Below are 72,089 nucleotides of genomic sequence, written 5' to 3' on the forward strand. Positions count from 1 at the left end.
GGTGGATGAGGTTGTGCTTCCACTACTCATATTCCATATTAGTATTTGTTATGCTTCTGGTGTAAGTAACACGTAAGGCGTTTGTCCATTTCCTGTATTTTGAACCCCTATGGATTCACTTCGAGGTCTGCCTCGTCGTGTTGGAGCTCGTTGTGGCGGCATCTGGTACACATATTCTTTCATAATAAGGAAGCAATCTAATCCTACATTTTTTTATTATCTTTTATTTTTTATTTATTTTTTTTTTAACTCATACTTATGTTTACTAAATTATTTACTAAGTTATCTGTCTAAAAATTCTACGTACTAGCATATTTGGCATGACTATGGGCATCACTTAACAAGCCAAACCATCAAATACTACGACTCTTCTTAATGCAGAAGAGCCTACTTGGCTCAAATGCTCTGATACCAAATTGTAATGACCACACCCTTACATTATAAGGTCTGACCGGTACAACATGCATACTTAGAGTTTTTCTATCATGAGATGCGTTTTGGTAGAAATTTCAAAAGAACATGTCTAAAATTTTATTAATTAAGTAGTAAAACTATACAATTTTTTTTTATGTTTATCTTCTTTTATATTTATCTTTTTCTTTTTTTTAATGTTTATTTTCTTTTATATTTATCTATTTTTTTTTATATTTATCTTCTTTTATATTTTTTTTATGTTTATCTTCTTTTATATTTTTTTTATGTTTATCTTCTTTTATATTTATCTTTTTCTTTCTTCTTTCTTTTTTTTAATGTTTATTTTCTTTTATATTTATCTTTTTTAAAATTTATCATTATTATCTTAAACATTCTATTATTTATTATTATTATTATTTTCCCCCCATTTTCTTTAAAATGTTCTTAGATTTTCATTATTTTATTTTCTAGAATTTTTTCCTTACTTGGATATTTGCTTAATTTTCAAATAAATATTATGTTTGTTATTTATTTAATGACTGATAAGATTTATACGCCAAAATTTAAACTTAGTGGCTTAAACTTAGAATTTGTTTACTAATAACAAGATTTAATCTTGAACCTTAATTAACATTCATTATTTAATTTCCTATAATATCTGTATACAACTTGAGTTGTTACAGTATATGTTTTTAGTGCATGCATGCATATATTATAACATTTATACTATATGAGCATGAGCATACTATAAAATTAAATCATGCAACTAAACATATATTATAACATTTATATTATAAATGATGCATAAAATTAAATGCTTAATCTATGGTGGGATTTTGTACTATATAGCATACATTATGGCATATAATGACAAAAATTAAATCATACACCATATGCATAATTTAAAGGCAATTAATGGACCGGAGATTGGACACCTAAAACAAAATAATCTAATTATTACAAATTAATAGTCATCTGGTTTGAAACAGGTCGACAGGGCCTTGAAGCGCTCGAACCAGACCACGGCGTACTCAAACCAACCATAAACCGGTCCAAAAGAACCCAAAAAACTCGAACTGAAGACCCCACGAACTGAACCAGACCAGTAAACCACGAACCATGCACAAACTCGAGTTGGACCGCGCATCTTCTTCGTCTCAGAATGTCGTGAAATTGTGCCCTAGCGTCATGGTGTTACAAAGATGACTTCCATCTGCCACATCGCAGCATCGCGATGCTATTGTATAGTTTCGAACTCCTCCAAAATGCTTTCTTTTTGCCTTGTTTTCTTAAGAAATCAACCAGGAAAAGCACGAGCGACTCAAAACTTAAATGTATAAACTTGATAGCAAAAATATGCCCCAAAACATGTGCCATTACAAAACAATTTTGTAAGAAAGAAAGCAATAAACAAAGTGCTAATCCCGAAAACCATCCATAATTGCAATACCAAACATATTCACAAAGATTCATCGAATGAAAATTACAGAATGCTTAAATCCCAACATAAACTGTAAAATCATTCTGAAATTTTGGAAAAATTTGGGCCAAAAAAACCCCGCTCCGATACCAATCAAAGGAACCATTGAAGGTCCTCGAGTAGAAGCGGGATCGGACCCAAAACCCAAAATTTACAGAATTTTTACATTACAGAGAATAAATAGAAATTATGCATCTAAAATATAATTTACAACATGCTTAGAGAATTATAGAAAAGTAAAATGGGTTTAGAAACCCTTACCTTTGAAGACCAAACTTCAAGAAGAATCCTTCGATCAAAAAGGACACTACCACGACATTACCACTATATTCTCTGGATGAGAATCCAAGAGGTGTGAGCTCTGGCTATGAGGGAGATTTAGAGAGAAAAGAGGAGGAGGATGATTATCAATAAATCCCAGAAGTCTTCTGTGACTCTTTGTGTCATGGGTAATTCACTATGAAAACCAGAATGGGAAGAAGAAAAAAAAACACTCCAAAAATCCCACTATCACGTAGATGAGAGAAAAGTGGGGTAGGGAGTTACAACTAAATTAACCATTGAAGATCCTTGAGTGGAAGTATGGGATCAGAGCAAATATTGAAATTTACATAACCTAAGTTTTACAGCAAAAACATATAGATTATGCATTTAAAATAAAATTGTAGCGTGTTTTAAAACAAAGATTACAAAAAAGAAAAAGGGTTTAAGAAACCTTACCCTTGAAGAACTCTTCTTCACGAGATTCCTTCTTTGAATCTTGTCATAAATAATCTCGAACCCTCTAACTATCAATGAGGACACCACCACGAATGTTTCCTCTGCATTCTCTGGATGAGAATCCAGGAATTTTATGGGATCTGGCTATTTTGGAAGAGAGGGTTTTGAGAGTGTTTAGAGGAAGAGATGATATTCCAACTTTCTCTCAAAACTTTTCTATGTATCTCTCTCTTGTGAAAACCACACCAGGAAGAAGAAGAACAACTACTCTTTCTTTCCCACTACCACGTTTTTAGAGAGAAATTAGGGGAGGGAGTTACAACTCCCTTCCAAAATGATTTTTAAAAAATAAAATAAAATAAATTTATTTATTTTCAAAATAAAATAAAGTAAAATAATTTATTTTCAAAATAAAATAAAGTAAAATAATTTATTTTCAAAAATCAATTTAATATATTTATTTATATAAGAACTACCTTATCATATAACATTGTTGGGTTGTATGTCCTAAAACTCGCAGTTTGTAATGTTAATATATTATTATCAATATATATGTTATTGACGTATTATTCAATAAAACTGTTGAGTCAAGACCCGGAGTCAACACTTAAGGAAACAACCTCTCTACTAACCCTAAAAGTGGGTAGGAGTGAATTCCATCTTGCACCCTATGTCCCTAGCTATTTACCCGGTCTTATCATTGAAATGGGAGGTTTATTGAGTTGGCATTGTTGAGTCAACCCTCACCCATGAAAATCTAAAGATAATCCCGAATAAACAGGAGTTCATAGTGTTAGGGCTGATGCCTTAAATCTCGTAGGGTTCTATAGTTTGTAAATCTTATACGAACAAACTTGTATGTGATATAATATTTGATATTTTATTCACTTTGTCTATGAAATATGTGATATTTTAGTTGTATTAACCACAAACCAATAAATAACATCCAAGGTTATCGTTGTAACTTAAACATGTATGTGGAGACATACAGGTGGGTCATGTTTAAGTGATAACCTAAATGGTCTGTAGTATATGGATAAGGTGGGGTACCTTATCCTGGTGACACTAGGGGTGTGACCCGCTTTGTACATGTTATAAATATTATAAAGTACTACAAATGATCTGATCCTGGTCATTCATATACTAGACATGCGAGCGGGGATATTATATACAAAGGAGTTTGCATAAGACTAAACCACGAAATGTTTATTATCATTATATAAGCCCGTTCATAATAGAAACTTTCATTTCACTAGGATGACCATAGGTAACATGACCTTAATCCTGAGTGAATTGTGAACTCCTGCTTATGAGGGCAGTCCTTTGATTTGTATGGGTGAGAATGACTAGATCGCTGACTCAACAAGCCTACCATTTTAAGGATTCGTCTGATTGAGGAGCTGGGAACTCAGCTACACAAGATGGAATTCACTCCTTCCCCAAAGCAAGGGTAAGTAGATAAATTACTCTCCTAAGGGCTGATTTCGGGTCTTGAACAATGTGGCGCCACACCCTCTCCTAGCCTGAGAGAGGTTTAGTCATAGTGGGACTATGATCTATTGTTCGTTAGAGGAATTAGTGGTACTTAAGAAGTTAGAGGTAACTACTGGGGCAAAACAGTAATTTGGCCCAGCTGTGATTACGAGCAATTTGTGGAGGGTTATTGTACTGTTGATTGGTTATATCCAATGGACACAGAAATATATCTGTAGTGTGAATAGTGCAACTGTCGATCTTTGGTGGACTGCCCGACAGTTAACGTGTTGGGACTGGTGTCCTAATTCTTCCGGAGTCTCGTAGTTTGTAAATTGTACACATTATTTTGAATAAAATAAGAGTTATTTTATTTGGCATTTACTCATATCCAATAAAAAAAGCTCCATAGTTATTGTATTTAAACTTAAGCATGTATATGAGATATACAAGTGGATCATACCTTAAGTGATAACCTAAATAGGTCTATAGTATAAGGATTAAGGAGGGATACCTAATCTTGATGACACTACGGGTATGACCTATTTTGTAGAGATTTGGAAGTGTTGTGAACTACTATAGATGGTAGATCTTGACAATTCATGTGGAGACATGCGAGCAGTGGTGTCCTACACGAAGAGTTTGTATGAGACCGGACCACGAGATGATTTATCTCTTTATATAACGTTGTTGATACTTGAGACTTACATCTCACCTAAACAACCATAGGTGACATGACCTCAATCCTGAGTTTTTTTTGGGGACTCTTACCTTTTGATTAGTATGGGTGAGAGTGGCCAGATTGCCAACTCAACATGCCTACCTTTTTGGGGATTTTTCTGATTTGGGAGTTGGGAACTCAGTTACACAAGATGGAATTCACTCCTTCCCCGAAGTAAGGATAGGTAGATAGAATGCTCCCTTAAGGGCTCATTCTGGGTCTTGAACATAGTGGCCACAACTTCTCTTTGGAAGAGAGAACTCAGTCATAGTAGGACTATGACTTATGTTAATTACAGGGATTAATGGTACTTAAGGAGTTATATGTAACTACAGGGGCATAACAGTTATTGGCCCAACTATACTTACGAGCGATCTGTGAAGGGTTATCGCACTGTTGATTGGTTGATATGGACACAAAATATATTTGTAGTAAGAAGAGTGCAGTTGTCGGACTTTAGTGGAGTGCTTGGCAGTTAATGGATTGTGGATCCCATGACTAAAGAGTTTAGTCAGTTATTCCCGTATCGTTGGAGCTTCAAGCTACAAGTCCATAAGGTCCCTTTGGTAACTCAATGGATTCAAGTTGAGAATCAGTTCTTGGTGTTGATTTGAAATGTTCAAATTGACTATAGAAAATTCGATTATATATGTTATGATCGGTGTGATATATGAGTTACATCAAGTGGAGGATTAATGTAAATGAGATTTACATTAAGTACCATAAAATAGGAAAAGAGCTATGGTTTATATGTTTCATGAGATGAAATATTAAAACTATAGGTTATAAATATAATATGGTAAGTTGGTTATCATATATATTTATAATAATATTAATTTTTGGATAATTATCTCTTTTTCTCTAATAACCACTTAAGTGGGAGGTTATTGATAGTTTTATGGTAACCATGAGATAAAAAGGAAAAACGTTTTCATAAATTTATGAGAGTTTCCATTCTCGAAAAAGAACTCATGGTTTGCTATCAAGTGAATTGGATTCACTAAACGATAGCTCAAAGTGAGACTAAACAATACTGAAGAGTTACTATACGATAGTTCACTCAGCTGGTTGTAACTAAACGATCACAGTGAATTCTCTATACGATAATTTGCCTTCGTCTATAGGATAGACACTTCTCATCTCCCACTTGCTCAATCGTTTACACGATTGTTATTCCTCCAGTCTCTTCCTCTAACCAAGTCCACACAGAGCCTACACTTCTGGATTCCCACACCGAGAATACCAAGGTAGCCATTGTTGTGGTGTCTTCACTCAACTCAACTGAGTCGAGGTTTTGGAAGCCGTTCATTGGGTTCGTGATCTTGGAGATCTTTGAGTTCGTGTTTGCTGACTGATCGTTCTGTGTTGCGATCTTTGTGTTCGAGCATTCGTGTGTTGCTGTCTTGGAGACTAAACAAGCATTCTGATCGAGGGAGTTTTGAAGCATGAGTCTTCAAAGGTATGTATAATCTTTCCCTTGATATCATTGTTAAGCATGCTGTAATTTCGTATTGTGCATGACTTGTAAGTTTCCGTTTCGTGACTCTAATTTTTATTGTTCAATTTCGAATGGAATTTGAAACGATCATTCTGCTACTCATGAAAATCCTCATGTCAGATTTCATTCATAACAGATGGTGGATAATGTAATTAAAGAGTTTAATTAATTATTCACATATCGTTAGTATGTAACGACCCGAACCCCTAGGACCTAGGTAAGGCCGTTACTAAAATAAATGAATGCAAAGAATTTAAAACGACGCTCAGTTATTGGAAATAAATGCTAATTAAAACAAGAGAAGTTCAAAAGACATTTATTAAATGCAATTGTTAAAAACAATAATAGGGTACCCATAAATCATAAAGGTTAATAAGTGCATATGAAAAACAATTCTTGATAATAAGTTTCAAACATCAAAACTAAACATTAAGGGAAACATGAAAAGAACTCTATATCTCATGATGCGGAAGCGTAAAAACTAGTCCCAGTGGCTCGATCACGAATTCTGTTGCATCATCACTGGTGCATCTCTACCCTTACCTGAAATATCAACATAAGAAAGAATAAGTATGAAATACTCGGTAAGTAACCCCACCACTGGGGGTCAAGCTAGGCATCTATGTCCTCTAAATACCCGCCTATGGCACATAAATACACGTAACATATAAGGGACTGAGTCCTATCCTATTGCAGTTAAGTATGCCCACAAAACTGGTGAATCCCGAAAGAGACACAAAATTGGTGAATCCCGAAGGAGACACAAAACTAGTGAATCCCAAAGGAAACACAAAACTGGTGGATCCCGAGGGAAACACAAACTGGTGGATCCCGAGGGAAACACAAAACTGGTCAATCCCGAAGGAAACACAAAACTGGTGAATCCCGAAGGAAACACAACTGGTGAGCATCTAACTAATCAATGAGATATTCACACAACCCTAACGTGCTAAGATTCAACATTGTACGGTTCTAAAGCATACATAAAAATCCTTAATAACCATGGCTGCATCACATACCCATAATTCTTAACAACATATTATACATCATCCATGTATAACTTATATCATAAATCCGCAACATACAAGTATGCCTCAACGCTAGCAGATCAGACATTGACATATGAAAACACATACTATCACATACTAACGATCAAGCACTTAGGTGTGTATGTAAATAAATCAGAATTTGTGCCAGAACATACTTTGATTCAAGTCATACTGTCAATCAACATGCTAACAGTTACCATAACCTACACTTATCATGCTAGTATACAACTAGAGCCTGCCCGTGGGCAGTTCTAGTGATAAGATTACTTACCTTTACTCGCAAACTCCAGGAACTAGCAAGCTCAACCTCCTCCTTGTCCAACGAAACTGAAAGCCCGCAGGATCAAACTTAAAAACACCCAAAACAAAGACACCAGGACACCTCAAGATCCAAACATAACACCCAACATCATGGAAAATTATTTTAGGCCGCAGTCCATGGTTCAGTCAAACTTAAATCGAGAAATTCATAAACATACAACATGCTTAACAACCCACATAAGTTTAGAGCCTTACTTTTCACCAAGATTCATCGACTACCCCTTTACTCGGCTGGACGACAACTTCAACAACCTAAAAATTTTGCCCTACATCCAAAACATGATGTGAACCAACAATTTAAGGCCAAACATTAGTGACTGCTCAAAATCCTCAAGGAATTCAATCAAAACAATTTACACTTACTCTTAATCCAAGATTTCGACAAAGGCTAAAACAGACCCGACGCGGTAGGGACGACAGCGACTGGAAGTGGTGAGGCTGGGGCGGCGGACACGCGGCTGGAGGGAAAATTGGACGAACGGCCCGGCTGAACGGAGGCTCACGGCAGCGGCTGGAGGTCTTCTGTTTGCTCGTAAACGGAACGAATGACTGAGAGGGACGACGCGATGGTGAGCGACGTGGTCTGATCGGCGGGATATGGTCGGCCAAAACCCACGTACGGTGAGCAATGCAGTTGGAGGGCGGTCGACGGCTGGGCGACTGGTGGCAATGGTGTGACTGGTTGAAAGCGGACGTGCGGTGCTTCGAGGTCGACGAAAGGCGGTCGATTGGAGACACACGGCGACTTAGGTGCGGCAGCTGGGCGTGCGGCAAGGAAGAAGAAATCGGAGGGCTCATGTGGGTGAGGGAGAAGGTGAGAGGGGGCCCTTTTTATAAAAAATAATAAAATAAGAATAATGATAATTATGATGATGATGATGATGATGATGATAATAATAATAATAATAATAATAATAATAATAACAATAATAATAAAAGGAAAATAGTATAACTTTAATTAGATCTTTTCCTTAACCCACTTTATACTATTTAATTCCTTTCCTTTTTCCAAAAATAATTAATTCCTGCCATAACTTTTTCCAATTGAAATTTTTTTTTAATAAATTCCACGACAACACTTAAATCATCGCATTTATACTTTAAATTCAGAATTCCAAACATGTCCTTCAACTAAGGACAATTACTGAAAAGGGAAAAGTTTACATAAAAATAAATAAATAAAAAGGTGTGGGATGTTACATAGTAGCTCAAAAGAATTTAGTTGAGGATCAGTTTTTGGATTGATTTGAATTGTTCAAATTAATAAGAGAGAATTTAATTATATATGATATAATTAAATTGATTCAATTATATATGATATAATTGACATAATATATTTGATACATTATAGTTTAATTGGAGTAATAAATATTTGAATATGATTCAAATATATTTTCTATGAATGAGATTCATAGTTGTTAAATTTAATATAAATATGATTTATTTTAAATGCCATAAAATAGAGAAAAAAGAACTATAGTTTATGTTGTATATGATACAATATTAAAACTATAGGTTATAAATATAATATGATAAGTTGGTTATCATATTTATTTATATTAGTAATTATTCTAGATATATTCCATTTTCCCCTCTCATTGGCCCGAGGGAGACTTCATTTATGCTAAGACCATAAACAATTTGTTCACTAAAGAGATCATGGTACTTAATGAGCAAAAGGTAATTATAGGGGTACAACGGTAATTTAACCCATCTATAATTTAGACTACTCATAAAGGATCGACTTACTAGAGTGCTTAAATCTATAGGCACAAAAATATTCTACAGTGCGAAAAGTGCAACTGTGCGTCTTTAGTGGAGTGACCCACAATTAATGAACATTCATTAACATAATTAAAGAGTTTAATTAATTAATGTCGAATCATTGGATCTCCTAATCTTTAGGTTCATTAGGTCCCCCTACTAACTCATAACGTACTAACTCATAACGGGTAAACAAGGATCAAGAGTTTTGAAAAAATTTGAATTGTTCAAATTAAATAAGGGAGTAATTTAATTGTATATGATACAAGTAATATAATGTATATAGGTATATTATAATATAAAGATAATTTTGAATGAGATTCAAAATTAAACTTTATAATAAAAAATTTTAGTTGTGTTTGAATAAAATTTAAATATTAATATGAATTAGATTCATATTGAAATAATATGAATGGGATACATATTAAAACTATATATTAAATATGATTGAAATTTATATTAAACTATAAGTTATGTGAGAGATAAACATTTGAAAAAGATTCAAATGCTTAATTAAATATTATATATTTAATTTAGTAAATATAGTTATGAGAGAGAAACATTTTAATAAAATTCAAATGCTTAATTAAATATTAGATATTTAATTTAGTACATTTAATTAATTTTTAATTAATTAATGTAATACAATTAAATTAAATTAATTTTAATTTAATAAAATATAAAGTGGGTAGTTAGGATTTTATAAGAGAACCTATTATTGATGTGTGGTGGCTTAGCCAAAAAGGTCTTGAGACGCTTTCAAATTCCCATTTGATCTCTCCTCTTTTAATGTTTTTACCAAGAAACAAATCCTCAGTGAAAATCTCTCCAGATACAGAACTTTCCTTTATTTTTTTTTTTTTTTCAAAAGAGGATCCCACCTTCCGGTACTTGCCAGAGATATAGGGGGAAAGATCATTTTTAGGCATCCCGAACGTGCTGTATTTATTTGTTCATGCTAAGGGAATTTGTGAAGAAAGCAGTATTCTTCAAAGGTGAATCTATGCTTCTCAAATGTGTTTTTTATTCTAAAATTCTCGCAATTTCAAAACAAAAAGGATAAATGAGATTATATTCTTGTATACTAAATATAATCGATCTATGCTTAGCCTCAAATGTGTTTTTTATTCTAAATTTTCATTCTCGCAATTTCAAAACAAAAAGGATAAACGCTCCTGTTGTGAGATTCAATACATTCATTAAGTATACTAAATATAATCGAGGAAATCGAAAATTTTTGGTTGAGCAACCAAATGAGTTCCAACCACAACAATCGAAGCAAGAGGTGAGGGTTTAACACCAGAAGTATCAGAAGTTGATATTGTAATACCCCCTCCCAGACTACTCTATGAAAGGACATGACTGCAGCAGTTATCAACCCTTCTATACCAACATGCAATCTCAAACACAGCGGCTGTCTCTATGGAAAAAAACAAACATTAAGTATTAAACACAGAGATTACATTACAAGTTTCATAAGTCCCAACATCCAAAACCCTAGTTCCTATATGAACAACTATAACATGTGTACAATATTTACAATAACCACCTAGCTCTCTTACCTTTGAGTGGCAGAATAGATGCAGAGCTACCTTCTGAGGATTTGACCGCTACCTGGGAGAAAGAAAAACATTTGAAAATAGGGTGAGCTTCCTAGCCCAGTGAGTGACTTAAGAAAGAAAACTGATTCTCATGCATAAGTCTCACTAAAGAAATCATACTGAAATTATAAATCTTTACAATAACTTTGTACTGAAATATAAACATTTTCCAAGCATAAAATATGTAAATTTGTTTTCATCATAAAATATTAAACTATTCCTTAGTTGAGAATAACCTTGTTGTGGTTAAATCCCAATGTCAACTGCTTATCAAGAGAAAACCCTTTTGCTCAATCTCTGACTTAGTTAAGAGAGAACTCTTTTGCGACTTTAAGAATTTAACCTAACTCAATTCAACTATGAATAAGAGTAGATGATCCAAAAAAATCTATAAATAAAAAAAGCATAAAACTTACCACAAAGAGATTGAAATTGAAAGAATGTTGAAGTTGCTAGCAATCTTAGGGCATGACAAGAGGGCTTGTAAGAAGAGAGGTGAGAGAGAAGACAGAGAGAAGATAGAGAGAAGTTAAAGAGAAGATGGGAGAAGATGGAAGTCATGAAATTTGGAGGAAAAACAATAAAAAGTTGAGTTTTCTCAATTTAAGACTAATGTGAATGTTTCATATCTTATTTGTCCTAAAAGTCTTCTTTTTAAAAAGTAATCTCACTCTTCATACCCTAAAAAATCTTATTTTTTGCAATTTCCCAAGATCTAGTGTGTTTAAGTAAAAGGATATCAAATATTTGTTGCATTATACCAGTGAATTTCAATGGAGATTTTTCTGAGTGGACTATTTATTCCAAACAAAATCATAAAATTTCATTTGATAATAATTTCTTCAAACTTTTTGTTTTTGAAATTTATGCATACTTCTATCAAGCATCAATCAAAGGTATTACCTATTGAGTGTGTCACTACTACTTATCTATTTGGAACCAATTAAGGATATCAATGATCCATATGTGCAAAAGAAAAGGAAAGTGGATGGTGTATGACCATTACAAGAGAACAGGGGAAAAGCTGAAGTTCATGCATGTGGTGAATGGTTTGAGCGAAAATTTTCATGATCCGAGGCTTGTAATACCAAGGACATTATATCACCTTGTGTTGGAAGTTGTAGCTAATGACCAAATTAATTGGACATATGTGGCCAAGGTGTCAAAGGTTAACCTAGGCTTGCTGCTACCACCATCACCAGTTTATGAGTTTAAATCTTTTCAACCTGTTCTCCCGTGCAACTATAAGTCCTAATATAAGCCTCATCTTTCTACTTCACAATATGCTTAAATAAGTTGTAATCTTAGACCCCTTTGATAACGTTTTCATTTCCTATTTCTTATTTCCCGTTCAATGTGTCTTATTTCCTGTTTTCTCTTTTTTGAGAAAAGAAAACAGGAATAGATTTGATAACTATTCCTTGTTTCTCGTTTCTTATATTTTTTTTCTTTACGATTTTTTCATATTTTATAGTTTAAATATAATCTAATTATATAAAATAAAAGATATATAGCATGCATTGAAATATAAAAAAAAAATAATTATCAAATCTTTAAACTATCAAATACACATAAGTTCCGATGTAAAATTAATACCGATAATATAATTGTTTCTACCATTTATAAGTTGCTAAAATTTGATTTACAATATTGTTTCTCAATCAAATCATTTTTTATAAATTTAAAATGTTGTAGACTCAAATCTAACTCAATTATATTATTATGGAAATGTCGTAGTTGTAAAAATATTAAAATGAACCTAAATGAATATCATAGTAAACAAAATTTAAATTATTAGAAAATTATAGTTGATTTCGTATGTAAGAAAAATAAAAAATATATAATTAAAATATACATATATATAAATGCGTTGAAAATTTGAAATTCAAAATTCAAAAGGTATTTATATATACATATTGAAAAGGAAAATTATTTTAAATGATAAAATAGTAGCAAAATTTCACAATCCATCTACGATAGACCGTGATAAACAGTGAAATTTTGTTGTAAATATTTTGGTTCATTTTCTTGAAAACAACCCTATTGAAAATTTGAAATTTGAAAATTAAAATAATATATAAATCAAAATATTTGAAAATTCAAAATTTAAAATTAAATTTTCTATATTTGTAAATATTTTGGTTCATTTTTTTATATCTGAAAATACCTTATTGAAAATTCGAAATTTGAAAATCAAAATAATATATAAATCTAAATATTTAAAAACTCAAAATTCAAAATTAAATTAATATACAGATATACAAAAATAATAAAGAAAATAAATATAAATAAAAGAAATATAAAAATACATGTTGTCATCACAAAAACCACCTATCATACTGAATTAGTTGAGAGAACCATCTTAGGTAAAAAAGTGTTAATTAAAATTTTAATTTTATACATAATATTCTAAATAAAAGACGATTCACATGTAGCAATTTGCTCCTTTTATTAGTTGAGAAAATGTGTAGAATGTAAAGATCGAAAATATATTCATTATAGAGTAGTATGAGTAAAATAAATGTGTAAAGCATTGTTAAGGTATACACGTGGTTTAAGAACAAAAGTACTTGGCTCCCACGTTTTTACTAAATTCTTTCACTCAATTTGCATGTAACAGGGAAACAAATATTTCATTCAAGAAGGAGGTTTGATGAACAAACACGATGGAGAGAATTACAAAGAGAAGAACCAAAGGTATTCATCGTGTGGAATGTTGCCAAAATTGAAAGATCAAAACAAGGTAGAGGGTAGAAGAGAAAAACACAAAGGTTTAAGTGGTTTGGTCAAGGTAAGACCTACATCCACTATGCAATCGGAGCCAAACTTTTATTAATCAGGGAAGAATTTCATATTATAATCAGATAAGTTTTCTTAACCAAACTCTTCTAGACTTTAGACCTTTTATAGAGAAGAGTACACAACTCTTTACAAATGAATTAATAGATTTTAGTTTAATAGAGAGTTTAGTTTTAATAACTCTTCAATTCTCCACTTGAACTAAAATTAGTGTTAATTCTATTTGCTCCCTTGTTGATTATTCTTGAACCTTTCGTAGGATCATCAAACCCAATCAACTCTAGGCAACGGTCAAGTTTCATTCGAGTTGTTGGTTTTGTAAGTATATCTACTGCATTTTCAGAGGTTTGAATCTTCAGAACTTCCATGTCTCCCTTCTCAATATGTTCTTTTACAAAATGATATTTAATGTCAATATGTTTTGTCCTATTGTGGAATTGTTGGTTTTTTGAAAGGTGTGTTGCGCTTTCATTATCACTGTAAATCCTTACTGTTTTCTAACTTATTCCAAAGTCATTTAGAAGCCCTTTTAGCCACAACCCTTCTTTTATAGCTTCTAAGAGAGCAATGAATTCAGCCTTTATAGATGACAGAGAAACCATTGGTTGGAGGGTGACCTTCCAACTTAGGACATTAGTTCCAAATAGGAAAATGTATCCAATGAGTGATCTTCTTTATCAATATCACCTACATAGTCTGAGTCTACATACCCATACATTTCACAACTTTTATCACTTCTTTGTAGAGAAGTCTTGTCATTTGAGATCCTTTGAGGTATCTTAGGATTCATTTGAAGGGTCATTGAAATTATCCGAAAGGGAAGAAATCATGTCCCAATTTTAATTTTACAAAACAATAATTAGAGGACGAAAACACAGGATAAACAACTCTTAATTAAACATGCTTCCTAATATACAAGAAGAAGAAGGGTTAGGATATCACATAGTCGTTCAAGGCCAAATCTTCACGTTCTTCTCCAAAACACATCATCTTTTCCCGATCTTATGAACTCAACATCCACGAACAGAGGAATGGACACCACCACGGGATCTTCCCCGTTATTCTCAGGGACAAAAGCCGTGCAAAGTTGTGGGCTTGCACATAAGTTTGGTAGGAGGGAAAAAAAAGAGAATTGAGAAAAAAAAAATCTTCTCTATAAATAACACAGAGAAAAGGAGAACCAGAAAGAGTGAGAGGGAGAAAACTTTTTTTCTCCTTTTTTTAACGTGAGAGAGGGGTGAGGGAGTTGTAACTTCCTCCCTTTATTAAATTTGAAATAATTAAATTCAAATTCTAAATTTGAATTTAATATATATATATTAACCACTTTAATATGTTATATCACGTATAATATATAACCTATAGTTAATGTTATAGCAGGTATAACATAAACTATAGTTTATTGTTCTCTCAAATAACCTAAGGTATTAATATGGATTTTCATTTTAATTTTAACCTATAGTTTTTATATGAATCACATTCATATGAATAATAATTGAATCATATTCGAATTATAACACCTCTCAATAAAATATATAAATTTAATATGAATCATGTTCATATTAATTTTAACATATAGTTCATATATGAATCATATTCATATAATTAATATTTGAATCATATTCAAACATTTATTTCTCTCATAAAACAATATAAATTTAATATGAATCATATTCACATTAAATTATAACATATAGTTTTTATATGAATCATATCAAATATTTATTTCTCTCATAAAATTATATTTAAATTTAATATGAATCATATTCACATTAAATTTTAACATATAGTTTTTATATGAATCATATTCATATAATTAATATTTGAATCATATTCAAATATTTATTTCTCATAAAAATGTATCAACATACATTATATTATATAATGTATCAATATACACTATTTAATTATATTTTATACAATTAATTCCCTTTAATTAATTTGAACAATTCAAATCACACGAAAATTTGATCCCATCAGTTCTTATTAAGCTAAATGGTCATATAGATTGAAGCTCCAATGATACAAGATTAATTGATTAAACTCTTTAAATCAAATTAATCAATATTCATTAACTATCGGTCACTCCACTAAAGACTGATGGTTGAACTCTTCGCACCATAGATATATTTCTGTGTCCATTGGATATAACCGGTCAACAGTGCGTTGACCCGTCACAAATTCCTCATAAGTACAATTGGGTCAAATTGTCATTTTACCCCTTTAATTACATCTAACTTCTTAAGTACCACTAATACCTCTAATGAACAATTAGTCATAGTCCAATTATGACCGAACCCCTCTCAGGCCAGGAGAGGGTGAGGTGCCTCATTGTTCAAGCCTTGGAATCAACTCAAGGGAGTAATTTATCTTTTTACCCTACCTATAGTGAAGGAGTAAATTCATTCTTATGTAGTTGTGTTTTCAACTCCTCAATTAGAAGAATCCCTAAAATGGTAGGCTTATTGAGTCGGCGAATCTAGTCACTCTCACCTATACAAATCAAAGGATCACCCTCATAAGCAGAAGTTCACAACTCACTCAAGATTAAGGTCAAGTCACCTATAGTCATCCTCATGAAATGTAAGTCTCTTCTAGAAACGACGTTATAAAGAGAGACTTAACATTTTATGGTCCGGTCTTTATACAAACTCTTTTGTATTAGATACCCCTGCTCACATGTCGCCATAAGAATGATCAGGATTAGATCATTTATAGCACTTTACAATAATTGTAACAACTAAGGCCAGTAGTGTTACCAGGATAAGGCACCTAACTTTATCCATATACTACAGACCATTTAGGTTATCACTTAAATATGATCCACCTGTATGTCTCCACATACACGTCTAAGTTACATCAAACAACCTTGGATCTTAGGTTAATGGATTATTGCACAAGTAATATAAAATCAATTAACCATTAATTCAACTAACATAAAACTACGAGGCTTTGGGGCATACACTCCAACAATCTCCCACTTGCACTAAAGCTGGAGAAATATGAGCCGGTGAGACATGTATCCTAGGGCATACACTATACCTTGCATACTCTCCCACTTGCCCTAGCACACTAGACACATATCTCGTAGTCCCAGACAGTCTAAGAGATTCTCTCACACTTTAGCCTAGAGAATCCTTTTATATAAACAGTTATGTCAATAAGAACCATCTGTTCACCAACGAGATGTACTCACATTCCATGTTATTCCTTCCACTAGGTTCTTACATATGGTTTCCAACCTAATCCTTAAATCACATTATCGCATAAAGTGAATACTGTTATATTTGAAACTGAAGGAAATCGGATTTGCGATTCCCATGAGCAGCGGAACAAGATTATTCCAAATCACAATAATAAATGAACAATACATTTACAGTCGACTTCAAACAAAAGGTTATACAATTCTTATAGAAATTACAGCATGAAAAAATCAAATGAACAAGAGAGAAACTCTACGAACATTTGAAGTCTCGTCTCCACGCTCCGTTGCGCGACTGCTTGAACAACAGCGACCACGAACGCTCGATCTACATGACTGTAACACAGCACGAACTCTTCACACTCGTCCTCAATGATCTCCTCGGTCACGAACTCCTCAGCGACACGAACGACCTCCATAGCACCATGAACGGCCTCCAGAAAACCTTGACGGTGTCGAGTTGTGACACCATCAACAAGGCGACCTTGATATTCTTGATGTGAGAATCCAGAGAGTAGGCTCTGTTCGGACTTGGTATGAGGCAGACGAAGGAGGAAACACCAATCGTGTACACAACTGGGTAAGTGAGAGATGACAAAGACGTATCGTATAGGTCAATGCCCAATCGTTTAGATAAAGCTAAGCGATCGTCTAGCAAAAGCTATGCGATCATTTAGCTCATCGTTTAGCTTGGTCTATCGCCTATAGACTCTACACGGTCGTTTATTTTCGGCAAGCGATCGTCTAGCAAAACTATGCGATTGTTTAGTAAATACTACACGATCGTTTAGCTCGCCACTGCACGATCGTTTAGGTCCCCCAGCCTTCGTTTAGTAAATTCGTATTTACTTGATGACTACGTGAGTTTCTTTTGCGCGAGAGAGAAAACTCAAAACACTTTTTCAATTGTTTTGTAAAACTCTTCTTTTTGAAAATAGGAAAACTACTTTCCTCTTAAACTCATGGTTACCATGATTCAATAACCACCCACTCACTTGGTTATTAAAGAAAAAGAATTAAGTATCCAATAATTAATATGATTATAAATATAAATGATAACCAACTTATCATACTATATTTATAACCTATAGTTTTAATATTTCATCTCATGAAACATATAAACCATAGTTCTTTTTCTCTTCCATGATACTTAATGTAAATCTCATTTACATCAATCCTCCACTAGATGTATCTTATACATCACATCGATTATATCATATATAATAAAAATACCTCTTGTCAATTTGAATATTTCAAATCAACACCAAGAACTGATCCTCAACTGAATCCATTGAGCTACCAAGGGGATCTCATGGACCTGTAGCTCGAAACTCCAATGATACGTAAATAACTGACTAAACTCTTTAGTCATGGAATCCACCATCCGTTAACTGCCAGGCACTTCACTAAAGACCGACAGCTAAACTCTCCTTACCACAGATATATTGTATGTCCATCTTAACCAATCAGCAGTGCGACAACCCTTCACAGATCGCTCGTAAGTACAGCTGGGCCAATAATCGTTATGCCCCTGTAGTTACATTTGTCTCCTTAAATACCACTGATCCCTCTAATGAACATAAGTCATAGTCTTACTATGACCGAGTCTTCTCTTCCAAAGAGAAGTTGTGGCCACTATGTTCAAACCCCAGAAACAGCCCTTAAGGGAGCAATCTCTCTATTTATCCCTACTTCCAGAAAGAAGTGAATTCCATCTTGTGGATTGAGTTCCCAGCTCCCAGATCAAACAAGTCCCCAAAAAGGTAGGCATGTTGAATTCGCAATCTGGCCACTCTCACCCATACTAATCAAAGGACCGCCCTCAAAGGCAGAAGTTCCCAAAACACTCAGGATTGATGTCGTTTAGGTGAGATGTAAGTCTCTAGTATCAACGGCGTTATATACAAAGTCTAGTCATCTCGTGGTCCAGGTCTTATACAAACTCTTTGTATAGGACACCCCCGCTCCATGTCTCCACATGAATGGTCAGGATCTACCATCTGTAATAGTTTACAACACTTGCAAACCTCTACAAAGCGGGTCATATCCGTAGTGTCACGAGGATAAGGTATCCCACCTTAATCCTTATACTACAGACCTATTTAGGTTATCACTTAAGGCATGATCCACTTGTATATCACATATACATACTTAAGTTAACATAAGATAACCAAGGAGCTTTGTTTATTGGATATGAGTAAATGTCAGAATTAAATAACACTTATTTTATTCATTGAACAATGTGTATCTTTACAAAACAACGAGACTCTGGGAGAATTAGGACACCAATCTCAACAATCTCCCACTTTTTCGAATGACTCGGGAGACTAATGTACAATACAATATAAAAATGTACAATATACAATAAACTAGGGCATACCTCAGTATCATCTTCCACTTGTCCTAGACAAGATGCCACATGTCCCGCAGACTCAGACTCTCCAAGTGACCCTCAAACACTTTAGTCATGAGGGCCTTTGTAAAGGGATCAGCAACGTTGTATCCTGAAAGGATCACATTCTTATCTTCATATACAAGCATGTAGTCCCTCGTTCCGAAGATACTTGAGGATCGTCTTGACCGCCCTCCAGTGATCAAATCCTGGATTGGACTGAAACTGAATGATAATCCCTACTGAATAGCAAATGTCGAGTTTGGTACACAATATTGCTTACATCAAGCTTCCTATAGCACAAGCATAGGGAATCCATCTCATCTCCTCAATTTCTTGAGGTGTCTTAGGACATTGATCCTTAGACAGAACGATTTCATGCCTGAAGGGTAACAAACCCCTCTTGGAATCCTGCATCTGATGCTTATTTTTGTGGAGTGAATTATGGATGATATGCAATGGTGAAATTGCGTTGTGCACTCAAGTTTCCTCAGCAGAATCCAAGTGTAAATTCCACTGAGTTTCCTGGTAAGACCAGGGTTGAACTCAAGAACTTGTGAAAATAGGTTACGTTGGTAATTTTTATGAAAACCTTGCGGTAACCAGATAAATAAATAAATCGTTGGTTTGTTGTTGATTGCGTTAATGAAAAATAAATGCGGCGGCTTTGAGAAAATTCAGTTGTGTGATAGATACACTGAGTAACGGATGAATGGGTTGAGAAAATCTTTAGCTAACGTTACTTAGGAATGCATCAGACTATGCGATCATGCTACAACTATGCACAGCAAGTCATTTTCCAATGCAAATGTGATGCTCTTAAGTCTAGGATGCATGTGTTGAATGCAAAAGTATCCATAGTGCTTATCCTTAAGTATCTACCCTTTTCCTATGCGATGATGCATAATGCATAAAGGCAAAGATGCATGCGATGCATTGATAACAAATAGTGCTTATTCCTAAGCTCCTATCTCTTGATTATGTGTTTTAATCTGACTCTCCCCAGCCTAGATTCTAACCTGACCTTCCCAAGCCTAGATCCTATCCTTAGACTATCCTCCTGAGTATCTCTAATGAACGAATGAAGCATACATAATACAAGATGATCGCATAGAATGAAGATTCCCTAGTTGTGCTAGCTAAATGCTTCTCAACCCATTCAACTGATTTAGCTACTCATGCGTAAATAACAGAGAGTGAACAGATATAAAGAAGTAGATTCCATTTCGATAAATGAGTGGAGTATAAAATAACAATGGAAGTCAAAGCTAGAGAGCCTGGTAGCAATTCCTTGTTGACATAGGCTTTTACACTGTAAATCTCTATTCGGTTCCAAAGATGTTCCTGCTTCTGCAGGCGTCGGCCCTCTCTCTGTTCTTAAAGCTTTCGGCACTCTCCCAAACGTACCGGAATTATTTATCAGCACCACCTTCCTCTCTCACGTCCGCCTTAAAACGAAAAGAAAACTATGAACAAAGACGTGCGAACTGAAGTATGGAATTTCGAACTGCTGAACCCCTTTTCTGAAGGTTGCCTTTGGTATTTATAAAACATCGAAGGTGAATGGCAGCTTCTCTCTCATGATTGCGCAGATGGGACAGCTTTAATTCTCCTGACTGATGCATCGAATATTTGTCACCAAAAAGCTGAATGTACTTATATCGTTATCGGCTATCAACTTAATTCGGATTCGACTGTCATCAACTTTTTGTCCCATCGCAATTAATTAGCCTTTCACCCAGATGCGCCCACCATGTTACGCTGACCAAGTTGCGGTAATCCTTCTCGGGCGAATATTTGTGAACACGATCACAGCAAAGCCTTGCGGCGAAGTTGCGCTCGACTACTAATTTCCTATGATCGCAATTCTTGCCTTGCGTCAACGCATATTGTGCATAAAAATACAAAAATTAACTGTTCCTATGCGTGAATGCATGCAATCACAATATTATGAAATTGATGCTTAATGGACGCAATTTAACATGTTTTATCAATGCAAGTCAACATTGTTTAATAACTTAGCACTATGATAACGTGCATTTCTACACGTTATCAGCATCCTATACCTGATCAACATTTAATCAATGTACGATGCCTGAGACAGGGCTAACCGTTTTTTTCTTGCGATCCCGAATGATCTGAATCCTGAGAACATACTGTGTGTCACCCAAATCTTTCATTTGGAACTGGGTAGCTAGCCAACTCTTAATGTCAGTCAGATACCCTACATCATTCTCAATGAGCAGGATATCATCCACATGCAGTACCAGGAAAGCTCCTGAGCTATTGATGATCTTCTTGTAAACACAAGGCTCATCAACGTTCTGGTCAAAGCCAAACGATTTGACAGCAGTGTCAAATTTGATGTTCCAAGATCTAGATGCTTGTTTCAGCCCATAAATTGACCTATTAAGCTTGCAAACTCTTTGCTCTTGATCTGGAACTACGAACCCCTCTGGTTGAGTCATATAGATGGTTTCCTCAAGATTATCATTAAGAAAGGCAGTCTTGACGTCCATTTGTCATATTTCATAATCATAAAATGTGGCTATGGACAGGAGAATCTGGATAGACTTCAACATGACAACAGGTGAGAAAGTTTCCTTATAGTCAACTCCCTCAACCTGGGTATAACCCTTTGCCACGAGTCTAGCCTTAAATGTTTGCACCTTTCCATCTACACCTCTCTTTCACTTATAGATCCACTTACACCCAATAGTTCTTACCCCATCAAGTGGATCAACAAGCTCCCAGACGTTATTGAAGTACATAGACTCCATTTCCTAGTTCATGACCTTAACCCATTCATCTTTGTCAACATCCTTCATTGCTTTCTTAAAAGACAACGATCCTCGACCCCATCATTCATAATAAAGTTTTAGGCTTCAGTCAAACCCATGTAACGATCCGGTGGGTTCATAACCCTCCCACTATGTCGAGGCAGTCTCAACTCTTGAGCTGGTTGACTAGACATTCCGACCTCAAAAACTCTTGTTCATTTGTCGACCTGTTCAACAACTCTGTTAAACCCTCAACAGTCTCAGTCTCACTAGAGATCACATGTAAAATGAGCTTACTTCGTGGCTTATGATCCTTCATGTGGTCTTCTTCCAAGAAGATAGCTGATAACGGGCAGAAATGCACACTATTGCAGTGCTAAGTTATTAAACAATGTAGGTTTGCGTTGATAAAATATATAAGATTGCGTCCAAAAAGCATTAAGTTCACAATATTGCGGTCGCATGCGTTCATCGCATGAAAACAGCTAACTTATATATTTTTGTAGAATATGCATTGACGCAAGGTGAAAAATGCGATCCAAAGAAATCGATGGTCGAGCACATCAAAAGATCGCGTTACCGCAAGGTGATGTGTTATTTTATTAAGTGGAAATATGGATGATATGCATTGATGGATTACATTGTGCACTCAAGTTTCCCCAGTGGAATTCAAGTGTAAATTCCTCTGAGTTTCCTAGTAAGTCCAGGGTCGAACACAGGGACTTGTGAAAATAGTTGCGTTGGTGATTTTTATGAAAACTTGCGGTAACAAGTTAAATAAATAAATCTTTGGGTTTGTTGTTTGCGTTGATGAAAATAAATAACGAATACGGCAAAGTTTGAAAAGAGTTGGTAAACGGTAAATACGATGAATATGCGGTGAACGGGTTGAGAAAAGTTTCGGCAAACACACCCTAGAATGCGTTCATGCTTTGCGATCATACAATATGCATACAATAGTAAACCACCTCTCGATGTGAATGCTACGGCTACTAAGGCTAGAATGCATGCGATAAATAGCGATAAGTCTACAGGGTTTACACATAAACCTCTATCTCTATTTATGCGATGACAACATGACATTCACACAAATATGCGACCACATAATATCATTCCCATTCCTAGGATGCATGCGATGCAAGTTGATAAACAGAGCTTATCTCTAAGTCCCTATCTCTTATTTATGCAAGCCTAATCTTGCTCTTTCGAATCCAGATTCTAGCCTACCTCTCTCGAGACATTAGGTTCTTTCTTTAGCTTCTCTTTCGAGTAACTCTAAAGGGTATTTTGCACCGCATAGACAATTGTAAACAATGAACTTCCTAGGTCATATTAGTTCAGTTCTTCTTAACGCATTCAACTAGTTAGCTACTCATGCATATTAAGAGAGTGAGCAAATGTAGAAATAGAACTTCCATTGAATAGATATGAGATGAAGTACAAAATAACAATGCGAGTATAGTAAAGAGCCTGGTAGCAATTTCTTGCTGCCAGGCGTTTACACTGTTTCTACTCGTGCTCTAAAGATATTCTCGCTCTCGTGAGAGTCGGCCCGCTCTCTGCTCTTACGCCCCAAGGTTCTCTCTCGAGCTACCCTGAGCAATCTCTGGTGCCACCACTCTTCTCTTGCTCTGCCGTAAAAATGGAAAAGAGAACTATAAACAGAAGCAACTGGTGAGCTTGTTAACTGATCAACCCCTTTTTTGAAGAATGCACTTGGTATTTATAGGGCATCAATGGTGAAAGGTGACTTCTCTCTCCCGGTTGTACAAATGGGACAGCTTTAATTCCTGATTGACGCGTTGGATGATTGTTACCGATAAAGCTTAATGTACTTTGTGACCGTTATCGGCTGTCAACTTAATTTGGATCCGACTATCATTAGCTTTCTATCCCATCGCTCTTAATTATCCTTTCACCCAGATGCTCCTACCATGTTGCGCTGACCAAGTTGTGGTGATTCTTCTTGGGCGAATGTTTGCGAGCACGATCAACGCAAAGTCTTGCGGTGAAGTTGTGCTCGACCAATGTATTCCTATGATCACAATCTCTGCATTGCATTAAGCATATTCTGCACAAAAATGTAAAGATCAACTGCTCTAATGTGTTGGACGCATGCGACCGCAATATTATAGAATTTATGCTTAATTGACGCAATTTAACATATTTCATCAACGCAATCCAACATTGTTTAAGAACTTTGTACTATGATAACATGCATTTCTGCCCGTTATCACACCCCCAAATTTAAACAATGTTTGTCCTCAAGCATAAGCTACAAATTCCTTTAGCAAGTTACCCGCAAAGTTTTCTTTCCCTAGATTTCTCAAGGATACTTTGTTCAAATCCTATATGCCAGAATTTCCTTAAGTCTTATTCAAGTCTCTTCTTAAAATATTTCTAAGACTTAGGGATTGCAAGCTTAACTTCCAAAAGGGCTTTACTAAATTCCAGAACATCGCATGAATTATTTTAAAAGAAAATTTTCTTCCGGGGTGTCAAATGATTTTATTCTTGCACAAAAATTTTCTTCATTGCTATTTTTTTCTGACCTTGCACTGATCCGAGTGTCTTGCCTTCGTTTTGGCTTGCCCCCACGTGTGTCATGTGGACATCCAACTACGAGTAATGCACTCTTTCTCAGACTAAACTCATACCGATTTGGCAGTGGAGTTGCGGTCATTGATTTATGCGTTGATCCTGGTGACTTACTTTCGTTTTGGTTTGCCCCCACGTGTGTCATGTGAACATCCAACTATGGGTAAGTGCCTTTCACAACTTAACTCTTATCAACATGGGTTTTCCATTGCATTGACAGTGAAGTTGTTATTCTTAAAAATTTTTTTTTTTTTTTTTTTGTAGAAGATAGTAAGGTCTAAAATAAATACCTCACCCCCAAATTTAAAATGTGGCAATGTCCTCATTGCCACAAGATTAAAATAATCATGCAATGGTCATAGAATGCATTGTAAAGAAAGTTTGAAAGAAAGCTAGTAAACCCCTAACTTCGAGAAATATTTCATGAGGTGACTATTTTAAGACTAAGTTGACTCTAGTGTATACGAAAGAAATAGAAGCATATTTATCATCATTGAAATCATACTTGGATAAGAAACAGAATGCAGTGACTCAGTAAATTTATCTATGTCAAATGATTGCGGTGATTAAAGAGGATGCAGTGATAAAACTTTGAAAACTAAAATGCAATGTGATAGCGCAAAATTGGAAATAAAGATAAGGAAGAGTACACCCCCAAATTTTGCGTTGTCCCCCAAATTGTATTGACGCATCCATCTTTGCGACGATCACTCTTCGTTGGGTTTCGGTGATGGAATAAGATAAGTGCTACTTCGCATAACATTTCCGCAATCCAGCACCTCAATCGTTGCAAGAAAAACAAAAAGAGGGTCAAATTATTTTAAACAAAATAAAAATCGTTATCGCAATTTTTTTTTATAGAAACGATAGTGATAGTAAAGTAAGGATAAATCAGAATTGCAAAGATAGTGAAAATTCCGAGTAGTGGAGAAAAGAGTTGAAGACTTGAGGTTTCCCAAAACTTGCATCCCTGATAAGTTGCGATCATTTGATAACGCAGAGACCACCTAGTTCCTTCCTCATTCAAAGTCTTTTAGTTCGATGGAGTGGACTTGGCGATGTCAGTCTTCTCCATCATATGCCTTTACTTGCTGCCCATTGACTTTGAATATGTTGGTTCTGTTGTCATTTGATAATTCCATCGTGCCATGCAGAAGTACTTGTCGAATTGTGAATGATCTAGACCATCTTGACTTTAGCTTTCCAGGGAAGAGTCATAGACATGAATTAAAAAGAAAGACTTTTTGCCCGACTTAGAGGTTCTTACCACATATGCGTTGATCATGCCAGAGCTTGGTGTTCCTCCATTCTTCTAGCTCAACCAGTTGCATTTTCTACGCTTCCCCTGCCTTCTTCAAATCAAAATTCAGCTTCTTTACCGCCTTATATTCCAGCTTCAAAGGCAAGTGACACGCCTTACCAAATACTAGCGCATAGGGGGACATACCTATAGGTGTTTTAAATGCGGTCTGGTATGCCCACAAAGCCTCGTCAAGCTTTGTTGCCCAGTCTTTTCGTGAAGGCTTTACTACCTTCTCAAGTATCAATTTAATTTCTCGATTGGTCACTTCAGCTTGGCCATTCATTTGCGGGTGGTATGCGGTGGCCACTTTGTGGAGGATATTGTACTTGCACAGCAGCTCCTTGATATTGTGATTAACAAAGTGTGATCCTTCATCACTTATGATTGCATGAGGAGTGCCAAAATGAGCGAAAATATTTTTCTTCAGGAACTGGGAGACTTCCGCCGCATCACTTACAGCGCATCCTGTTGACTCTACCCACTTGGAGACATAGTCGACGGCTAATAAAATATAGTGCTTACCATTCGAAGGAGGGAATGGTCCCATGAAATCAATCCCTTATACGTCAAATAGTTCCAGCTCCACAATAGTGTTCATTGGCATTGCATTTTCCATGAAATGTTACCTGTGCGTTGACACCGATCACATTTCATTATGTAGTCAACAACATCCTTAAACAATGAAGGCCAAAAGAATCTACTTTGCAAAAATTTGGCTGCTGTACTGATGACAAGAAATTGGAAGTCAATTTTACTCAACAACCAACTTCCCTTGGATACGGTATGTGATGCATGTTCTTAAGATAGTCATGCATCGATGGTCATGCGCTGGAATGACGAATGTATGCGATGACCATGCGTCCTACCACAAGTTTTCTTGCGTTCACGCCAAGTATAACATGAACACAAGTTTCTTGAGTAATCCAAGATCGAACACAGGGACTTGTAACTATATGTTTGCGGTGATTGTACATGTGGCGGTATGAATAAAAGAATAAAGAGGTTGTTGTTAAATTAATCCTACTCCTACTCCTATCTAACAGATAACACAATGAGAATATGCATGAAAGGTACAGATGCGACAAATCTTGACATGAAATAAATGAATGGCAAAATGGATAAAATGAGGAGATGTTTTCATTGCAACCCTTAAGAGTGATCGCAAGGGAACCTTAGTCAGCGTCAAACTATGCGATCATGTTACAACCATACGCGGCAAGTCATTTTCCAATAGAAATGCAATGCTCCTAATTCTAGGACGCATGTGTTGAATGTAAAGTGTCCATAGAGCTTATTCCTAAGTCTCTACTCTTGTCCTATGTGATGATGCAAAATGCATGAAAGCAAGATGACCGCATTCAATCGTATCCTATCTCTAGGATGCATGCGATGCGTTAATAACAAATAGTGCTCATTCCTAAGCGCCTATCTCTTGTATTATGTGTTCTAATCTGGCACTCCCAAGCCTAGATTTTGACCTGACCTTCCCAAGCCTAGATCCTGTCCTTAGACTACCCTCTCGAGTATCCCTAATGGATGAATGAAGCATAAATAATACAAGACAATCGCATAAACTTCCCTGACCTACAGTTGTTACTACCCCTAGTGAACAACGCATACCTTGCTTAATGTCCAACCATTTACCCTCTCGGGCAGTTGATTGTTGTTGACTTCACTCATAGACAAGCAATGTGTTAGCCTATAGACAGGCATTGCAGCAGCTCCACACTAAGCAAATAAGATTACTCACATACTCGCACAATGCATACCTCTCGGTAGTTTGCTACATGCTTCATATCCCTAATACACATGACTAAGTATGCAATACCCACGCAGTCCTACTAAGAAATTCTAGCTCAAAAAGATCTTGACTAAATAAGATTAAAATCATGCTTGTCCTCAAGCATGCGTCATACTCAAGAAATTCTAGCTCACCTTCATGCTTTCTTTTGCGATGACCGGCTTCTCAGAATATAATTTACAAGCACCTTTTACCATCACTGCAATGCACTCCTCCACTTAGGCTGCTTCTTCAAAAAGATCTTGTCTAAGTTAAATCTGGCAAGCCTTTGCTTAAAAAAATTTTATTCATTCACCGCAACTTTGTGTTTAGCTTTTGAGAATGCGTTCATTCAAAATACTTCAAAACTTTGTGATGGTTTATTCAAATGCGGTGTTGAACCTAGTTATGCCCTTCGTTTTGGCTTACCCCCACGTGTGTCATGCAAGCATCCAACTTCGGTTGCATTCCATATTCAACTTCAACTCTTGTCTCTTTTGATTTGGCTTGTGCCAGACAGAGAAGTTGCGCTAATGCGTTGATCCTGGCAACTTGCCTTCGTTTTGGCTTGCCCCCACGTGTGTCATGCGGACATCCAACTACGAGCAAGTGCATTTCATAACTTAACTCTTATCAACATGGGTTTCCTCATTGCATTGATAGTGGAGTTATTATTCCCAAAAGCTCACTTCAACTTATATATATATATATATATATATACATATATATATATAATCATAATATAATGAATGCAATTCCCTGAGACCGCTGCCACCCCCAAACTTAGAGGATGGCAGCATTCTCACCGCAAAGCTAAAAACAAAATTACAATAATGAGTTAATAAATGTTTGAACAAAGGTTTGCACAAGATAAAACTCAAGACTTCCAAAATTTGAAGAAGCTAATAAAAGTGAAGAATTTCTTGCGTTGATTAGTTAGAAAATGCGATGAACTATACGTACCATCATAGAAACATCGTAAAACAACGCAATCGGGAAAAAGAAAATTTCAAAAGGATAAGGCATACAAGATAACAAGAAAAGACTTTAGGTAGAACAATCCATGGCTCATGCGTTGGAATCCACACGATTGAAGCCATGTGTTGAAGGGTGAAAGGACTTCTTCCGTTGAACTATGAACCGAGGAGACTTATTGTTGCACCTACAAGAGCAAACGTACCACAACCAAGGAAGCAGCCATATATCCAAAATAATAGTGAAAAATAAAATAGAAATAACCTATACAAAGAAAGCAAAGTAAAGATAGAGTAGAAGACGTCCCTGGAAAAGTAGGAGTGTTGTCACCGCAAGGAGTCTTCCATGCAGGAGATGGCTCTCAACTGCTCGAGTCAAGTTGCCCTGACCATTGGAACTTCCGGAAATTGTTGGGCGCATGCGGCCGTCATGTGCTTAGAATTACCTTCAGCTCCTTTGCAACTGATTGCCCTTCTACCTTGGGGTCAACACTGGTTTTCAGCGCATCGCCTATACTTCAATATTGTTTGCAACCTGGTCGCATAACCTGCAATACTCCCAATATAAAAAGTTTGCTCGCAGAGACACAAAACTTAACAAACATTTAGTTGCCATGTCCCCGGCAACGACGCCAAAAACTTGATGACGTGAAATTGGAAGTCAATTTTACTCGACAACTAACTTCCCTCGGACGCGGTATGCGATGCATGTTCCTAAGATATGTGTTGATAGTCATGCGTTGGAATGAAAATTGTGTTAACGATTGTATGCGATGACCATACGTCCTGCCACAAGTTTTCTTGCATTCATGCCAAGTATAAGATGAACGCAAGTTTCTTGGGTAATCCGAGGTCGAACACAGGGACTTGTAACTATATGTTTGCGGTGATTGTGCATATGGCAGTATAAATAAAAGAATAAAGGGGTTGTTAAATTAATCCTGCTCTCACTCCTATCTAACAGACAATGCAATGAGAACATGCTTGAAAGCTAGAGATGCGACAAACCTTGACATGAAATAAATGAATGGAAAAATGGATAAAATGAGGAGATGTTTTCATTGCAACCCTTAAAAGTGATCGCAAGGGAACCTTAGTCAGCGTCAGACTATGCGATCATGTTACAACCATACATGGCAAGTCATTTTTCAATGGAAATACGGTGCTCCTAATTCTAGGACGCATGTGTAGAGCTTATTCCTAAGTCTCTACTCTTGTCCTATGCGATAATGCAAAATGCACGAAAGCAAGGTGACCGCATTCAATCGTATCCTATCTCTAGGATGCATGCGATGCGTTAATAACAAATAGTGCTCATTCCTAAGCGCCTATCTCTTGTATTATGTGTTATAATCTGGCACTCCCAAGCCTAGATTTTGACCTGACTTTCCCAAGCCTAGATCCTGTCCTTAGACTACCCTCTCGAGTATCCCTAATGGATGAATGAAGCATAAATAATACAAGACAATCGCATAAACTTCGCTGACCTATGGTTGTTACTACCCCTAGTGAACAACGCATACCTTGCTTAATGCGTCCAACCACTTACCCTCTCGGGTAGTTGATTGTTGCTAACTTCACTCATAGACAAGTAATGTGTTAGCCTATAAACAAACATTGCAGCAGCTTCACACGAAGCAAATAAGATTACTCACATACTCGCACAACGCATACCTCTCGGTAGTTTGCTACATGCTTCATATCCCTAATCCACATGACTAAGTATGCAATACTGTTGGTTGGAAAGATTATTATTAGGGACGGATGGGGTTGTACATGCAATCATGCGTTAGACATGACTTAAGTTATGCGTTTACGCCCATGCGTCTGAGGTCATGCGTCGGAATGAATATGTGTTAATCTAATATGCAATGACCACGCTTTTCTATCACAAGTTTTCTTACGCTTGCACCAAGTATAAGGCAAACGCAAGTTTCTCGGGTAATCCGAGGTCGAACACAGGGACTTGTTACTCAATAATTCTTGTGAAGCAATGCGTTTGAGGCGAGGAATAAAATAAAATGAAGAAAGTTTAATGGATTTACACACTACTCCTACTCCTAACTATACTGATTGAGCAATAGACGACTTACGATGAGAATAGGTAGATACACAACAACCATTAACGCATAGTAATGTTTATTATCTTAAATCGCCCGAGTAATCCCAACTCATTACACTAACGCGTCGTACACCTCTCGGTGGTCAGCCGCATGACTATATCTCTATACTGCATGTTTACATCGAGCATAAGATTGTGCCTATCTCTAGGAACAATGCGAACTTTGCTTTAGTGCGTTCCATTTCTTACCTTCTCAGGTAGTTAGACACGACTATTTAACTTATAGACAAGCAATGCAACATCCCATAGACAACCGTTGCTACAGCCTTTCACCAAGCAAAGAGGATTAACTCACTATACTCGCACAACGCACACCTCTTGGTGGGTTGTTACATACGTCCTATCTCTAGGCTACACGATTAAGCATGTGATCGCCTTCAATAAATAAACGCTGAAGATAAACAATGATAGAGATAAAGATGATGAAGAAGATGACAATGAAGGAATCAAGAATTGCATTGATCACAAAATGTCTTAATATCTTAAGCTAAAATGTAATACAATACAGAGATTAGAAGAGAAATGAAGGACTCTGCGTCAAGGTTGCTAGTGGATCCATGGATGAATGGTGGAGATGTCTCTCGAGCTCTATATCCGGTGAAAGCTCTGGTCGTCACTTAGTCTAGCTTATGGAGATGAAGAATTCTCACTGAAAATCTCGTTCAAGCTCTAATCTGTGACACAAACCTCTGCCTTGAGGCAAAAATTTGGATGTCTTGAAATGAAGATCCAAAAGGCTATTTATAGAGTTTAAACGCCGACAGCTATCATGATTGCATTATGGCTCACTGCTGCTTTTGTCGCGGTATGGGCAATGTCACATCGTCTTATCTTGTTGATACTCCCAAGGTATGCGTCCGAGCTTGATTTAGCTGAAGCATCAACACGTTCTACCCATCTTGCGATCGTCCTTCTATTATGGTTGTCACTCCATGGCTGTAATTCCTAATTGATCACCGCATTCGCTTGATCACTGCAACTTTCATGTGATGGGCGCATTCGGTCACCGCAATTTCCAATTGATCACTGAATCCGCTTGATCACCGCAACTTTTGTGCAATGGACGCATTTGATCACTGCAACTTCCATGCGATGGACGCATGCAATCCAATTTTCAACGCATGCGTTTGTCTTTGCGATCGTCTAGCTTCAGCGTATGCGTTTGTCTGCGATTGCTTATTTCAAATGCATGCATTTGATTCCTGTGATAGATACAAAAATAGATACTTCGGCATGGAGTAATGCATAATATTGGGGTCAGTGAGGATTTAGGTGTTAATCGATGCAAAACTCAATTTTTCGCAAATGCTAAGTGTTATCACCGCATTTTCTACTTATTAGCCCTCATGATTCTAAATAAAAGGCTTATAATAACTGGCATTTCTGCCAGTTATCACACCCCCAAACTTAGAATCATGCTTGTCCTCAAGCATGCGTTATACTTAAGAAATTCTTAACTTACCTTCCGGTGTCTCTTTGCGATGACCATCTTCTCAGAATATAATTTACTCGTGCCTCTAACTATGGACGCAATGCTCTCCTCCACTTCAGCTGTTTCTCCAAAGAAATATTTTCTAAGTTAAATTCGGCAAGCCTTTGCTCAAAAATTTTTTATTCATTCCACGCAACTTTGCGTTAAGCTCTTGAGAATGTGTTCGTTCAAAACAATTCCAGATTATGCGATTACTTATTCGAATGTGGCATTGAACCTGGTTACGCTCTTCGTTTTGGCTTACCCCCACGTGTGTCATGCGGGCATCCAACTTCAGTTGCATTCCATATTCAACTCAACTCATGTCTTGCTTAATTTGGCTTGCGTCCGACAGAGGAGTTGCATTTGTGCGTTGATCCTAGCGATTTACCTTCGTTTTGGCTTGCCCCCACGAGTGTCATGTGGTCATCCAACTACGGGTAAATACCTTTCACAACTTAACTCTTATCAATATGGGTTTCCCCATTGCGTTGATAGTGGAGTTGTTATTTTCAAAAGTTTCTTTTTTTTTTTTTTAAGGAAATGATCGCAATGTGATGAATGCAATTCTCTAAGACTGCTGCCACCCCCTCCCCTCCTAAACTTAGAGGGTGGCAGTGTTCTCACTGCAAACTAAAAACAAACTCAATAGAAATGTGATAACAAATGTTTGAGCAAGGGTTTGCACACAATAAAACCATAGACTTTAACAATTTGAAGAAGCTATTAAAAGTATGGAGGCCCTTGCGATACTAGTTAGAGGATGCGGTGAATTATTTGTACCATTATAGATGCATCGCAAAGAGCCGCAGTTAGACAAAGAGAATTTCAAAAGGATAAGGCATAAATGATAACAAGAACAGAACCTTAAGCAGAATAATGCATGCGACAATGCGTTAAAATTCATGCAATTGAAGCCATGCGTTGAAAGATGTGGAGGATTCTTCCATTGTAACTACGCACCGAGGAGAGTTATTATCGCACCTACAAGGAGAAAACGCACCACAACCAAGGAAGCAGCCGCATATCCAAAATAACAATAAATAAAAATAATAAACTAATCTAAGAAAGCAATGTAAAAGATAGAGTAGAAGACGTCCCTGGAGAAATTGGAGTGTTGTCACCGCAAGGAGTCTCCCATGCAGGAGATGGCTCTCAACTGCTTGGGTCAAGAGGCTCGCTCTGACCATTGGAGCTTCTGGCAATTGTTGGACGCATGATGGTTGACATGCACCTAAAACTACTTCCAGATCATCCGAGAACACGGCACTCATCTCAGATTCATTGCGGTCAACCTCAGGATTTTTCAATCTGGACAAGTGATCCACAACTCGATTCTCTGTCCCCTTCCGATCAATTATTTCAATATCGAATTCTTGAAGAAGGAGAACCCATCTGATCAATCTTGGCTTTGCGTCCTTGTCATTAAATATTTTATTGTTGGGTGATCCGTGTGAATGAGTACCTTTTTTCCCAACAGATATGCCCTGAATTTCTCCAATGCAAAAATCACAGCCATGAGCTCTTTTTCAGTGGTGGTATAATTTATTTGAGCAGGGTTTAGAGTTTTACTCGCATATGCGATGGGCTGCAAAATAGTTTTCTTCTTTTGCGCTAATACAGCCCCCATCACATACCCATTTGTGTCACACATGATTTCAAATGGCGTTGTCCAATCCGACGCAATTAGTACAGGCACGGTAATCAGCGCATCTTTTAATACTCTAAATGTGTTGAGGCAATTGTTGTCAAACTCAAATTTTCTGTCCGCCTCTAGCAACGCACTCAGTGGTCGTGCTATTTTAGAAAAGTTCTTAACAAATCGTCTTTACAATCCAGCATGCCCCAAGAAGCTTCACACAACCTTCACGCTGATTGGAGGTGAGAGTTTTTCAATTGCCTCAATCCTTGCTTTGTCCACCTCCAACCCTTCTCGGGAGACCTTGTGTCCTAACACTATACCCTCTTTCACCATGAAGTGACATTTTTCCCAGTTGAGCACCAGGTTCGTCTCTTCACATCTTTTCAGAATTTTCTTCAAATTGGCCAGGTAGACTTCATAAGTGTTCCCATAAACGGAGAAGTCATCCATAAATATTTCCACTAAGTCCTTGAGAAAATCTGAAAAGATCGCCATCATGCATGTTTGGAACGTGCTCGACGTATTGCAGAGGCAAAACGGCATGCGCCGAAAAGTGAATGTCCCATATGGGCAGGTGAATGTGGTATTGTCTTGGTCTTCGAAGCTATCATGATTTGATTTTACCCAGCATATCCATCCAAGAAGCAGTACAAATCATTCCCTGCTAATATGTCTAGCATCTGATCGATGTATGGCAGAGGGAAGTGATCTTTCTTTGTGGCCGCATTCAATTTGCGGTAGTCCATACATATGCGCCATCTAGTGATAGTTCTTTGCGGTATTAATTCATTGTTCTCATTTGCGACTACCGTCATTCCACCCTTCTTCGGCACACATTGCACAGGGCTGACCCACGTGCTATCAGCTATTGGATAGATAATGCCTACATCTAGCCATTTGATGATCTCCTTCTTGATGACCTCCTTCATCGCAGGGTTAAGTCTACGTTGATTTTCAATAGTTGCTTTGTGGTCTTCCTTAAGACGAATGTGGTGCATGCAGTACGCGAGGCTAATTCCTCTGATGTCAGCGAGCGTCCAACCAATTGCTCGCTCATGTTTCTTGAAAATGCTCATTAACGCATTCTCTTGATCTACGTTGAGGGCAGAGGAAATTATCACTGGCAACATCTCATTCTGCCCCAGAAATGCGTACTTCAAATGTGTTGGTAGGGTCTTCAGTTCAAGTGTTGGTGGTTCCACGAGGGAAGGTTGCATTGTTTTTCTTTCTTCTTTTGGCTCTTCTTCTTGTGTTGCGATCATTTCTTCTTCTTTGTTTGTTTTTGCTATGATCGCATTGCAGGCAGCTACGAATGCATTGGCATCCTCTTCTTCACACTCATCATCAGACTTTTCTTCTTCAATCAAATTTAGGTCATCGTCAGAACCTTGTAGGTCATCCTCATCCAGGAATTTCATGGCACGAATTATGTTAAATTTGAACTTTTGTCCGTTTATGCTCAAAGTGATTTCTCCCTTGTGCACATCAATTTAAGCACGAGTTGTTGATAGGAAAGGTCGCCCCAAAATGATGGGCACATCTTTGTCGGCCTCATAGTCTAAGATGATGAAGTCAGCTGGAAAAATAAATTTATCAATCGTGATCAGCACATTCTTCACCTTACCTTCTGGATGAACCAGAGATCTGTCAGCCAATTGGAGAGTCAATGATGTGGGCACGAGTTGCCCCACATTTAATTGTCTAAAAATTGACAACGGCATCAAATTTATGTTGGCCCCCAAGTCACACAAGGCTTGCCCAATATAGAGTCCTCCTATAAAGCAAGGAATAGTGAAGCTCCCTGGATTGCTCATCTTCGGTGGAATAATAGATTTGGAACTTTGTGTTAATGCCACCGTGGCAAGTTTTCCAGTGCCTCTTTTTTTAGTTACCATGTCCTTCAGAAACTTGGCATAGGCAGACATTTCCTCAATCGCTTCACTGAAAAGAATGTTAACAAGTAATTGCTTTAACATGGATAAGAAGCATTGATACTGTACCTCTTCATTTTTCTTCTCTCTTAGCCTCTGAGGGAAAGGTGGTAACTGGACTTTCACGGTTCCCATTTCATTTGACTTTGAGGTCGACACAACCTCAGGTTCCACTTCTTCATTTTTTTCTTTCTTCTTCTTGTGTTACCGCAATCTCGGGCTCAGTTGCGATGGAAGTTTTTCTACTCTGATCCTTCTTTTCTCCCTCTATAGTCTTTCCACTATGCAATGTCACAACCTGACATTGCTTCTTACCTGATCCCCCTGGGTTGCGTGGAAGCTCGGTAGCAACACCCCCTGCGGTCTACTTTTCAGCTCATTCACAATCTGGCCCATTTAAATTCGAGGTTGCGAATGGACGTAGCCTGACTTTGAAGCACTATCTCATTTTTCTTTATATATTGCTTCAATAGGCTCTCTAGAGAAGAAGATTGCGTTGGTTGTTGTGAGCTACTTGCTTGGTTGCTCTGCAGACTGTTGTTGCGTTGAATGAATCCTGGTGGCCTTTATTTTTGCGCCACAGACTGAAAATTTTGTTATTGATTCTTCCAAGCAAAATTGGGGTGGTTTCTCCACCTGGGGTTGTAAGTGTTTGAAAAGGGATTATTCTTTACAAAATATACAGACTATGGATTTTGCGGGCAATCTTCCATCGCATGCCCATCACCACAAGTTGCACACCTTGCGGTGTTTTGACTTATTGCATTAATTTGCCCACCTTGCGGTGTTGGGCTGTTGATCGTCATTCCTTGAATCAAATTCATCATTGCGGTCATTTGGTTTTGTAATGAAACAATGACACTGTTATTTATGTCGGAATCTTTGAGTCTCAATCTCTGGTCGCTCTCCCTTCAATCTTCACGGTTCTTGGAGATGTGGTTCAGAATATTCTTCGCCTCCTCGTAAGTTTTGTCAAGCAGACCACCAACGGCTGCCGCATTGGCAGCAATCTGCGAAGCAGGATTCAAACCATGATAGAAAATTTCCATTTGAAGGCAGTCTGGTAGCCCATTATGAGGACAATCTCGAACCAACCTTTTAAACCTCGCCTAAGCATCACTGAGCGATTCGTCCATATCTTGTTCAAAATTAGTAATAAGCTTTCTTCGTCTTGCATTCTCAGTAGGTGAAAATTGAAAAGAGTTGGTAAACAGGAAATAAGATGAATATGCGATGAACGGGTTGAGAAAAGTTTCGGTGAGAATGCGCTCATGCTTTACGATCATTCAACATGCATACAATAGTAAATGGGTGGTCTGAATGATAGAGATTAAGAAGATGAATACAATTGATGATAAATAGATAGAAACAAATACAGAAGAGTGCCAACGTCTTGACACAGATCTGGATGGTGGATTTGTTTGTCGGCGTATGCAAGGGGTGGAGAGAAGAGCTTCCCTCTCAGGCTTGCTCGTTCGGTAGAAGTGACCTTGGTACAGAGCTTCAACGGCGGGGATTGAAAGGATTTGCCCTAAGACTCACCTCTCGGCCTTGTCTCTTAAATCTTCCCAGATATTCTCCGATCAGGCTCTTCAGACCAGTCTCTCTCTCAATATACAAATATCAAAATATGGCCGTATCAAGTATATCTTCTCAGTGGAATGGCCGAAGCTATTTATAGGCTCAGCTTTGACTCTCTGACTTGTGAACCCCACTTTATTGTTATGGCAGCTCCAGAAATGGTGGAGTGAATATTCCTTCTGTTATGCAATCAATCTCTTCAGAAATGCACAACGGTCAGCTGTACACGTGTCTGGATCCTCCCCAATTGCATTGCTCTTTACATCTTCGATCGTTTTCCTGCATGCGGTGTTATTTTGTATTACCGTATGCGGTGTTATTGCGTTAATTGCTTAGCTCTTGATCGATTGTTGCATGTGTCGTCATTGCATTGATCGTCTATTCATTCCTGAATGATGGGTGCAATACGACGTAGATGTGTTGTTCTTTTTCTTTTGAGCCATGAATGCATGCGGTGACTTGCTTTCCTGCTAAACAGACTTGAAATATTCTTTTCTACCATCGCAATGGTGTCAGTAGGTGCATTGACGACAATTATAATTCTCGCATTTCTTAGCTAATTTCCATACAATTGACGCAACTTTCCTCTCTTTTGGCCGCAATATCTAAATAAAACAGTATAAATAACTTGTATTCCTACAAGTTATCACATCGCAATCCAAGGTGTCTTCTTCCCCTTTTACCAACACATAGCCCTCAATTTTGCATGTCTTCTTGTGCATCCATCTCATTTGCTTAAGGCTTAAGATTTCTTCCCAACAAGCCACATGTCCGGATGACGCCCTTTAATGCATCCATCCAATTCTCATATGCGTTCATCCCACTTCATATATGTCCATCCATCTTCATATGCGTTCATCTAACCTTACCTTGTGCCCTTGCGATGTCTTTATATCTCAACATAACACCCTTCAAGCCATTACCGCCTAGCACCTTTCCCCATATGCGACCTACTAACCTCGGTTGTGCCATTTCCAATTAACGCAATCCTTACCTTATGCATCCCATCAAAGCAACTTGGTCGCATATGCTTAGATGCTCGCAAAGCTCCTCCTTGGTCGCATGCCCTCTACCACATGGCTTACCATTACCCTATGCACTCAACTAGGATTATGACCAACCCTTTTCCACCGCATACTATTTGCTCAAGCCTTGTCCAATGCGCCTACATGCCCTCGGATGTCCTTGGTGCATAGCACATCACTAGCGCATAACAACCTTTGGGTCAACCTAGTTCTCAACTCAACACCTCATGATATAACTCACCATTGCCCAGGCTTTTGCTAACACATCCCTTGTGACCAACGCATGTATGTCCTTGTTGCTTGTCAACATCCTTAGTTTCTTGTTCAAGACCAATGCAATGAACCTCATAAATCCTATTACCACAAGCCTTAGCAACGTAAGGACAATTCTCCATGTGTCCACCATAGCTTGTTTCATCGCCTAGCTCATCCTTTAGCAAGGTCGCCGCATAGCACCATCGCATAGTTTTTCCGCATACCATCGAGTATCATCGCCGCACACCATCGCGTAGCATCACCGCATACCATCGTGTAGCATCACCGCATACCATCGCATAGCATTGCCGTATACACAATCAACCCGTGCAAGCATCTCTAGCGCCTTGCGCCTATGTCCGCACAACTTGAGGCTATCGCATGCTCTACTAATCTCTCAAACATTGGCTGCCCCATGCTTGTCCCCGCATAGTCTTTCCTCTCGGCAATACTTCAGCCTCTTTCAACACACAAATAACCTCTCAAATGTTCATGGCCAACGCATGGCACTACACCAACACTTAGCTCAAGGCCAACGCATTTGTCAAATATTTAACCATTTTTTTTCTTGGCTCCTAATGCATGGTTATACTTAACCAAATTTCCTCCAGTTAAAGCTTATTTCAAAGCTACTTAACAAATTTATTTAAACACTTAGTATTTTCCTACTCTTTAACAAAGGATTTAACTTATATTTAGTTAATCCCTTTTATTTCCTGCTTAAGTAGGGAAAATGGAAATCCGGGTTTCACATTTACTTCCCCCTTAAGAAAATTTACTCAAACTAACACTAGTTTTAAGGTTTCACAATAACCACTGTTGTAACCTCTAATAACCTTGTCTATTCCCACACTTCCACTGCACTACTCTGATATTAACTCCTTAGTTTGTCCAACGATACCTCACCTAGCCATCTCTAAGCTAGATGTTGAACCAAACTATCTACAACATAATCATTTCTATCTCAAACATTGAATGAGAATAATTTAAATTCATGCTTACCTTCATCGGTAGATCTTCAGGAGCGGTGTGAGTTCCAGCTTCGATTGCCTGCTAGGTCATGCCACTTCCGCCATTTGTCTTAGTCTATTTCAACTAATTATTAGTTTCTCTTTAAACCTTTACTCTACCACACTTCCCTCTGGTTTTACTGCACTTAAACCTCAGGTTTTTCTAACTCAACCCTCTGGTTCCAAGAACATATACTTTGATACGAAACTAGTATCAACTAACCCTTCAACTTTCCCAGAAACTTATGCTCTGATACCAAGTTGTCAAATCCCGGCCCGAGGAGAGGCGTGAGGGACTGCAGATACCACCCTTTTATGATACCTACTGTCCAACTGAACCTCTTTACTACGCATAGTAAACTTTAAGTCAAGGAGATAACAACAATTGATTAAGTAGGCCCATTTTATTACAACAATGTAAAGTTTATACACTCCAAGACTTAACTACAAAGTTTACAACAATCATTCCTAAAACCCTCTGGAAGTGCAACTGTGGCATGTGGCAGACCTTGACCTTAGCAGCACCCTGGAACTCCTCACCTTTTGCTACCTGGGAAGAAAATATGAAAGAAAAGAATGAGCTTCACAAAGCTCAGTGAGTGGTAAGCAACTTCTAGAGTATATTTCAACTCATAAATAACAAGCATATCACAAATACAAGATTACTTTCAAACCTCAACCTTGAATGTTTCTGTCTCAACTCTATCTACACGCACGGTAGATAGCTAAAATGATAACTATTTAGAATGAGTCTATTTTCTACCTACACACACGGTAGATAGTTAAGTAATATTAATCATGAACGCTTACTCTACTGAGTTCCCTTTTGTTCTCAATGTCTCCTATGTGCACATAGCTCCCCGCTCATGGGCTCAAAAGTTAGGCCCGTCGGCCCTCTGACCATCCCATATGAGGATCCTCTCACAGGCTCAGGAACTAGACCTCTCGGTCCCCTGACCATCCCGTGAGGTTTTGCTTTCAGGCTCAGGATTTAGGCTATTGACCCCCTGACCATCCCGATCACATAATCTCATTATCATGTTAGATACTCATTCATAACATACACAATTTATTCTAAAAGATATTCTTTAAGACTTAAAGGAAATTACCATTCACCTTGGTAAGGATAGGAATCTTTCTCTTAGAAGTTCCTTGATCTTCTCGGGCTTCTCTTTTGAACCCTAAATTCCATATTCAATTTAAAGCTCAATTTACTTATAGTTCTATGCTTTATCTTGAGATACTTTCTTCTACAAATATGATCTAAAATGTCTCAGGAATCTTACCTTAAAATATTAGCTTAGAACTCTTCGTGATTTGGCCGGAATCATCAAAACATCACAACTGGCTCAGCTTACTCGACAGCTCGACCCTTCTGTCTTTTCCTCATTCTCTAGCCCGATTCCTTGGAATTATTCTCCGAACCCTACCCTGAAAACTAGACTCTCAGAGCTTCCAGATGGTTTTGGAATCACTCCAAACGCATGAGTATTCTGGGAGAACTCTTCGTCCCATGTTGAAGCTATTTTGAGACCTTCCTGTCCGACAGCATCTTTCCCTCTTGGAACCTCTTGACCAATGCATGGTCTTGCTACCAACGCATGCGTTCTTCCATCAACGCATAGTTTCCTCACAATCAGCCTTCATACTCTTCTTAATGTCCTTTGAATTATGATCTGAAGAGAAGTCCTTGGCCTTATTTATAGGCGTCCAAAATCTCTCCAAAGTCGGCACCTCATACTTGGCCACATGTCCAAGTGTCCTTTCCTTACACTATGAATGCAACCTTGCGTCATCGCAATCTAAGGTGTCTTCCTCTCCTTTTACCAACACATAGCCCTAAATTTTTCATGTTTTCTTATGCATCCATCTCATTTGCTTAAGGCTTAAGATTTCTTCCCAACAAGCCATGTGTCCAAATGACGCCCTTGAATGCATCCATCCAATTCTCATATGTGTTCATCCCACGTCATATGTGTCCATCCATCTTCATATGTGTTCATCCAACCTTACCTTGTGCCCTTGCGATGTCTTTAAATCTCAACATAACACCCTTCAAGCCATTGCCGCCTAGCACCTTTACCCATATGCGACCTACTAACCTTGGTTGTGCCATTTCCAATTAACGCGATCCTTACCTTATACATCCCATCAACGTAACTTGGTCGCATATGCTTAGATGCTCGCAAGGCTCCTCCTTGGCCGCATGCCCTCTACCGCATGGCTTACCCTTGCCCTATGCACTCAACTAGGATTATGACCAATCTTCTTCCACCGCATACTATTTGCTCAAGCCTTGTCCTATGCGCCCACATGCCTTCGGATGTCCTTGGTGCATAGCACATCACCAGCGCATAACAACCTTTGGGTCAACCTAGTTCTTAACTCAACACCTCATGGTATAACTCACCATCGCCCAGGCTCTTGCTAACGCATCCCTTATGACCAACGCATGTATGTCCTTGTTGCTTGTCAACATCCTTAGTTTCTTGTTCAAGACCAACGCAACCAACCTTATAAATCCTATTACTGCAAACCTTAGCAACGCAAGGACAATTCTCCATGCGTCCACCATAGCTTGTTTCATCACCTAGCTCATCCTTTAGCAAGACTGCCGCATACCATCGTGTAGCATCGCCACATACATGATCAACCCACACACGCATCTCCAGCGCCTTGCGCCTATGTCCGCACAACTTGAGGATACCGCATGCTCTACTAACCTCTCAAACATAGGCTGTCGCATGCTTGTCCCCGCATAGCCTTTCCTCTTGGCCATACTTTAGCCTCTTTCAACGCCCAAATAACCTCTCAAATGTTCAGGCCAACGCATTTGTCAAATATTTAACCATTTTTTTCTTAGCTCCCAATGCATGGTTATACTTAAACCAAATTTCCTCCAGTTAAGGCTTATTTCAAAGCTACTTAACAAATCTATTTAAACAATTAGTATTTTCCTACTCTTTAACAAAGGATTTAACTTATACTTAGTTAATCCCTTTTATTTCCTACTTAAGTAGGAAAAATGGAAATCCGGGTTTCACAAAGCTAATGACGGTTGATTCTGAATTAAGTTGACAAGCCGCTAACGAACTACTATAGCGAGTACACTCAACTTTTCGATGACAAATATTCGGAGCATCAAACAGAGAATTAATGCCATCCCATCAGTGCAATCATAAGAGAGAAGAAGTCTTTCACCCCGAAGCTCTATAAATACCGAAGGCAACCTTCAGTGAAGGAGTACGGAAGTTAAATAATTTTCCCTTAGATAGAAGTAGCCTTGTTCATAGTTTTTCTTTTACTTATAAGGCGGAGCGAGAGAAGGGAAGAGACGTCGGAAGATCGCTCTGGTCAGCTCGAGAGAGAACCCAAAGGCATGGAAAAGTAGAGAGAGGGCCAACTCTCGTGAGAGCAAGATTATCTTTTGAGCAGAGTAGAGAAGAATAGTGTAAAAGCCTTGGGAAGCAAGAGATTGTTACTAGGCTCTTTATTCTCATTTCACATTGTTATTCTGTATTTCAATTCTATATCTATAAAATAGAAATTGCTTATCTACATCTGTTCACTCTCTTAAAAGCATGCATGAGTAGCTAATTCTATCGAATTGGTTGAGAAGAACTAAGCTAACATGACCTAGGATCTTCATTACATGCGATTATCTTGTCTTATGTTGCACCAAACACCCCTTTAGAGCTACTCGAGAGAGAGTCTAAAGAAAGAACCTAAGACTTGAGAGAGCTAGGTTAGAATCTAGACTCAAGAGAGCGAGATTAGATCTGCATAAGCGAGAGATAGGGACTTAGAGATAAACTCTATTTGCCAACATGCATCACATGCACCCTAGAGATAGGTTATGGTATTATGCGGTCGCCTTGTATGTGTGTATGTCATTTGTCATCGCATAAACAAGAATAGAGGCTTATGTGTAGATCCTATAGACTTTATCACCTATATTGCATGCGTTCTAAAAATAGAAGCCGTAGCATTTGCATTGAGAGACGATTTGTTATTGTATGTGTGTTGCACGATCGCATAACATGAACACAATCCTAGGAAGTGTTAGCTGAAACCCTTCTCAACCCGTTCCCCGCATATTCATCGCATCTTCCGTACTATTAACCCTTGTCTTAACTCTACCGCATACATTTTATACCGCAAACAAAAAACCAACCAATCATTAATTTATTTGTTACTGCAAAGTTATCTTAAAAGTTTTACCGCATACTGTTTTCCTTAGTCCCTAAGTTCGACCCTGGACTTACTAGGAAACTCAGTGGAATTTATAATTGGATTCTACTGAGAAAACTTGTTGCACAACGCATTCCCATCACCGCAATTCATTTTATTAATATCACCGCATAATAATGCACAAATAGCATTAGTGGAAACAAACACTTTGTTCTCACTTGGATCATAGAAGTATCCTCCTCTCGTTTCCTTGGGGTAGCGTAAAAAGAGACAAACCTTCAAATGCAGTTCCAACTTCTTTGGGTTAGTCGCTAGCACATGTGTTAGACAACCCCAAATCCTGAAGTGGCGTAAACTACCTTTACGATCTCTCCATAACTCAAAAGGTGTTTCAGAAACACTTTTCGAGGTAATGTTGTCAGGATATAACATGCAGTCTGCCCTGCATAACCCCAAAACAAGTCTTGAAGATGAGCATAACTCATCATAGACCAAACCATGTCCAACAAGGTCTTGTTTCTCCTTTCTGAGACACCATTCTGCTGAGGTGTACCGAGGGCCGAGAGTTAGGATGAAAACCTATGTTTTATCATATAGTTATGGAATTGGAGGTCCATATACTCTTCACCACGATCAGATCGTAATGATTTTATCTTCTTACCTAACAAGTTTTCAACTTCAGCGTTATACTCCTTGAACTTGTCAAGGCCTTCAAACTTAACTTGCATTAGGAAGAGATACCCAAACCTTGAATAATCATCTATGAAAGAGATGAAATATTCATACCCACCTCGAGCTCTAACATTCATCGAACCACAGAGGTCTAAGTGTACAAGCTCTAAGGTTTCCTTGGCTCTGTAACCTTTTCCAGTAAAAGGGTGTTTGGTCTTCTTGCCTTCGAGGCATGATTCACATACCGACAAGGAGTTTTCTTGTAAACTCTTTAGAAGTCCACTTTTCACCAACTTCTCAATCCTATTGAGGTTGATGTGACCTAACCTTAGATGCCAAAGATGGGCATTTTCCTTTGGAGAAACCTTTGGTCTTTTAGCTGTTGTTGTCGTACTGAACATTTTGGTGTTAAACAAGGCTTTTATGACTAACGGCCTTAGTATATATAAGTTATTTTCCATTGAACCATAACCAATCTCCATTCCATTTTTGAAAATAAACACTTTATTCTCAGAAAAGGAGGCGGTGTAGCCTTGTTCAATGAGACAAGAAACCCAGATTAAGTTCCTCTTAATATGAGGAACGACAAAAACATTATCCAGTAATAGATCACGTTTCTTGTCAACAAATAACTTCAGCCTGCCTATAGCAACAGCTGAAACAACCTCACCAGTATTGACCCGAAGATTCATCTCTCCTTGTGGCAATGTTTGCCAGGAACTAAATCCTTGGTAAGAGGAACTGACATGATTGGTAGCACCTAAATCAAGGATCCAGGCAGAATCATCATTCTCTACCAGACATGTCTCCAAGACCAATAAATCATATTTACTGTCTTGTCTCCTCTTTTGGATAGTAGGGGGATTGAGGTCGTTTGCCACGAAATTCATTTCATACGATTCTTTCTACTATAAATAATCGGTCATTTTTAAAAGCTTTAAATGGAAATACTAACGAGTTGCTGAAAAGAAAAACACATTGACCTACGTTAGGTTTTAAGCAAATACTCATTGTAAAACAAAACAACATCCAATAAGGTTTTAGCAAAACTAACATGAACCCCGTGTGACATCTAGTTTCATACTGACGCTTTAAATGTTTAGGACAAAAGCCACCGAAGGGAGGTCAGTTATCCCTTCTTTGAATTGAGAAGTTTTCAACCAGTCATTAATACCAGAACAACTCTTGCTCCTATAACGACTAGCCATCATTGATTTGGCCAAGAGATCATTAACTTAACAATCTCCCATAAGTGTGACCCGCCATTTTAAGCCCTAGAGGTCTATCCCAAAAGGCCAATCTGAAGGGAAAAAATCCAATTGGGGCAAAACCTAAAGCGACCCTATCGATTTCTAGAGTTCACCTTGATATTGACCAACTGCACAAAACCCATCCGAAGGGGGACACTTTGAAGGTGACACGAGGGCGTACAGAATGATCTCATGGTGTGAACCAATGACAGAGACCATAGGACGTGTTGACACACACCCTTCACCCACTTACTATAAACACTCTCACCGTTCACCTTGATATTGACTCATGCAAACACCATCCGAAGGGGGATGCATCCTGGGCACTACGAGGCCAAGCATGAATCTCACGGTGTGAACATACAGGGAGAAACGTGAGTGGAATCATAGACATATCTGATACACCTCTTCCTCCCACTGAGTATTTTATAACCTAGGGTTTAGCTTACTTAGAAAAAGCACGGCTAAGGATTTTAACTAAGTGACTTTTAGGTTTTCCTAAGAGTAACATTTACCTTGGATAGTGAAACAACTTTCGATCATCATCCATTAAACTCTTTAACGGAGTATTTGACCAAATCGTCACATGCTTGTTGAAAATCTATCTAATTCACCTTTCCAGGTAGGTTCCTAGATAGGGGTATTACGTTTTCGTTAAGTTAAGAACCCCAGCCTAGCCAGAACCCGCCTTAGACAAAAGGCCCCTTATAGATAGGTTTACAACAAATTTAATCTTTTATTCAACCAATTTAATCCTATTAAACCGATTTTAAAAGATTAATCTGGGTTACTAAATTCTTTAGAACCACTTGAACTTAGGTCTATCTCAATCCAATTTTAAAACTCTTTTTAAAAACTTGAGTTCACCCTAAGTTCGCATGCAACTCTAAATTATTGATTTTAGGTCTAACTCCCTTATAACACTTATAAACAAAAACAACCACAATGCTAAGCTAACACATGCAAGGCATTCATAACACTTATAAATAGCCTAAGTTTCATGCTCAATGCATTGTCCATTCATTGCTACTTCTTTTATATAACACTTATATAAAACCACAATAAAACAAGCAAAACAAAATTCTTCCATTCACCCTTAGATTATAACATTTATAATAAAAGGATGATGCATGATAATGCTCACTGCATGCAAAATATAACTCTTATATTTCATGATGCATATGCATGCTTTCACGTAATTTCTTCATGCTCGATTAAAACATTTATATTACATGATGCATGAATAATTGCACAACCTAAGGTGGGTTTTAACTATATGAAAAACATTTTGACATATAAGTACCATACATCACATGTATAAACAATCAAAGCTGATGAACCGAGTAAAATTTCCTTAAACACAAAAAGGAAAGCTAACTATTACAAAGACAAAGAGTGTCCAGTTCAAACAAACGATCGTCTACACGATAAAACAAACGCTTTGCTCTATCGCTTACCAGTGCTCCCAGAGCCAAACAATCATTTAGCATTTACTATACGATCGTTCAGAAAAATCCAAACGATCGTTTAACTGACTACACAATCGTGTATCTTTACAAAGCGATGAAGCCTGAAGTACACGATTGCTTAGCGCACTCCACAAAATGCCCGCCTTCCATGATTGTCTAAGCGACTACGATGCCACGAAGCACCATCACCTAAGCGATTGCTTAGCTAGTGCCTCCGTATCGCATACGCGCGATCGCATAGGTAGTAACTAAGTGATGAAGCTTGCTAACTACGCGATCGTCTAGTGCACGCCTTCTACAAAGCGACGAGCATCGCATGCTCCCACTATGATCGCCTACCTCCAGCGCCTACGTGATCGGCAACCAACGCTACGTGATATGGTAAACGATTAATCCCATCGCTTAGCATTAGTTAAACGATCATTTAGAAAGTACTACACGGTCGTCTAGAAAAAACTACTAAACGATCGCTTAGTTAAATCCCAACGTTCTATTAATTAAGGCTACATGATCCGACCAACGCTTGGTCTTCTTCTTCATTGAGAACTACATCACCATGCACCGAAGCTTCATCACGAACGACTCAACGAACTCAAACGTTTTGAATTACAGACTCGATAGCCTGGTTCATTTCGCCCAAAAACACAGGGGCCCTTACAATTAACACTTTGTAATACCGAAATCTTTAACAAAAAAGGAAATTTAAACCCAAAACATTCATCATATACATCCACAAATGCAGAAAATGGTTAACCACAAATGCAGAAACCCACCACAACTAAAAAATGTGTTCAATTCAGATCTGTAATTTGGAATATCAGAGAACCTGTCTCTGATACCAATTGAAGGAAATCAGAAGCAAGATTTCCATGAGCAGTAGAACAAGATTATTCCAAATCACAATAATAAATGAACAATACTTTTACAGTTGACTTCAAACAAGCGATTATACAATTCTTATAGAAATTACAGCATGAAAAAATCAAATGAATAAGAGAGAAACTCTACGAACATTTAAAGCCTCGTCTCCACGCTTCATTGCGCGACCGCTTGAATAATAGCGACCACGAACGATCGATCTACATGACCGCAACATAACATGAACTCTTTGCACTCGTCCTCAACGATCTCCTCGGTCACGAACTCCTTAGCGACATGAACGACCTCCAAAGCACCACGAATGGCCTCCAGAAAACCTCGACGGTGTTGAGTTGAGTCTAACACCACCAACAAGGCGACCTTGGTATTCTCGATGTGAGAACCCAGATGGTGGGCTCTGTTCGGACTTGGTATGAGGCAGACAAAGGAGGAAACACCGATCGTGTACACGACTGGGTAAGTTGGAGATGGCGGAGACCTATCGTATAGGTCGATGCCCAATCGTTTAGATAAAGCTAAGCGATCGTCTAGCAAAAGCTATGTGATCGTTTAGCTCGTCGTTTAGCTCGATCTGTCGCCTACAGACTCTACACGATCGTTTACTTTGAGCAAGCGATCGTCTAAAAAAACTATGTGATCGTTTAGTAAATATTGCACGATTGTTTAGCTCGCCACTGCACAATCGTTTAGCTCACCCAGCCATCGTTTAGTAAATCCGTATTTACTTGACGACTACGTGAGTTTCTTTTGCGCGAGAGAGAAAACTCAAAAAACTTTTTCAATCGTTTTGTAAAACTCTTCTTTTTGAAAATAGGAAAACTATTTTCCTTTTAAACTCACAGTTACCATGATTCAATAACCACCCACTCACTTGGTTATTAAAGAAAAAGAATTATTTATCCAATAATTAATATTATTATAATATAAATGATAACCAACTTATCATACTATATTTATAACCTATAGTTTTAATATTTCATCTCATGAAACATATAAACCATAGTTCTTTTTCTATTCCATGGTACTTAATGTAAATCTCATTTACATCAATCCTTCACTAGATGTATCTTATACATCACACCGATTATATCATATATAATCAAAATACCTCTTATCAATTTGAACATTTCAAATCAACACCAAGAACTGATCCTCAACTGAATCCATTGAGTTACCAAGGGGATTTCATGGACCTGTAGCTCGAAGCTCCAACGGTACATGAATAACTGACTAAACGCTTTAGTCATGGGATCCACCATTCGTTAACTGCCAGGCACTCCACTAAAAATCGATAGCTAAACTCTCCTTACCACAGATATATTATGTGTCCATCTTAACCAATCAGTAGTGCGATAACCCTTCACAGATCGCTCGTAAGTACAATTGGGCCAATAATCATTATGCCCCTGTAGTTAAATCTGTCTCCTTAAGTACCACTGATCCCTCTAAAGGACATAAGTCATAGTCCTACTATGACTGAGTCTTCTCATCCAAAGAGAAGTTGTGGCCACTATGTTCAAGCCCCAGAATCAGCCCTTAAGGGAGCAATCTTTCTACTTATCCCTGCTTCGGGAAAGGAGTGAATTCCATCTTGTGGATTGAGTTCCTAGCTCCCAGATCAAACAAGTCCCCAAAAAGGTAGGCATGTTGAGTTGGCAATCTGGCCACTCTCACCCATACTAATCAAAGGACCACCCTCAAAGGCAGGAGTTCCCAAAACACTCAAGATTGACGTCGTGTCACCTATAGTCGTTTAGGTGAGATGTAAGTCTCTAGTATCGACGGCATTATATATAGAATCTAGTCATCTCGTGGTTCAGGTCTTATACAAACTCTTTGTATAGGACACCCCCACTCCACGTCTCCACATGAATGGTCAGGATCTACCATCTGTAGTAGTTTACAACACTTGTAAACATCTACAAAGCTGGTTGTATCTATAGTGCCACCAGGATAAGGTTTCCCACCTTAATCCATATACTATAGACCTATTTAGGTTATCACTTAAAGCATGATCCACTTATATATCACATATACATGCTTAAGTTCACATAAGATAACCAAGGAGCTTTGTTTATTTGATATGAGTAAATGTCAGCATTAAATAACACTATTTATTGAACAATGTGTATCTTTACAAAACAACGAGACTTCGGGAGAATTGGGACACCAATCCCAACAGAAACAGTTTTCAAATATCTCAAGACACCTTGAACATAGGTAAGTTATTGCTTCACAAGCAAAATACTGCCTCTCAGTCCAATAGACACCATCTAGGTTAAAACATGGATTTCTCTAAATCCAATATGAAACTGTGTAACTTGTAAAAAAATAAAATCTTAAACTATATACACTGAAGTTTCATTATTCTAAGTTTTAATCCCCAACACTCAATGGTCATACCACCAAATTCCCCGATTAAACCAACCAATTGTATATTAAATGTTAATGAAGTTTCATGTAAAGTTGATGTCCCCTCAACATTTGAGGTTCCTTAGAAAACATTTTCCTTAGACATATCAACATTATTGTAGATTGGTACATCACCATTCCATCTTTAACAATCACATCGAACATTAAACAACTACTTTGTAAACATAAGATGCATGAGACAAATTAAACAACCTGCATCTGCATCTGTATCCGTAAATATTAATATAGAATAGATAAATATCCTATTTTCATTTTATTTCATGTACAAGAATACCATCATTGCTTAAAGTCATTGATTATGATACTATATCAAAATCTTACTTGAAACTATATAGATGCTTTGAACTCCTTTTCATAAATAAAGGTATTCGTTTTTACACATCTCATATATAATAATGAATGCACTAAGATTCTCCTGTAAAACTAGGTAGAAAATTTACTCATAGTCTATTTTCACCCAACAGCTCTAGTGTGGGTTTTCACCTAATGTCAAGAGTTTTATTTTGAATATCTATATCTCCAAATACTACACTTTCAAGATTTCTTTTCGTAGACCCCTGCATATCCTATGAGGTAACCCCATCAATGAAAGTCTACAAAAAGCTTATTGAGATTAAGTACAGTACATCATCTCATAATTATGACGTTAATAACATTTGTCAACTTCTTTCAATACTTGTCATCTAGTATGATAACATTGACTTCCAATAAGTCATAGGGTAGGTTGAGTCACTGCATGACTCTCCCACTACTAAAAGATTCATAAGTTGTCATTTTATCATCTTATATGATAATAAAGACTTCAGGTCAGCCTTGTCATAAAGGTCGAGTTTGTTGAGATTGATGCCCTAAATCTCATAGTACCCTATAGTTTGTAACCATTGAAAAAAAAAACCTCATTATGTGATTAATAAAATATATGATATTTTATTCATTATCTATAAAATATGTGATATTTTAGTTGCGTTAACCACAAACCAGTAAACTAACATCCTAGGTTATCATTGTAACTTAAACACGTATGTGGAGACATACTGGTGGATCATGTTTAAGTGATAACCTAAATGGTCTGTAGTAGATGGATAAGGCTGGGTACCTTATACGGCCTACTTTGTAGGTGTTACAATTGTTGTAAAGTACTATAAATGATCTGATCCTGATCATTCATGTATTAGACATGCGAGCAGGGATATTCTATACAAAGGAGTTTGTATAAGATCAGACCACGAAATGTTTAGTCTCATTATATAACTTCGTTCATAATAGAGACTTATATTTCACTAGGATGACCATAGATAACATGACCTGAATCCTGAGTGAGTTGTGAGCTCCTACCTATAAGAGCGGTCCTTTGATTTGTATGGATGAGAGTGGTCAGATCGCCAACTCAACAAGCCTACCATTTTGGAGATTCGTCTGATTGGGGAGCTGGGAACACAACTACACAAGATGGAATTCACTCCTTCCATGAAGTAGGGGTAAGTAGATAAATTGCTCCCTTAAGAACTGGTTCCAATTCTTGAAAAATGTGGCGCCACATCCTTTCTTGGCTCAAGAGGGGTTTAGTCATAGTAGGACTATGATCTATTTTTCATTAAAGGGATCAGTGGTACTTAAGGAGTTAGATGTAACTACAGGGGTAAAACAGTAATTTCGCCCAACTGTACTTAAGAGCGGTTTGTGAAGGGTCATCATACTGTTGATTGGTTATATCCAATGGACACAGAAATATATTTGTACTGCGAAGTGTGCAGCTGTCGATCTTTAGTGGAGTGTCTGATAGTTAACGGATGGTGAACAATGTAATTAAAGAGTTTAATTAATTATTCATGTACCATTGGAGCTTCAAGCTACAAGTCTATGAGGTCCCCTTGATAGCTCAAAAGGATTTAGTTGAGAATTGGTTTTTGGATTAATTTGAATTGTTCAAATTAATAGAGGGATTTAATTATATGTGATATAATTAAATTATTTCAATTATATATGATATAATTGTCATAATGTATTTGTTACAATATAGTTTAATAGAAGGAAATAAATATTTGAATGAGATTCAAATATATTTTCTATGAATGTGATTCATGATATTTGAATTTAATATAAATATATTAAATTTCATATAATAGAGAAAATTATCTATAATTTATATTGTATGTGATACAATATTAAAACTATATGTTATATGTTATATTTGATATAACATATAATTTAATATAAATATAATATAATGAGTTAGTCATCATATTTATTTATATTATATTATTATTATTATTTGAATAATAAGGAAGGGAGTTTATTCTCTTCCCCATCTTTTCTCTCCACCTACTTTTGTGCGGTGGTTATATTTTTATGGAAAGAAGAATAAAAAGAAAAATAGTTTTTCTCTCTCTACTACAGGACGATTGTTGTTGAACACTTGAGAGTATTGTTATAGAAAATTTCTATGAGTTTGTCTTGTGAGAAAGCTCTCAATCTTCTTCTCCACCTTAAGACTTTTTCCTCATAACAAAAGTAATCACCCACCACTCCTGGGTTCTCACCCTGAGAATAGCGAGGACTCCATTGTGGTTGTATCTGGGTTTCTGTTCGAGGTTATTTTGAATAAGGTCTTCAAAATATTCGTGTCCGTTCAAGGGATGATTCATGAAGAAAAGGGTCTTCAAAGGTGAGATTCTTGAAACCCTTTTCTTGTAAAAGCATGTTGTAATTTAATTTTAAATGCATATCTATTTGTATGTTTACTGTAAACTTTTTATTCGATAATTAATGGAATTTGGTCAATCCGCTTCCGTTCAAGATTCTCCTCAAAAAAGTTCCTTCGATTGGTATCAAAGCTAAGTTGTTGGTTTCTGATTCCAAATTCCATTGTTATATTGAATCGTTTACAATACTGGTGGATTTTATAATCTGCATTCCGTTTATGTGATAAATGTGTGTGGATGATATTGTTGATGGATATTTCAGGATGGAACTCTCGTTTCAAGGCTTTCTTTAAATTTTACAAAGTTGGTTTGTAAAGGGCCCTTGCATTTTTGGGCATTATATTGCAATCGAGTCTATAAACTTGTTAAGTTTTGAGTCGCTCGTGAGGCTTCAAAGAAAGGTTGCAGTGTAATGGTTTCAATGGAGAAGACGAAACAGAGGTTCCGAATCGTGTAGCTAGGGCTAAACGATCGGGTAGCTTTTGTTATGTGGTCGTGTAGAGTTTGCTACACGTTCATGTAGCATTTGCTAACTAATTTCATAGCTAATGCTATGCGATTGTATAGAGTTTGTTACAGATCGTGTTGTGTTGGCTACATGATCGCTTAGGCGCTCGCTTGCTGAACAATTGTGTGGTTACTCGAATGCTCAACATATGCTTGCGTGCTACAAGATCGCATAGACTCTCATGCTCATCACATAGTTATTAGTTACGTGATCACATAGTATTTGATACTCGACACATGGATGCTTACCACACGATCGTGTAGATTTTCGTACTCATCGCATAGTCATTAGCTACGTGATCGCATAGACTCAACACCTAGCTGCTCGATGCATGGTGCGTTTACTACACGATCAACTGCAAGGTGTTCTTTGAGGAGTAGTTCGGGTCGAGCGATTCAAGACCCAGTTCACTTGTTCCGAACCGATGGAATCAAATCTTGTAATAGTTACCCTTTGTTTTTTCTTTTTAGAGAGGTTCTATCCTGGTCTATCAACTTTTAGTTTAAATATACATGTGATGTATTTTTTAATTATATGTCATAATATATGTCATATAGTTTTAAAACCTACCATCAGTTATGCATTTATTTTCATGATTCATTTTATATTATAAGTGTTATAATATATTAGTATGCATGATTTAAATTACATAAAGCATGTGCGTGTACCATATAATATAAGAGTTAAAGTATATATATGCAAGCATTATAGCATATCCATGCATCATTTATATTATAAGTGTTATAATATAAGGTTGAATGGTTGTATGGAATGTATGCTATAGCATGGTTCATTACTTAGTTATATAAAAGTTATATTTTAGTAATGAATGAACATTGCATGAAGCATGATATTACCTTAGGTTAAATTATAATTATTATAATTAACTTATGTATTTCTATCATGTAATGGTTGATTTTAATTGTTTCATTTACTTATAATTGTTATAGTAAATGAAATTAGAATTAAAATCAATAACAAAGAGTTGCATGCAAACCTTAGGCTATATTCTTTTTTTTTTTTTTAATTATTTTAAAATTTTAATGAGATAGACCTAGATCACATTTCTAATGAGATCAAAAATCTAAGTTTAATCTTTTAAATCGGTTTAATAGGATTAAATTGATTCCTAATAAAAGATTAAATATGTAACAAATGTATCTATAAGGGACCTTTTGTCTAAGGTGGGTTCTGGCTAGGATGGGGTGAAGGAACTCTTATCAAAGAGAACCTATGAGCGGAAGCAAGATTGTTCCAAATTCATTGTGACAGAAATACAAGCATTCACAAACAAACATACAAGTTATGTATTTTAGAACAAATTACGACATGCTTCCAACAAATAAATACTAAGGAACGAGAGACTCGCCTTTGAAGAATTCTTCTTTTGTCTTTCTCTCACTCTCATTTGGATTAACACCTCTCAGTGTCACTGCGAATGTATACCCAAATCTCTCGCTATCACTTAGAAAATGAACTGTCTTCTCCGCGAACAAGCAGCAATTGCGACACCACGATTTAGTGACCTTGGTATTCTCGGAGTGAGAATCTAAGAGGTGTGGGCTCTATTGGATTTGGTAGAGGGAAGGAGGAGACGACAATCGTATTCAACAACCAAACAAGTGGAAGAGTTTAAAGTCTATCGTATAGACTGGTGCTTGATTGTTTAGTAAAGGTACATGATCATTTAGGAAAACAACTTTTATCGTTTACACGATTGTTTAGTGAATCTCGCCCAAGCGCGCGATCGCTTAGTAAAAGTTATACAATCGTTTAGGTAGATGTGCGTGTACACGATCGTTTAGGAGACACTTTGAACTGTCGTGCAGGCTCTCATGGCTAAAAGATAGGAAGTGTACAACCAATGAAGCGATACTTTGATTCTTCTCCAAAATGAAAACATTTTTCATTTTATCCTTCAATTATGAAAACTGAATGCAACCTCCCACTTTCACACACAATTATGGAGAAAACCACCAACAATTACTCATAATTGTTTTAATTATAAATAAATATAGTAACTAACTTATCATATTATATTTATATCCTATAGTTTTAATATCATATCATATGCAACATATAAACCATAGTCCTTTTCTACTTTACTTGATATATATCATATTTACATCAAATTCCTCTAATTAATGTATCCCATACATCATGTCAACTATATCATATATAATTGAACCAGTTTAATCATATCATATATAATTAAACTCCCTCTTGTCAATTTGAACACATCAAGCTGACCCAAAAACTGATTCTCTACTTGAATCCATTGAGATAGCAAGGGGATCTTATGGACCTATAGCTTGAAGTTCAAACGATACATGAATAGCTGACTAAACTCTTTAGCCACAAGATCCACCATCTGTTAACTACCAAGCACTCTACTAAAGACCGACAGTTGCACTCTTCTCACCACAGATATATTTTTGTGTCCATCGAATATAACCAGTCAATAGTACGATAACCCTTCACAGATGCTCATAAGTACAGTTGAGCCAACTTACCGTTTTTCCCCTGTAGTTACATCTAACTCCTTAAGTACCATTGATTCCTCTAATGAACAATACATCATAGTCCTACTATGAGTGGACACCTCTCTGGCCTAAGAGGTGTGTGGCGCCACATCGTTCAAGCCCTGGAATCAGCCCTTAATGGAGCAATCTATTTACTTACCCTTGCTTCGGGGAAAGAGTGAATTCCATCTTGTGTAGCTGAGTTCCCAGCTCCAAATCAAACGAATCCCCAAAGTGGAAGGTTTGAGTCGACAATCTGGCCACTCACACCCATGCAAATCAAAGGACTACCCTCAAAGGTAGGAGTTCCCAACTCACTCAGGATTAAGGTCATGTTACCTACGGTCATCCTAGTGAAGTGAAGTCTCTATCATGACGGCATTATATAATGAGACTAATACACGTCGTGGTCCAATCTTATACAAACTTCTTTGTATAGGACACCCCCGCTCGCATGTCTCCACATGAATGATCAGGATAAGACCATTTGTAGCACGTCACAACACTTGTAACTATCTACAAAGCGGGTCGCATCCGTAGTGTCAGCAGGATAAGGTTTCCCTCCTATATCCATATACTACAGATCATTTTGGTTATCATTTAAGGCATGATCCACTTGTATGTCTCCACATACATGCTTAAGTTACAACGACAACCAGGGATCTTAGTTTATTGGTTTATGTTTTATAGACAACAGTGAAGAAAATATCTCATGTTATTACATCACAAGCGTTTGTTCAATACAGGTGTTTACAAACTACAGGACCCAACGAGAGTTTAGGGCATCATCCTCAACATGGGGTACTTAAGTCGATGGAAACGACGCACCTCTATCTGGGAACCTACCTGGAAAGGTGAATTAGATAGATTTGTTACATGCATGCAAATTTGATGGAAGTCTATTAAAGAGTTTAATGGGACTTCAATCAAAATTGTTTAATCATCAAAGACAGGAGTTGTTTTTTAGCAAATTAAACAACATTTAGATAAAATCAGTAGCCGGATTTTCCTAAGTTAATTAACCCGAGGTAGAACACTCAGTGGGAGGAAAATGGGTATATGATACTTCAATTTTGTCTCTATACGTTTCTCCCTAAAAGTTCACACTCGAAGATCTACTCTCAGCCTCGAGGCACCATGGGTGTCCCCCTACGAGTGGCATTTGGGTAGGTCAATACCAAGGTGAATGGAGAGAGTGTTTATAGTAAATAGGAGCAGGACATGTGACAACATATCCCTCGGTCTCTCTCATTAGGTTGGATAAAGTTTCATGCATCGCCTCGAGGCATCATGGATGTCCCCCTAAAGGATGGTTGTATTGCATGACGCTTTATTTGATCTCCAAAAATGGATAGGGTTGCTTTAGTCTCTTGTTCCAATCGGCTTTTTCCTACAGTTGGCTCATTGGCGCAGGACTCTAGAACCTAAAATGAGAGGTTACACTTACACATAATTGTTAAGGATTTTAACAAATTCTAGACTGAACAATGGTGACTATTAGTTATAGTTACAATGAGTTTTTTCTAACACTTACACATAATTGTTAAGGATTTTAACAAATTCTAGACTGAACAATGGTGACTATTAGTTATAGTTACAAGGAGTTTTTTCTATCTAATGGTTGAGAATGTTTCATTTCAGTGAAGGGACACTTGATCACCCTACGGTGACTTTTGTTCTGCCTCACTGAAGCATCATTGCAAAATAGATGTCATTTAAGGTATACTAGACTATTTTGTTAAAACTTGATTGGTTTTCTAAAAGTGGTTTAATGCAAGTAGAATAAATTAAGTTTGTTCTTTTTCAGCAATTTAAAATGGCTACCACGACTCTTAGTTTACTAGTTGCTGATAAATTAACGGGCGAGAACTACGCTAGTTGGAAAAATATGATCAACACTATTTAATCATCGATGACCTGTGTTTTGTCCTGATGAAGGAGTGCCCTCCCATTCCACCTCCTAATTCTCCTCGAAACTTTCGAGAAGCATATGAGCACTAGACAAGGGCAAACGAGAAGGCCCGAGTGTATATCTTGGTAAGCCTTAACGAAGTCTTAGCCAAAAAGCATGAGCCCATGCTCATAACTCGTTAGATCATGGAGTCCTTGAGGGGAATGTTTGGACAACCGTCTGCACAGCTCAGGCACGACGCTCTTAAGTACATCTTCAATGCCTATATGCAAGATGGGGCATCTGTTCAAGAACACGTTCTCAACATAATGATCCACTTCAATGTGGTGGAGATGAATGAGTCAAGCATTGATGAGGACAGCCAAGTTAGCATCATACTGAAATCTTTACCTGAAAGTTTCCTGCACTTCCATAGTAATGATGTTTTGAACATAATTGACTACAATCTGACTACCCTGCTCAACGAGCTGTAGACTTTTCAATCCTTGTTGAAAAGAAAGGAGAAGAAGGGTGAAGCAAATGCTGCTTCATCTTCCACAAAGTTCCACAAAGGTTCGACCTTTGGAACGAAGTCTATACCTTCTTCCTCTGGCATGAAAAAAAGGAAGAAAAAGAAGGGTGGAAAGGGGAAGATTGCTATTAACCTAGGAGTTTCTGCTCCAAGGGGTTGACAAAGGAAAGTGTTTCCATTGCAACTAGGATAGGCACTAGAAGAGGAACTGCCCTAGATATTTGGCAAAAAAGAAGGCCAAACAAGGTAAATGTGATTTGCTTGTCTTAGAAACTTGTTTAGTGGGGAATGATGATTCTGCCTAGATTATTGACTCTAGGGCCACTAACCATGTTTGTTCTTCATTTCAGAGAATTAGTTCCTAGCAGAAACTTAGTGCTAGTGGGATGACGATGCGAGTTGGAACCGGGCACATCGTCTCAACTGTGGCAGTGGGAGGTCTTCGGTTGACTTTATAGAACAAATTTCTCATTTTGAATGATGTATATGTAGTTCCTGATATAAAAAGGAACTTAGTTTTTGTAAAGTGTTTATTAGAACATTATTATCAAATCAACTTTTCTTTCAATAAAGTGTTTATTACAAAGAATGGTGTTGATATATATTCTGCCAAACTGGAAAACAATTTGTATGTGCTAAGGCCGTTAGCAACAAATGCCCTCCATAACATAGAGATGTTTAAAACTAATGTAACTTAACACAAAAGACCTATAATTTCTCCTAAAGAAAATGCCCAACTTTGGCACCTAAGATTAGGACACATTAAACTCAATAGAATTTAGAGGTTGGTAAAGAATGGACTTCTAAGCGAGTTAGAAGAAAATTCTTTATCTGTGTGTGAGTCATGCCTTAAAGGCAAGATGACTAAAAGGCCTTTTACTGTAAAAGATCATAGGGCTAAAGAACCTTTAGAGCTAGTATATTTAGACCTTTATGGTTCGATGAATGTAAAAGCTAGGGGAGGTTATGAATATTTCATCACTCTTATTGATGATTATTCAAGATATGGGTATGTTTATTTAATGCAACATAAGTCGAAATCTTTTGAAAAGTTCAAAAAAATTAAGGCTAAAGTTGAAAATGCATTAAACAGAATGATTAAAACATTTCGATCTGATCAAGGTGGAAAGTTTATGGATTTGACATTCCAGAACTATATGATAAAACATGGAGTTGTATCCAACTCTCAGCACCTGGTACACCTCAACAAAATTTTGTATCATAAAGGACAAATCAAACCCTATTGGACATGGTTCGGTCTATGATGAGTTACGCTTCCTTGCTTGACTCGTTTTGGGGTTATGCAGTGGAGACTGTAGTGTATATCCTGAACTGCGTTCCCTCCAAGAGTGTTGCCATAACACCTTTGGAGTTATGGAATGGTCGTAAAGCTAGTTTACATCATTTCAGAATCTGGGGTTGCCCAACACATATGCTTGAGGCTAATCCTAAGAAACTAGAACCACGTTTATCGTTATGCCTATTTGTAAGCTACCTCAAGGGAATGAGAGGTGGTTATTTCTTTGATCTTAAAGAAAATAAAGTATTTGTATCGACAAATGCTACTTTTCTTGAGGAAGACCACATAAGGGAGCACAGACCATGAAGTAAAATTATGTTGAATGAGATTTTCAAAGAAACTACTAAATCTTTAACAAGAGTTGTTGAAGAGCCTAATACCTCAACAACAGTTGTTGAAGTAGGTTCATCTAGTAGGTCAAATCAACCTCAAGTGTTGAGGGAACCTCGACGTAGTGGGATTGTTGCAAACCCACTTATTCGTTGTACGGGTTTAATTGAAATCCTAGCTATGGTAGCTGATGGCGAAGTTGAGGATCCATTGTCTTACAAGAAGGCAATGGAGGATGTTGACGGAGATGGATGGATCAAAGCCATGGATCTCGGGTTGAAGTCTATGTACTTCAATTCAGTATGGGATCTTGTAGATCAACCTGATGGGGTTAAACCTATAGGTTGTAAATGGATCTACAAGAGGAAACGGGGTTCTGATGGGAAGGTGCAAACCTTCAAGGCTAGATTGGTTACAAAGGGTTATACTCAGGTAGAGGAAGTCGACTATGAGGAGACTTTCTCACCTGTTGCAATGCTTAAGTCTATCTAAATCCTCCTATCCATTACCTCATATTATGAATATGAGATATGGAAAATGGATATCAAGACTGCTTTTCTGAATGGCAATCTTGAGGAGACCATTTATATGGTGCAGCCGGAAGGATTCATAACCCAAGGTTAAGAGCAAAAGATTTGCAAGCTTCATCGATCTATATATGGATTGAAACAAGAATCTCAATCTTAGAACATAAGGTTTGTTACTGCGATCAAATCTTATGACTTTGATCAAAACATTGATGAGCCTTGTGTATACAAGAAGATCATCAACAGTTCAATAGTTTTTCTAGTGTTGTATATAGATGATATCCTATTCATTGGGAATTGTGTAGGTTTACTGACTATAATTAAGAACTGGCTAGCAACCCAATTCCAAATGAAAGATTTGGGAAAGGCTCAGTTTGTTCTGGGTATTCAAATCTTTCGAGATTGAAAGAAAAAAATGCTAGCACTGTCTCAAGGATCATATATTGACAAGATGCTTGTCAAGTATTCGATGTAGAACTCCAAAAAGGGGCTTATTGCCTTTCAGGCACGGAGTTACATTATCTAAGGAATAGTGTCCTAAGACACCTCAAGAGGTTGAGGAGATGAGATGGATCCCCTATGCATTTGTTGTGGGTAGCTTGATGTATGCGATGTTATGTACTAGACCTGACATCTGCTATGTAGTGGGGATAGTCAGTTGATATCAATCTAATCTAGGATTAGATCACTTGACACTCATTAAAAGCATCCTCAAGTATTTACGGAGAATGAGGCACTACATGCTTATGTATGGTTCTAAGGATTTGATCTTTACGGGATATACGAACTCTGATTTTCAGACTGATAAGGATTCTAGGAAATCCACATCAGGATCAATGTTCACTCTTAACGGTGGGGCAGTAGTATGGCAAAACACCAAGCGGAGGTGCATCGCTAGCTCCACCATGGCTGAGTATGTAGCATTTTGTGAAGCTGCTAAGGAAGCCATTTGGCCTAGGAAATTCTTAACTGATCTGGAAGTTGTTCTAGATATGCCAAAGCCCATCACACTTTATTGCAATAATAGCGGTGCTGTGACTAATTCCCGTGAGCCTAGGAGTCATAAGCGCGGCAAGCATATAAAGCAAAAGTATCATCTCATCTGAGAGATTATGCATCGAGGGGACATGATTTTCACTAAGATAGCTTCAGAGCACAACGATGTTTATCCGTTTACAAAGGCCCTCATGGTTATAGTATTTGAGGGTCATCTACAAAGTATGGGTCTATGAGATAGACCATGCCTAGACTAGGGCAAGTGGGAGATATTGTACTAAGCGTGTTATGCCCTAGTTTATTATTTGTATACTTTGTATTTTGACTATATTATACACCCCACTAGCTTTAGGTCAAGTGGGAGATTGTTGGGGTTAATGCCCTAAATCTCGTAGGGTTCTATAGTTTGTAAACATTGTATGAACAAACTCATTATGTGATTAATAAAATATATGAAATTTTATTAATTGTCTATAAAATATGTGATATTTTAGTTGCATTAACAACAAACCAATGAACTAACATCCAATGGTATCATTGTTACTCAAAAATGTATGTGGAGACATATGGGTAGATCATGTTTAAGTAATAACCTAAATGGTCTATAGTAGATGGATAAGGCTGAGTACCTTATCCTGGTGACACTACGAGTAGCCCGCTTTGTAGGTGTTACAATTGTTATAAAGTGCTACAAATGATCTGATCTTGATCATTCATGTGTTAGACATGCGAGCGAGGATATTCTATACAAAGGAGTTTGTATAAGATCGGACCACGAAAAGTTTAGTCTCATTATATAACGTCGTTCATAATAGAGACTTACATTTCACCAGGATGACCATAGATAACATGACCTGAATCCTGAGTGAGTTGTGAACTCCTGCCTATAAGGGCGATCCTTTGATTTGTATGGGTGAGAGTGGTCAGATCACCAACTCAACAAGCCTACCATTTTGAGGATTCGTCTTATTGGGGAGCTGGTAACACAATTACACAAGATGAAATTCTTCCCTGAAGTAGGGGTAAGTAGATAAATTGCTCCCTTAAGGGTTGATTCCGGGCTTGAACAATGGGGTGTCACACCCTCTCCTGACCCGAGAGAGGTTTAGTCATAGTTGATCTATTGTTCATTAGAGGGATCAGTGGTACTTAAGAAGTAAGATGTAACTACAGGGGTAAAACGGTAATTTGGCCCAACTGTACTTACGAACAATTTAGGAAGGGTCATCGTACTGTTATTGGTTATATCCAATGGACATAGAAATATATCTATTCTGCAAAGAGTGCAGTTGTTGGTCTTTAGTGGAGTTCCTGCCAATTAACGGTTGGTGAATAATGTAATTAAGAGTTTAATTAATTATTCATGTACCGTTGGAGCTTCAAGCTACAGGTCCATGAGGTCCCCTTGGTAGCTCAAAAGGATTTAGTCGAGAATCAGTTTTTGGATTAATTTGAATTGTTCAAATTAATTGAGGGATTATATTTTATATGATATAATTAAATTATTTCAATTATATATGATATAATTGCCATAATGTATTTGACACATTATAGCTTAATGGGTGGAAATAAATATTTGAATGAGATTCAAATATATTTTCTATGAATGTGATTCATAGTTGTTAAATTTAATATAAATATGATTTATATTAAATCTTATATAATAGAGAAAAGATTCTATAGTTTATATTGTATGTGATACATTATTAAAACTATAGGTTATACATTATACTTGATATAACATATAATTTAAAATAAATATAATATGATAAGTTAGTTATCATATTTATTTATATTATATTATTATTATTTGAATAATAAGGAAGGGAGTTACAACTCCCTTCCCCATCTTTTCTCTCCATCTACTTTAGTGGGGTGGTTATGTTTTTTATGACAAGAGGAATAAAAAGAAAAATAGTTTTTCTTTCTCTACTACTGGACGATTGTTGTTGAACGATTGAGAGTGTTGTTACAGAAAATTTCTATGAGTTTGTCTTGTGGGAAATCACTCAATCGTCTTCCTCCACCTTAAGACTTTTCCCTCTTAACCAAAATAGTCAGAGCCCACCACTCCTAGGTTCTCACCCTGAGAATACCGAGGACTACATTGTGGTTTTGTCTGGGTTTCTGTTCGAGGTTATTTTGAAAAATGTCTTCAAAAGGTTCGTTTCCATTCAAGGGAGGATTCGTGAAGAAAAATTTCTTCAAAGGGTGAGATTCTTGAAACCCTTTTCTTGTAAAAGCATGTTGTAGTTTAATTTTAAATGAAAATCCATTTGTATGTTTACTGTAAACTTTGTATTCGATAATTAATGGAATTTGGTCGATCTGCTTCCGCTCAAGGTTCTCCTCACAAGAGTTCCTTCAGAGTTATCTCATAACTCTCCCACTACCATGAAAAATTATCTATTTGATAGTTAGAAATTGACTTTCAAATGAAAGAAAATGTTACTAACACTTGTTAACTATTATGTGGTATTACTTGAAATAAATCTATCAACACAGTCTACACCCTTCAACTTTTCAAATAAATCAATATTTTTCACTCAAACACATCATTTTACTTTGGAAAGTCCAAAGAAATACTTGGGTATCTTTTGAACATTATTTTTAGTAAGGGTTCTTTTTGACACAAGCGTCTCAACTTACCCAAAACATGAAATGTCATAAACAAGTTTTATAACACTTCCATGATACAATAATGTTTCACAAACATTTTGGCAGAAATAATGTTCAAAACAATGCAATCTATATCACATTACCTTAGGAGTCAGACATCAATGTAATTTAAAAACATTAGGACTCATTTCGATAGAGATCATAAAATGTACTAAGTTGAACAAGGCCTTATTTCTCCTGCAGCAAAATGTCACACAAATTATACTGAATGCTCCAAGTGAGATCTCATCTCATCTTTGTCAATTAGGCTTAGTACATCAAATATCTGGTGCTAATTATGATCAAATCATAATGTCACAATACGTTGGCCTAAGTGATTTAAACTTTAGTCTAATTTCTTTTGAACATTTCAAAGAAAATAAGACTTGAATTGAATATGAACAAGATACATTTATTCATAAATACTCATCGATCATATTAGTGGATTCTCTATGAAATCAGTCTCATGCTTTGTAACATAGGACCACTTGGGTCAAAGAAAGAAAGTCTCATATTGACTAGATAACCTTATCTAAAAAGGTTTAATGACACATATGCATGAGAAGCAAAGCTTTTGGCAAGTAATAATAATTTAACTCTAACTCTTAAAAAATTACTTTTAATTAAAGTGTGGGGTGGGGGAATTGAATCTCAAACCTCAAAGTTGATAGTATAAGCACTATTCCAATTGAGCTACACTCATGTTAGCTATTGGATTAGGAAGATTTGTTTTATTTATTATTATTGAGAACAAATGGGGTTGTACATGAAAACATTCGTTAGACATAGCTTATGTGTTTGCACCCATCTGAGGTCATGCGTCGGAATGAAGATGCGTTAATCTAGTATGTAATGTCCATGCATTCCTATCACAAATTTTCTTACACTCACGCTAAGTATAACGCAAACGCAAGTTTCTCGGGTAATCCGAGGTCAAACACAGGGACTTGTCACTCAATAATGCTTGTGAAGCAATGCGTTTGAGGCGATGAATAAAAAAAATAGAAAGAAGTTTAATGGATTTACACACTACTCCTACTCCTAACTAAACAGATTGAGCAATAGAAGACTTGCGATGAGAATAGATAGAGACACAACAACAATTAATGCATAGTAATGTTTATTATCTTAAATCGCCCGAGTAATCCTAGCTCATTGCACTAACGCATCGCACATCTCTCAGTGGTTAGCCGTATGACTATATCTCTATAGTGCATGGTGCGTCGAGATAAGATTGTGCCTATCTCTAGAAACAATGCGAACTTTGCTTTAGTGCGTTCCATCTCTTACCTTCTCAGGCTATTAGATGCGGCTATTTAACTTATAGACAAGCAATGCAACATGTCATAGACAAGTGTTGCTAAAGCCTTTAACCAAGTAAAGAGGATTAACTCACTATACTCGTACAACGCACACCTCTCAGTGGGTTGTTTCATGCGTCCTATCTCTAGACTACACGATTAAGCATGCGATTGCCTTTGAAAAATAAACGTTGAAGATAAACTACGATAGAGATGAAGATGATGAAGAAAACGGCAATGAAGGAGTAAATATTTGCATTGATCACAAAATGTCTTAATATCTTAAGCTAAAATGTAATACAATACAGAGATTAGAAGAGAAAGAAAGGACTCTGCGTCAAGGTTGCCGGTGGTTCCATGGATGAATGGTGAGATGTCTCTCGAGCTCTATATCTGGTGAAAGCTCCGGTCGTCACTTAGTCTAGCTTATGGAGATGAAGAATTCTCACTAAAAATCTCGTTCAAGCTCTAATCTGTGATCACAAACCTCTGCCTTGAGGCAGAAATTCGGATGTCTTGAAATGAAGGTCCAAAAGGCTATTTATAGAGTTTAAACACCAACAGCTATCATGATTGCATTATGGCTCACTGATGCTTTTGTCGTAGTATGGGCAATGTCACATTGTCTTATCTTGTTGATACTCCCAAGGTATGCGTCCGAGCTTGATTCAGCTGAAGTATCAACGTGTTCTACCCCTCTTGCGATCGTCCTTCTATTATGGTTGTCACTCCGTGGCCGCAATTTCCAATTGATCACCGCAACTTCCATGCGATGGATGCATTCGATTACCGCAACTTCCATGCAATGGATGCATGTGATCACCGCAACTTTCAACGCATGCGTTTGTCTTTGATTGCTTATTTCAAACGCATGTGTTTGCTTCCTGTGATAGCTACAAAAATAGACCCTTTGGCATGGAGTAATGCATAATATTGGGGTCAGTGAGGATTTAGGTGCTAATTTACGCAAAACTCAATTTTTCACAAATTCTAAGTATTATCACCGCATTTTCTACTTATTAGCCCTCATGATTCTAAATAAAAGGCTTATAATAACTGGCATTTCTACCAGTTATCACCCCACCCCCCCCCCCCCCAAACTTAGAATCATGCTTGTCCTCAAGCATGCATTATACTCAAGAAATTCTTAACTCACCTTCCGGCGTTCCTTTACGATGACCAGCTTCTCAGAATATATTAACTCATACCTCTAACCATGGCTGCAATGCTCTCCTCTACTTTGGCTGCTTCTTCAAAGAGATCTTTTCTAAGTTGAAATTTGGCAAGCCTTTGCTCAAAAACTTTTTATTCATTCTCCGCAACTTTGCGTTCAGCTCATGAGAATGCGTTCGTTCAAAAAAATTCAAGCTTATGCGTTTACTTATTCGAATGTGGCGTTGAACTTGGTTATGCTCTTCCTTTTGGCTTATGACACGTAGATTTTTAAGTCTTTATCATCATACAAGCTCATCATAAACTTGTAATGCATGTATGAATATGAATGAATAAAATTAATCTTCTTATGTCATACAACGCATGGATGATTGCGATGATATGCGATACTACTTCTAGATATGCGTTATTAATGAATGTTCTTGTAGTATGTTGTGTGTTATCACAAGTTTCATTGCGTTGAAACTAAGTATAATTTCACCGCAAGTTTCTCGGTGTGATCTGAGGTCGAACACAGGGATTGTTTTAGGTTGATTGTGTTATATTTGTGATATATGCGACCGTGGGTTTTTCAATTTAATAAAAGTTGTGTGTACAAGTACTTAAAAATGTGATAAAGTAAATTGTGCAGTAAAGTAAAGATAAGCGATAAAAATGCGATCATAAAGTAAATTGCGATAAAAGTAAAGTGCGATAAAATAAACCTAAGCTACAATGATACAAGATACAAGATACATGATACAAGATACCAAGGTTGAGACTGACTGTGAAGAATATACAAAGATTGTGCTATGTGGTGGCAAGGCTTATGTGTGAAGCAGAAAGAGAAAGGATAATGAATATAAACAACGTAAGTTCCTTAATTGCATTAAAGATCTAAGTACGGTTCCGCTTTCTCTTGGCGTACACTTCTCGGTGATCGGCCGCGTTTCCCACATCTCTGCGATGAAACAGGGACGAACATAATGAACGCAAGGTTGCTTCCATCTCTGGAAGTACTTCTTACTTTAGTTAATGCATTCTTCTAACCTTCTCTCAATAGATCAGAATGGCATCTTCACTTCTGCTCTCATAGGTGAAGATGCCGTCTAGCATGCTTTGGCTAAACATTTTTATCTCTTTAGCACAGATTAAGTTACTTGTTTAATTCATATTAATCACCAAGGGATTAAGAAAACATCGTGGAGAAAGCGATTAATGGAGGAACGAAAATAGACAGAAATGTGGAAATGAGAATGATCATGACAATTAATTATAAAATCAAGCGTCTGATTCATGGTTGTGAATGATTTAGACTAAGAAGATGAAATACAATTGATGAATAAGAGTTAGAAATAGATACAGAAGAGTGCCAATGTCTTGACACCGATCTGGATGGAGAGGTTGCTTGTCAACGTTAATGCAGTGAACGGAAGGACGAGCTTCCCTCGCAGGCTTGCTCAACCAGTAGAGTTGATCTAGGTACAGAGCTTCATGGCGAGGATTTGGAATGATTCGCCCTGAGACTCACCTCTCGGCCTTGTCTCTTTTCTTCCCAGATCTTCTTCGATCAGTACTCAAATCAGCCTTTCTCTCTCAATAGCCTCGTATCAATTATCCCCCATATCAAGTATATCTTTCAATGAATTTTTTGAGGGTATGTATAGATGAATGCTTTGACTCTCTGACTTGTGGTCCCCACTTTATTGTTATAGAAATTTCAAAAATGGTGGAATAAATGTTCCTTCTATTATGCAATCAGTTCGTAAAAAATGCACAACGGTTAGTTGTACACGTGTCAAAATCCTCCGCGATTGCGTTGCTCATTTGCATCTTTTGATCGTGTGCTCGCATGTGTGTTGTTTTTATTACCGCATGCGGTTGAAGTTTAGCTCTGGATCAATTGTTGCATGTGCCGTCATTGCGTTGATCGTCTATTCATTCCTAAATGATGGGCGCAATGCGACGTAGATGCGTTAATCTTTTTCTCTTAAGCCATGAACGCATAAGGTGACTGAATTTCCTGCAAAACAGACTTGAAATATTCTTTTCTACCATCGCAATGGTGTTAGTGGGTGTATTGACGATAATTTATAATTATTGTATTTCTTAGCCAATTTTCATACAATTGACGCAACTTTACTCTTTTTTGGCCGCAATATCTAAATAAAGTAGTATAAATAACTTGTATTTCTACAAGTTATCAGCTTACCCCCACATATGTCATGCGGGCATTCAACTTCGGTTGCGTTCCATATTCAACTCAACTCATGTCTTGCTTAATTTGGCTTGTGCCAGACAAAGGAGTTGTGTTTATGCGTTGATTCTAGCGACTTACCTTCGTTTTGGCTTCCCCCACGGGTGTCATGCAGACATCCAACTACGGCTAAGTGCCTTTCACAACTCAACTCTTGTCAACATGGGTTTCCCCATTGCGTTGGCAGTGGAGTTGTTATTTTCAAAAGTTTTTTTTTTTTAAGGAAATGATCGCAATGTGATGAATGCAATTGTCTGAAACTGCTGCCACCCCCCTAAACTTAGAGGGTGGCAGCGTTCTCACTATAAGCTAAAAACAAACTCAACAGGAATGTGATAACAAATGTTTGAGCGAGGGTTTGCACACAACAAAACTATAGACTTTCACAATTTGAGGAAGCTATTAAAAGTATGGAGACCCTTGTGATACTAGTTAGAGGATGCGGTGAATTATTTGTACCATTATAGATACATCGCAAAGAACCGCAGTCAGACGAAGAGAATTTCAAAAGGTTAAGGCATAAAAGATAACAAGAACAAAACCTTAAGTAGAATAACGCATGCAACAATGCGTTGGAATTCATGCGATTGAAGCCATGCGTTGAAGGATGTGGAGGATTCTTCCATTGTAACTGTGCACCGAGGAGAGTTATTATCGCACCTATAAAGAGCAAACGCACCACAATCAAGGAAGCAGCCGCATATCCAAAATAATAATAAATAAAAATAATAAATTAGACTAAGAAAGCAACATAAAGATAGAGTAGAAGACGTCCCTAGAGAAATTGAAGTATTGTCACCGCAAAGAGTCTCCCATGTAGGAGATGGTTCTCAACTGCTTGGGTCAAGGGGCTCACCCTGACCATTGGAGCTTCCAACAATTGTTGGACGCATGATGGTTGACATGCGTCTAAGACTGCTTCCAACTCATGCGACAGATGGCCTTTCTATCTCATGGTCAATATTTGACTTTTGACGCATCGCCTATACTTCAAATATTGTTTGCAGCTTGGTCGCACAATCTACAATACGTCTAAGATTGAAAGGGTGCCTGCGAAAACATAAAAACTTCATAAAACATTAGCTGCCAAGTCCCCAGCAACAATGCCAAAAACTTGTTGGATTAGGAAAGATTTGTTTTATTTATTATTATTGAGGACGGATGGGGTTGTACATGAAATCATGCGTTAGACATAGCTTATGCGTTTGCATCCATGCGTCTGAGGTCATGCATTGGAATGAAGATGTGTTAATCTAGTATGTAATGACCACGCGTTCCTATCACAAGTTTTCTTACGCTCGCGCCAAGTATAACGCAAACACAAGTTTCTTGGGTAATCCGAGGTCGAACACAGGGACTTGTCACTCAATAATGCTTGTGAAGCAATACGTTTGAGACGATGAATAAAAAAAAATAGAAAGAAGTTTAATGGATTTACACACTACTCTTACTCCTAACTAAACAGATTGAGCAATAGAAGACTTGCGATGAGAATAGATAGAGACACAACAACCATTAACGCATAGTAATGTTTATTATCTTAAATCGCCCGAGTAATCCCAGCTCATTGCACTAACGCATCGCACACCTCTCGGTGGTCAGCCGCATGACAATATCTCTATAGTGCATGGTTGCATCGAGCATAAGATTGTGCCTATCTCTAGGAACAATGCGAACTTTGCTTTAGTGCATTCTATCTCTTACCTTATTAGGAAGTTAGACGCGGCTATTTAACTTATAGACAAGCAATGCAACATCTCATAGACAAGCGTTGCTAAAGCCTTTCACCAAGCAAAGAGGATTAACTAACTATACTCGCACAACACACACCTGTCGGTGGGTTGCTTCATGCGTCCTATCTCTAGACTACACGATTAAGTATGTGATTGCCTTTGATAAATAGACGCTGAAGATAAACTATGATACAGATGAAGATGATGATGAAGATGGCAATGAAGAAGTCAAGATTTATATTGATCACAAAATGTCTTAATATCTTAAGCTAAAATGTAATACAATACAGAGATTAGAAGAGAAAGGAAGGACTCTACGTCAAGGTTACCGATGGTGCCATGGATGAATGGTAGAGATGTCTCTCTCGAGCTCTATCTCCGACAAAAGCTCCGGTCGTCACTCGGTCTGGTTTGTGGAGATGAAGAATTCTCATTGAAAATCTCGTTCAAGCTCTAATCTGTGATCACAAACCTCTGCCTAAATGAAGGTCCAAAAGGCTATTTATAGAGTTTAAACACCGACAGCTATCATGATTGCGTTATGGCTCACTGATGCTTTTGTTGCAGTATGGGCAATGTCACATCATCTTATCTTGTTGATACTCCCAAGGTATGCATCCGAGCTTGATTCAGCTGAAGCATCAACGCGTTCTACCCATCTTGCGATCGTCCTTCTATTATGGTTGTCACTCTGTGGTCGCAATTTCCAATTGATCACCACATTCGCTTGATCAAAGCAACTTCCATGCGATGGACGCATTCAATTACTTCAACCTCCATGCAATGGACGCATGCAATCACCGCATCTTTCAGCACATGCGTTTGTCTTTGCGATCGCCTGGCTTCAGCACATGCGTTTGTCTTTGCGATCGTCTGGCTT

The 72,089-nt window shown here is 37.3% G+C and overlaps 1 non-coding gene across 1 annotated transcript; it reads left to right on the plus strand.

Moving 5' to 3' along the window:
- The first annotated feature begins 37,100 nt into the window (after positions 1-37,100).
- LOC150037542 (small nucleolar RNA R71) lies at positions 37,101-37,207 on the plus strand. Its single transcript, XR_016528852.1, has one exon. It is a non-coding gene; the product is annotated as a small nucleolar RNA R71 (small nucleolar RNA).
- Positions 37,208-72,089: the final 34,882 nt, after the last annotated feature.

Source organism: Benincasa hispida, chromosome 3, assembly GCF_027475165.1.
Source record: "Benincasa hispida cultivar pf3 chromosome 3, pf3_genome.v1.1, whole genome shotgun sequence".
NCBI lineage: Eukaryota > Viridiplantae > Streptophyta > Magnoliopsida > Cucurbitales > Cucurbitaceae > Benincasa > Benincasa hispida.